A 70,367-nucleotide genomic window follows, 5' to 3' on the forward strand; every position below is an offset into this window, starting at 1 on the left:
AATGAACAGTAGCTAGTTCATCCTTGTTCTTGCTCAAGAACACCAAGACCAACCATAGAAATCATCCATTGATCCAAACCAACTAACCGAAACCAGCCAGACTCATGGGAACATAAGCAAGATCATCCAGGAGCTAGGAGGAGAAGGGCAATTGATCAAAACCATCAAGCAGAAGCTCAACAGCAAACAAACATAACCATCTAGGAGCTGGAACAACGTATAACAAATATCTGGAGTGGATCCAATAGATCCAATCCATCTCACAGCATGACACAAGGCATAAGCATGAGAAAATGCTCATGGGGTTATCATCACTTGGTTTTGACCAAGGATTACTGGCAGAAATAGAGCAACTAGATCCAAATATCATCCAGATTCTATTCTTGTGCAAATAGACAAGTATAGATGCACAGCTATCAACCAGTAGATTAATACCTAGATACTAGAAGCTACAGAGACCACCTAGCAAATTCCTAGCCAAGAAACCATCAGATTATGCATATATTTCTTCACATGCAAACACAGTGGCATTCATATGAGCTATGATTCCCTACTGTGCAAGCAAAGATGAGTGTAGCCAACAACAGATGATCCAACAATGAGAGCAACCCAAGCAGTAGCAAGGCTACTGTGGTCACATCAACCACAAGCCATCCAATAAACCAAATTCATAAGTCATCATTATCCAGAAATGGATTCAGACTTTATTTATCTACCAACTGTCATTGGAGATATCATTTCATACAAATCCATGAACATAATCAACACTGCATAAGCAGTTCATATATAAATAATACACCAATGCATGAATACAAGATAATCAATCCATTGACAAGCAATAGCATCACTGAGAGGCAACCAGTAGGATAACCAAATGCATCCTAGCCATTGAATCTTGTTCAATGTGCTATGGACAGCAACAACAGCTCACTGACACATGAATAGCAGCTAGAGCAAGCCTAAACAATGGCAGTAGCTAGGACAAGCACACCAATTAGCCAAGAATTAAACCTGCAACCTAGCCACTAGCATCTGTTGATCGATCAAATGGATCAATTAGATCATGTACAAGGCACAGGAGAGCACCACCAGCATGTATTGATCCAAATGGATCAATTAGATCATATACAGAGCATAGGAGACCACCACTGGCATCACTAGTGTCAGAGATGGTAGCCACTATCAACAACAAGACCACCAATAAGCATTTGTGAAGCACACAAGCACAAACAGATAGGATAGGAATATCACAAGTAACTATTAAGCATATGAGCAACACCAGAGCATGAACAAGTAGGATAGGTCTAGCTCAATCAACCAGTAGGAATTAAACAGGCATCAGCATAGCACCAGTAGTCTTAGGTAAGCAAGAGCATGGCTGCAGTAGGCATAGGTGGGGCATCAAGCGAGCATAGCAAGAGCAGCATCAACAACAACATACACATAGGATGAATCAGTAGGCAGAACTCAAGCAGATGGAGAAGATGGAGTAGAGAAAGGGGTAGAAGAAGGATGCAAAGTTACCTGGCGTGTCCATGGCGGCGTCCATGGCAGCACGGTGGCGCACAGGACAACCACGGAGGTGCCAAACCGCGGCTAGGCCGGTGCCTAGCCATGCACCACCATCGTAGGAGGCGGTGAACACACGAGCGTGTCCAGGAGGCGCAGATCGACGGAGTTCATCGATGAACTCGTCAGCACCTGGCACGGGCGAGCACGCGCACGTCCAGAAGACGAGGGGAAAACTAGATCGACGCGGTTAGAAGTGAGCGCCGTCGCGTGCTGCATCGAACGCGACTGGTGGCGAGCCCTAGGACTGCCGGTGACGACCGGAGAGTGGCGGCGACCGTGGCGGCGATGCCATCGCCACGGGATCACCAGACGATTAGGGTTAGGGTTCGCGTGTGAGTGAGAGAGAGAGAGGAGAGTGTCCGGTGAGCCGACCGACTGACCTGGGCCGGTCTGGTTCAACCAGTTGGTTGACCTGACCGGTGGGCCCAGGGGCATTTTAGTCTTTTCACATGTAAAAATAACCCTTGAACTTTACAAAATTCCAAATAATTATAAATACCAAAAATCCAAGAAAATTTGATTAGTGTATTAATAATTATTCTTAATCAGAATAAAATAAGAAATGAAATGAACAACACAAATTCAAATTTTGGAATTTTTGATTTTAATTATGAACTTGGAATTTGAAATTTGCAATTTTCCTTTGACATAAAAATAAAGGAAAATTCCAAATGAACTCAAATATTTGTTTATCAAATATTTTCAAAAGAAAAATCTATTATTCCAAGTCCTTCCTTTCAAAGGATAATTTTTCCAAACAGGAAATATTCTAATATTCCAAAGTCTTTCTCTTATTTTCAAAAAGAGAAAAACTCTATTATTTCAAGTTCTTTAATAAATATTTTCCAAAGGAAAATCCTAATACTCTAAATCCTTTTCTTTTTAAAGAAAACCATGTTTAAGGATTTAAAGGACTTATAAATTACTGCCAAAGGCATAAATATTTAAATCAAACCTAAATCTTAATAAATATTCCGGGGAAAGGGATTCAACATGAAATAATGCACCCGTGCATGCATCATTTGGATTTTATAACATTGTCCTTACCGGACAATGATGCTTCTTCGCAGAACCCTAGGTCCAGGTTCCATCCAACATCGAATTGCATTATCTCGTAGTCACCAGGCAAGTTCACCCTTGATCATGTCATCTTGATTATTTACTATCAATTTACTCGCAAAAGTACTATACTTATCTTTCCTGCATTGAAAATAAATTGTTACTTTTTAAAATATGAATATAACTATGTGGTGGGCAATGGAACCATGGTATGTGTTGATATGGTGGAGGTTCCATTGCAAGGGTTCTACTCATATAGGACTAATCACCAATGCCGTCTAGTGATTCTAGCGCCGTACATTTCGCGTTAACCATGAGATCTATAATGGCTCTGGGGAAGTCAGCTGTATCTTTTCCCTTCTGCATATCAACGGACTTGATAGGGTCTGGCTGGGTGTTGTGATAACACCACAGTAGGTTGGAAAATCCTTTAAAATCCCCATCCAAGTGGATGAGAGCGCTCTACCGTCTATGATGGATTGTCCGTAGCACATAGAATGCAAAGCCGTATGAACGGGAGATATCTACTAGGGATGTGCGGATGGACAAAAGGGTGGGTATGCAGGGTCGCGGAGAAGGCAGTGATTGGCTTGGATCTTACTCCTGGCCTCGCACCATGGAAGTGTGGACGAGAACGCTGTCGTGGTATCGTCACGGCATATGCCATAGGGTGGCTAACGAAGGTGGTTCCCGAGAGATCTCATGGCGGTATCCGGATGCGGGTATGGGGACGAGCGACACGGCGACGTACCCAGGTTCGAGGCCCTCCGATGGAGGTAACACCTCTACTCCTGCTAGAGTGTATATGATGATCTCACAATACAAGGTTGCTCCTTGAGCTGTGTCCGGCTGCTCCTGGGAGGCTAAGGAAGACAAGTGTCTCTCTAACAGGGCAGCGCTAAGGGTGGAAGTGAGGTGAGAATGATCGATCCCCTGCACGAGAGGGGGTAGTGCGGCTTATATAGGCACCGACACTTTACATATAAGACCCTATAGTCTACTGGCCGGCTTGGCCGGCTCCGGCTTCCGCTCCTTCCCGAGGCAGTGACGTCAGGAGCCGTTGAGGCCTCATGGCCTGTCCCATCCGGCTGCCAAGGTCAGCGGTATGGAGAGGAGGTGTCCCTGTCGCCATCAGCCACTGTAGCCAGTACGGATCGACGTGGACCATGATGGCCTGTCCGGCGCGTGGCACTATTGCTCCACAGTGCCCCGCGCTTTACGGAAGATGAAGTCAGCGTGGACTTTGGGAACCCGGATCACCAACCCGGTTCCTTCCAGTGCAAGACTCGCCAGCCTCGAGTCGGTCTGAGGTACAAACCCCCAGTCGGATATGGCTTGTAGAAGCCGGCCCAAACCTACGACATTGGCGGCCGTAGCCAGGCCGACTAGGACCTAGAGCCAGCCGGCTTCCGGACCAGCCGGCCACGGCGCCAGCCGGCTGCACCTCAGCCGGCCTTTGCCGCGAGCCGGCCAGTGGCCAGCCGGCTGCTCCGCGTCCATTGCCCTACCCGGGGTCTTCCCCCCGACATTAGCCCCCGAAGCTGGCAAGGTCATGCGTTTAGAAGGACCTAGGCAGGTTTTCCTGGCTTTTGATCTCTTGAATATACTTGACGGCACTCGGAGGGGCCGACTGAGAATTTCCGTTCAGCCGGCTGCGCCCTCTTCCGGCTCGTTCCGGCCGGCTGCTCCTAGCCGGCCACTATTTGCACTTATGCAGCTTTTGCTTTTTTATAAGTCCTGGCGATGTCTCCGCCTTGCGAGGAAAGTTTTGGGCCGAGTTGAACTTATTGTCCGGCTCCGGCTTGCGGCGCGCCGGTGTCTCCGCCGCCTCGGGTCCTGCACCCGACTTGACCGGTCTGACGTCAGGGCTCTGCCGCCGGTTCGTCTGGTCACATCAATGTCTCCTCCGGATCCGGTGCGGTTGTGGGCGACGTGGCGTGGCAGTTTCTGGTAACCGCAGCGGTCGTGGGGGGAGTTATGGCGCAGAAGATCCAGGCGACGTGGCCACGTCCGCCACTTGGAGGCCAACCGTCCACCCCGGGCGGCTATAAATGCCTCGCGGGGGCGGATCGAGGCGGCACTCCCCACACTTCATCTTCTTCCTCGCGCTCGCGCTCCGCTCCGCTCCGCTCGAGCTTCTCGATGTTCTTCCTTGCACTCTCGTGGCTCCGGCGGAAGCTCCTCGCTGGCGAACTCCGGCGAGCACATCTCCGTCAAGCCGCCGCCGCCACTCCGTCGAGCCGGCGCCATGGGGCCCCGCGTTTCAACCGTGCGCCCTTCGCCGCCGCCGTCGCCGCCGCCCTCGCGAGGTTCCTCTTCCCCATTTCGCCTCTCGTGGTCCTCTTCTTCCTCTTCTTCGTCAATGGCCTCCGCCAGCGGATCTTGGAGGGGATCGTACATGAGGGACAATGACATCGAGCGCTTGGTGCGCCTCCACGGAATCCCGTCGACGGTGGCCACGAGAGCGCCCGACGCGGAGGTGGAGCCCAAGCCGGAGCCTGGCGAGCGCCTCGTCTTCGGCGCGCACCTCGACCGTGGGTTGGGCCTGCCGGCGTCCAACTTCTTCCGCCAATTCCTCGACTATTTCGGCTAGCAGCCGCACCACCTGCCGGCCAACGCCTGCGTCCTCCTCAGCTGCTACGTGGCCTTCATGGAGGCGTATGCCGGCTTGTGGCCAGACATAGATTTCTGGAGCCGGCTCTTCTTCATCAAGGCGCAGACCACCGACGGCCACCTGCGGACCTGCGGCGCCGCCTCGATCTACTCCCGGCCGGGTACGCCCTTCCCCAAGATTCCAACTGTTGACTCGGTGAAGAATTGGCAGATGTCATTCTTCTACGTGCGCAACGAGGGCCAGCTCTTCGACCGGATCAATCTGCCGGAGTTCAACCCGGCTCCTCCAGTCGGCCGGATCAACTGGGGCTACAACGCCCGCACGACGGACCCGGACGCGGAGGTGAGCCAGCTCTGGGACTTCCTGGGGGCCGCCGTCGCGAACGGGCTGACCGCCGAGGACCTCCTCTGCACCATCGCCGAGCGCCGGGTGTTGCCGCTTCAGATGCGCACCCACAAGATCGGGCACATGTCCGGCCGGTTCGATCCAACCCGGACGTCCAAGGCGCCGCTCTCCAAGGCCCAGGTGGCCCGCCGGGTGAATAACATCACCAAGGCGAACATGCCGGACGAGTGGAACTACGGGCTGGCGCCCCGCAACCGGGACTTGCCACCCGAGCTGGTAAGCTTGTTGTTTTGGCCGACTTCCGGCTTGCGGCTGCGTGGCCGACTACTTTCTCTTTCTGCCGACTCCCGGCTCGCTGTTTGCTCATATCTTCTGTTTCTCTAGCTCTTCGACCGCCAGAACGTCGAGGACGGCGACCTGGCGACAAGGACGTGGACGCCGGATCACGCTGATGCGGCTGACCAAGCCGGCGACCAGGCCGGCGACGACGACCTGCTGCAGGCGTCTGACTTAGGCGGCCAGGGGGAGCACAACCCGCCTCCTTCGCCAGAGCAGCAGGAGGACGACGAGCCGGCGACGTCCGCCACGGGGCCGATCCCTGCGGTGCCTCTGCGCGCGAGGCTGCCTAGCACCACGGCGACTTCGGCGCCCAAGGGGAAGAAGCGGGTCGGCGACCCCCGCTCTACCGTCGCCTTGGAGGCGAAGGCGAAGAAGCTCCGCCGGCAGCAGCCGAAGAAGGTTCCGGAGCAGGCCGGGTGAGTTCTCTTTTTCTCTTGTTTGATTCCTTTTCTTTCCTTACTGTTTATGCTTATCTTTTTCTTATTTGTTCGGCTAGGGGCCCCATCAAGTTCGCTCAGGGCGGCGGCTCCCGGCAAGCCCCGCGTGTCGTGTCGCCGCTTCCACGACAAAGGAGGGAGTCGACGCCACAGCCTCCGTCGCGCGCGCCTACGCCGCCGCCGCCTGCGGGTACTCCGCCTCCCGCAGGGGTGCCTTCCTTCGCTGTGCCACTGGCTTCAGCGCCTGGCCGCGGCACGCGGGCCGAGCCGACGCGCGCCGGCGCTGGACGACATGTTCCCGCGCCGTGCTCGTCTTCACGGACCCGCTGCTGGGGCCGGCCGGGGCATGCCGCCTTCGACCGGAGCCGGAGCCAGCAGGGCTGCGCCACCTGCGACCGGAGCCGGAGCCGGGCCGAGCGTGGTGGTGTTGGTGGAGAGCCCGGAGGGGGCACCTCCAGCGCCGGAGATGGCTGCGCCGACTGTGCCAACTGCTTCGCCCGGAGCGCCGCCACCGCCGGAGCCGACAAGGGAGGAGCCGGCTAGGCGGGAGCCGGCAAGGGATGAGCCGGCACGCATGGAGGACGCCGACTCGCGCGCGCTGGTGAGGACGGAAGCCCCGTCGGCGCCGTTGGGGAGCCTGCATGTGGCCAAGGGCGCCCGGCTGCTGCATGTGCCGTCCGCCTCCGACTCCAGCCTTGGCTCGGCTGGCACTATGGAGCAAGCGTGGCTCAGCGCGGACTCCTACGAGGTGACCAGCCGGGAGGGGAACCCAGGCCAAGCGTCGGTGAAGATGTTCTTCTCCGGCTTGCAGGCCAACCTCAAGGCCCGGGCTGCCGAGACCGCGGCCAACGTCGCCAAGGTGGAGGAAGCCAACAAGGTAAGCGCTTCATCTGTTTTTCAGTTTGGTTATTATCCTGGTAGCCCTCCGAGGCATGGGCCGGCTGCTCGGAGCCGGTCCGTGTTTCGTCTAGTTGACTGATTTTCTTTCTCCTTAGGCTGTGGCGGAGCGGCGCACCAACTTGTACAACCGCGCCGTGACCCATTACCACAAGGCCAAGCTTGACCGGGCCGACTTGGCTCGCGAGCTGGAGGCCGTCAAGGGTAAGATCTTTCTCCTTCCGACTTGATGTCTTCTTTCTTTAGTCTTGGTTGGCTGACGCTTCTTTTTGGCTGCCTTGCAGCTGAAGCTGCCAAGGTCCCGCAGCTGGAGGGGGATCTTCGGGCTGCTCGCGCTCAGTGCGCCGAGAGCGAGGAGGTGGGTCGATCTGCTGCCGCCAAGCTCAATGTGGCTGAGCGGGAGCTGGTGTGGCTGCACCAGCTTGAGGAGAACCACCTCAAGGAACTTGCCCTCCTCAGGACGGCTGAGAAGGAGAAGGTGGACGACCTGAGCAGGCGGCTGACCGAGGTGGAGAAGCAGCGGCTTGCGCTTAAGGAGGAGGTCACCACCAAGACCACGGAGCTGTCGGCCACCGCCAAGCGCTTGGTGGAGGAGATTGGCGCGCTCGACCGTGGCTTGTCGGGTGAGTGCATGTTCTCTTTCTTCCTTTCCCTTTGCCGGCTTTCGGCTGTCGGCTGCCGGCTTAGGTTGGCAGCCGGCGGCAGAAACTCTGATTTTTCGCTATCTCCATCTTCGGGCTGGGGGCAGTTGGTTCTTGCTGCTGCCGCGCCGAGCTTTTCCTTTTATCCTTCGAAATCTCCATCTTCGGGCTGGGGGCAGTCGGCTCGTGCCGGCTGCCGCCAGTCTTACTTTAGAGCTTCGGAATCTCCATCTTCGGGCTGGGGGCAATCGGCTCTTGCCGGCTGCCGCCAGGCCTACTTTAGGACTTCGAAAATTTGCATTTTTCAGCTTATTTCGGCTTTGACGATTTCTGACGTGCTTCTTCTTTGCAGCGGCCTTCCCGGAGGTGCAGGATGCGGCGTTGGCGGTTGTTGGCGTTGCGCGCGAGGCTAGGAGGCGGGCGACTGGCGAGGGCAGCTCGGAGTACTTCACCATGGAGGATTACATGGCATGCATGGCCGCCCGCGTCGAGCCCATCACCAAGCTTGGCTGGGAGCTCCGGAAGGCGGCTGAGGAGCTGGTCCAGATGCTGTGGCCCGCGGAGGCGGTGCCGCAAGATCTCTCCAACCTCATCTCCTGGCTGGAGCGGGCGCCGGACCGCTTCCTCGACTGGAAGGAGTCTGCCACGCGCGCTGGAGCCGACATGGCGTTGTCCTTCGTTCTCTCTTGGTACAACGAGGTGGACCTTGGGCAGCTCGAGTACCGGTGAGCCGGCGTGGAGGACAAGCTCCCGGCCGAATACAAGACTGCCCGGCTTGCCCGAGCCAGCGCCATCGCCGACTTCATCGACAAGGGCCTCTTCGTCGCGGACCCGAACCCGCCATCTGACGGCGAGGATGAGGAGATGGAAGACGAGGAGGCGGAAGATGTGCCCGGGGATGGGCCGGCAGCTGGCTCCGCTGATGCTCCTCCGGCTGGTCCTCCTCCAGCCGGTGCTTAGTTTACCTGTCTCTTAGTTATTGCTTTTGCCAAGACAATTTGTTAAATCCCCGGGATGCCGGGTGCATATGTATGAACATTATCGTCCTTTTATTATGTCACACTTTAATGTGTTTGTTAGTCATTTGTGTGCCGGCTTGTTTTCTTTCGACTTGTTCGCTTTTTCCCATCCGCCCCACTCTTTGGCTTTGCTCTTGCCGGTCGTACGTCCGACTTGCGATCCGTCGCCGGATCAAGAGCGGGCCGCTGGGTGAGGCCGACAGTATTTCAGTCGAACGAGCCGAGTTCGGCAATCCGGCACTTTTGTGAAAAGTTGCAAGTCAATTCGCTTTTACTCTTTCCCTTAGTCGTCTTTCGCGTGCCGGCTCCCTAGGCCTTACTCCCGCCAGCCGGACAGCCGGGTTGCGGTCTGTAGCTGGATCGGAAGCCGGCTATCGGAAACCGGATCACGTTACTGAGCCGGCCGCGTGAGAGGGTTTAAGCCAATTGGCGGAACAAAGTAGAGTACGCGAAAAACTTGTCGGAAACGGCGCTCTTGGCGCATGCTTTTTTATAGCTTACAAAAGGGATACAAGGGATACATACATTCCTGCTCTCAAGTGTAAAATGGGCGGAGCAAGTTGACATTCCAGGGACGTTTAGTCTCCTCGTCAGCCTTGTCCCGCTTGTTTTCTCTAGCCTCTTGGGCATCTATGAGATAGTAGGAATCGTTGCCTACTGCCTTGCTCACGATGAAGGGACCCTCCCATGGGGATGATAGTTTATGCTGTCCGGCTGTCCGTTGGACCAGCCGGAGCACTAGGTCTCCTTCTCGGAATGCTAAGGGCTGGACCTTCCGGCTGTGATAGCGTCGGAGGCTCTGCTGGTAGATAGTAGATCTGGACGCAGCCAGCAGCCGGGCTTCTTTGACCAAGTCGACTCCATCTTCGCGAGCTTCTTTGGCTTCGGCTTCCGTGTAGAGCTTGATCCTTGGCGCGTCGTGCTCGATATCAGTCGGCAGGACGGCTTTGGCCCCGTATACGAGGAAGAATGGTGTGAAGCCGACTGAGCGGTTTGTCGTTGTGCGCGGGCTCCACAACACATTGGGCAGCTCTTCAATCCAGCAGCCGGCTGCTCGCTCGAGCGGCTCCACCAGCCGGGGCCGGATGCCGGCTAGGACCAAGCCGTTAGCCTTCTCCACTTGTCGGTTAGACTCCGGGTGCGCCACAGAGGCTAGGGCCATCCGGATCCCCATTTCCCCGCAATAGCGAGAGAAGATGCCTTGGGAGAAGTTGCTGCCGTTGTCGGTGATGATGCTGTGGGGGTAGCCGAATCTCACGATGATTTCCTTGAGGAATGTGACGGCCGTGGAGCCGTCCAGCTTCTTGATTGGCTTGGCTTCAATCCACTTGGTGAATTTGTCAATCATCACCAAGAGATGTGTCATGCCGCCTCGCGCCGTTCTGAACGAGCCCACCATGTCCAAGCCCCATACGGCAAACGGCCATGTGATGGGGATGGTTTTCAAGGCGGAATCCGGCTGGTGTCTCTTCTTTGCGAAGCGCTGACAGCCGTTGCACTTCTTCACCAACTCCTCTGCGTCTCTGAGCGCAGTCGGCCAGTAAAAACCGTGCCGGAAAGCTTTGGCCACTATGGCTCTGGATGAGGTGTGATGTCCGCACTCTCCTTGATGGATTTCCCGCAGGAGCTCAATCCCTTCAGCCGGCTCGACGCACCGCTGGAACACCCCACTTACGCTGCGTTTGTACAGCTGGTGGTTGATGATTGTATAGGCCTTGGCCCTTCTCTCAATCTGCCTGGCCTGGACTCTATCATCAGGCAGCACACCGTTGGTGAGGTAGGAGAGGAATTCTTGTGCCCATGAAGGTACGCATCTTATCTCGAATACGCTAACCAACAAGGCCTCCTGCGTGGGAGCTTCCGGATTCGACTGCATGGTCGCCGGGTTCGGCTTGCTAGCCGGCGGGTTCGGCTTGCTAGCCCCCGAGTTTGGCGATGAAGCCCCCGGGTTGGACTGAGAAGTCCCCGGGTTCGGCATGGTAGCCGGCAGGTTTGGCTTGTTAGCCCCCGACTTGGGCGATGAAGCCCCCGGGTTCGGCTGAGCAGCCCCCGGGTCAGCCGGCACGAATATTGAATCCGAGTCCGGTGACGGTGTGATGGACGGCTTCTTGAGAACCGCCAAGGCGACACCCGGCGGAATGGCTTGCCGGGTTGAGCCAATCTTGGACAAGGCGTCAGCCGCCTCGTTGTTTGCTCGTGGCACATGGTGGAATTCGCAGCCGTCGAAGAAGCCGGATAGCTGTTGGACATGGAAGCGGTACGAGGCCATGTTGGCGTCCTTCGCGTCCCAGTCGCCAGATGCTTGCTGTATAACCAAGTCGGAGTCGCCGAGCGAGTATGCGACGCACGCCAATCTCCTTGGCCAGCTTCAGCCCATGAATGAGCGCTTCATACTCCGCCACATTGTTGGATGCGGCGAAGTGGATCTGCAGGACGTAGTCCAGCCGGTCTCCCTTGGGAGAGGTGATGACGATGCCGGCTCCCAAGCCGTTGCGCATCTTCGAGCCGTCAAAGTGCATCTTCCAGTGTGTGGAATCCGGCACCGGCGGCAAGTATTGCATCTCGGCCCAGTCGACGAAGAAGTCCGCGAGGATCTGCGACTTGATGGCTGTGCGTGGCTCGTAGAGGATGGTGTGGGCGGCTAGCTCCAGGGCCCACTTGGCAACCCGGCCGTTGGCGTCCTTGCTGCCAATGATTTCCGCCAAGGGCGCTGTGGCAACCACCTTGATGGGGTGCTCTTGGAAGTAATGCTTGAGCTTTTTGGCCGCCATGTATACGCCGTAGGTGACCTTCTGGTAGTGGGGGTAGTTTTGCTTCGACTGGGAGAGCACTTCGCTGAGGTAGTAGACTGGGCGCTGAACCAGCTGCTCCCTGCCGGCTTCTTTGCGCTCCACCACCAGGACAACGCTAACCACTCGGTTGGTGGCTGCGATGTACAACAGCATCGGCTCCATTGAAGCCGGCGTTGCGAGGATTGGCGCGGTTGAGAGCACGCGCTTCAAGTCACGGAAGGCTTCATCCGCCTGCGGTGACCAGACGAACTTGTCCGCCTTCTTCATCAATTGGTACAGGGGCAGTGCCTTCTCCCCCAGCCGGCTGACGAAGCGGCTCAAGGAGGCCAGGCAGCCAGCGAACTTCTGGACGTCCTTGAGGCACTGCGGCAGTTCCATCTTCTACAGGGCACTGATCTTCTCCGGGTTGGCTTCGATCCCTCGCTGAGAGACGAGGTAGCCAAGGAGCTGGCCAGACGGCACGCCGAATGTGCACTTGGCCGGGTTGAGCTTCATCCGGAATCTTCGCAGATTGGTGAAGGTTTCTCTCAAGTCATCAAGGAGGGTAGTCGTCTCCTTGGTCTTTACAACGACATCATCCACATATGCGTGAACGTTTCTGCCGATTTGATCCTGCAAGCATTTTTGCATGCACCTTTGGTAGGTGGCGCCTGCGTTTTTCAAGCCGAACGGCATAGTCGTGTAGCAATAAGCCCCATACGGGGTAATGAACGAAGTCTTTATTTGATCATCCGGATTCAAAGGAATCTGGTGGTAGCCTGAATAGGCATCTAGAAAAGACAACAGTTCACAGCCGGCAGTCGAGTCTATGACTTGATCTATGCGCGGCAGGGGGAAGGGGTCCTTCGGGCACGCCTTGTTCAGGCTGGTGTAGTCGATACACATGCGCCAGGAGCCGTTCTTCTTCAAAACCAGGACCGGGTTCGCCAACCAGTCCGGGTGCAGCACTTCCATGATAAAGCCGGCTGCCAGCAGCCGGGCGATTTCTTCACCGATGGCCTTTCTTCTTTCTTCGGCGAAGCGCCTGAGAGGCTGCTTCACCGGCTTGGCTTCAGGCCGGACGTGGAGGTGGTGCTCAGCCAACTCCCTCGGCACACCCGGCATGTCTCTTGGAGTCCATGCGAAGATGTCCCGATTCTCACGGAGGAAGCTGGTGAGCTCGCTTTCCTATTTCTTGCTCAAGCCGGCACCGATGGTGACGTACTTGTCCGGCTGCGCCGGGTCCAGCAGGATCTTCTTGGTGTTGTCGGCCGGCTGGAAGTGAGTCGTCCCAGCCGGGTTGCCTGCAGCCGGCATGTCTGTCTGCGCGGCCTTGGCGAGGGCGACGGCGTCGTGGATGAGCTGCTTCTCGGTGGCGATGACCAGCGTCTGGGCCATCTTGGAGCTCTGCGTGGCGCAGTCCATAGAGCGGCGATAGTCGCCGGCTATGGTGATGACCCCCTTGGGGCCAGGCAGCTTCATCTTCAGGTACCCATAGTGGGGCACCGCCATGAACTTGGTCAGGGCCGGCCTGCCCAGGAGCGCGTGGTAGGGACTCACGAGGTCCACCACCTCGAACTCGATCTTCTCGGTGCGGAAGTGATCCGGCTTCCCGAACATCACCTCCAGCGTGATCCGGCCAATCGGCTGGTAGCAGTGGCCCGGCACGATGCCATGGAAAACGGTGGGGGTGGGACGCAGCTCGGCTTCCTGGATGCCTAGCTTGCGGGCGGTGTCGCGGTAGAGGATGTTGATGCTGCTGCCGCCGTCGATGAGGACGCGTGAAAAACGCACGCTGCGCCGAGTCATGCCAATGGTGGGGTCGAGGACCATGGCGTAGCTGCCCGGCTTCGGCAGGACAGCCGGTGTGTCGCGGCGATCAAAAGTGATGGCCTGCTCTGACCAGTTTAGGTACTGGGGGACCGGCGGTATGACCGCGTTGACCTCGAGGGAACGGCTCTGCTGGCTCGTCTTGTCCTCGGGCTCGGAGGTGAAGATGATGTAGGTAGCATCTTCGGCCAGATATCGGCCATGGTGCACTTGGTTAGCCTCGTGGTGCTCGAGGTTGGCGTTCTCCGCGCCGGCTGCGCCACCCGGCCCGTCGGCTGGAGGGGGCGGGGGTGGAGGCGGGAGAGGTTCACCGCTTGTCAGCCGCTTCATGAAGTGGCAGTCGCGGGTGGTGTGGTTGGAGGGGTTCTTGCCGTTGTGGTACTTGCACGGTGAGTCGAGCATCTGCTCGAAGGTGTACTTCGGCTTCCATTGCCGGTCTTGCTTCTGGCGGCGGCTGCCACCTGCCGCGTTGTCTGCCAAGGCGGCCACGTGGGCGGAGCCGTATCGGCGGTCCGGCTGGTCGCTGTGACGCTTGCCGCGGTAGTTGTCCCGCCGGCTGCCATGGGAGGCGCCGTCTGCCGGCTTGTGCTCAGCCAACTTGTGGTGGTCCTGCCTGGAGGGAGCCGGCGCTGGTTCAGCCGTCGCCTTGCCGGCTTCCTCAGCCAGCGCGTACTTGTTGGCGATGGCCATGAGGGCGGCCATGGACTTGGGCTCGCTGCGGCGCAGCTTATGCCACAACATGGTGTTGGGCCGGCAGCCGCCCATGAAGAAGCTGATGGCCTGGATCTCGTGCACACCCTCGCAGGAGTTGCGCATCTCGCACCAGCGCGTTAGGTACGCGCGATCCGTCTCGTCCGGGCCCTGCTTGCACATCTCGAGCTGCTGGGGGCGACCCGGCCGGCGATAGGTGCCGGTGAAGTTGCTGATGAAGGCCTCCTCGAAATCAAGCCAGCCGTTGATCTTTGCCGGTGGCAGGTTGTTGAGCCAGGTGCGGGCGGAGCCGACCAGCATCAGGGGGGAGTAGCGCACCGCCCAGCGCTTGTTGCCTCTGGAGATGCCGACTGTGGTGGAGTAGTCCTGCAGCCAGTCCTCCGGCTTGGCGGTGCCGTCGTACTTGGGTGTGTCGCGGGGGAGCTGGAAGCCGTCGATCATGGGCTCGTTGGCGATGCGGGGCCCGAAGCACTTGGGGCAAGCCGGCGCCTCTTCTTCCGTGATGCGGGACTCGACCAGCCGATCGAGGCGGTCTCTGGCGTCGACGGGCTCGATGCGGGGGCCCAGCCGGGAACGTGCCGGCTGGCGAGTGCCGGCTCGCTCGGGAGCCGGCCTGTGCTAGCGCATTGGCGCCGCCAACTCGGAGTCATGCTCCTCGTTCCGGTTTGGTAGTGGGCGGCTGCAGCCGCTGTGGCCGCTGTCCAGTCGGCTTGTCCGGCTTGAACCTGCGTGGGTGGCGCGGGAGTCTCTGCGCCGGCTTGGTGCGGGCGAGGCGGACTCGGTCGTGTCTCTGTGGGGGTCCTTGCTGGTGCCTGCGGCAGCGCGGATGGGAGGAGCTTTCGTAGCACCATACCTGGGGTCCTTGGTCTGCTCAGCTGCAGCCCGGCACAGTTCAGCTACGCGCTGCATCTGGCGGCGCAGCTCTTCTCCTTCGAGGAGGGCTAGCTCCTTCGCAGCGGCTTCGGCTGCGAGGATGTTCTTGTCGGGGGTGTTGTAGACGGGCAGCTCCGTGGACGGAGTCGGCGCTTCCGCGCCGTCGCGCTCGATCTCGGCGCCTAGACCGCCTCCGCGCTTGCGGATCAAGCCGGCTCGGCTGGGGTTGTTGCCGCCTGGCGTGAAGCCATGGGCGTGCTCGTACTCGCGCTGGGTGATGGCCAGCTAGCGCTTGGCTGCAGCCAGCTCGTCGGCCTGCTGGAGGAGGAGCAGGCGATGTGCCTCGAGGTCCGCCTCGACGGTGGCGGCGTCGCCGCCTGCGGTGAGCGGGGAGCTCAACTTCGTCCGGACTTCGTCCAGCCGGGATGGAGGTGGAGGCGCCTTTGGGCCCGAGCCGGAGGCATTGGGGTCGACGTTGCGCTCCAGGTTGGGGCCGCGGGTGCGCGGGTTCTTGGTGGGGAGCTCCTCGCCAGCCATCATGACTTGCACGACGGCGGGGCTGGCGGGAGCGCTGCTGCCGGCTCGCGGAGGAGGGCTTGCGCAGCGCAGCACCTGCCGCGGGTAGCGCGGCGGTGCGACGGTGGCGACGTAGACGTCGTGGCCGCCGAAGGAGATGATCTTTGCCGCCGGCCAGGAAAGGCCGGTCGGCGAAGCAGCCGGCGTTGTCGGCCACGCAGTCGAGGGAGCCGAATCTCCAGATCAAGCCTGAAGCGACTCGCTCGCCGGTGGTCATGGTGAGGCCCGTCCGGATGAAGACACCGGCCGAGGATGCTGAAGGCCCCACGGTGGGCGCCAAATGTCGTGGTATCGTCACGGCATATGCCATAGGGTGGCTAACGAAGGTGGTTCCTGAGAGATCTCACGGCGGTATCCGGATGCGGGTATGGGGATGAGCGACACGGCGACGTACCCAGGTTCGAGGCCCTCCGATGGAGGTAACACCTCTACTCCTGCTAGAGTGTATATGATGATCTCACAATACAAGGTTGCTCCTTGAGCTGTGTCCGGCTGCTCCTGGGAGGCTAAGGAAGACAAGTGTCTCTCTCACAGGGCAGCGCTAAGGGTGGAAGTGAGGTGAGAATGATCGATCCCCTGCACGAGAGGGGGTAGTGCGGCTTATATAGGCACCGGCACTTTACATATAAGACCCTATAGTCTACTGGCCGGCTTGGCCGGCTCCGGCTTCCTCTCCTTCCCGAGGCAGTGACGTCAGGAGCCGTTGAGGCCTCATGGCCTGTCCCATCCGGCTGCCAAGGTCAGCGGTATGGAGAGGAGGTATCCCTGTCGCCATCAGCCACTGTAGCCAGTACGGATCGACGTGGACCATGATGGCCTGTCCGGCGCGTGGCACTATTGCTCCACAGTGCCCCGCGCTTTACGGAAGATGAAGTCAGCGTGGACTTTGGGAACCCGGATCACCAACCCGGTTCCTTCCAGTGCAAGACTCGCCAGCCTCGAGTCGGTCTGAGGTACAAACCCCCAGTCGGATATGGCTTGTAGAAGCCGGCCCAGCTACAGCATTGGCGGCCGTAGCCAGGCCGACTAGGACCTAGAGCCAGCCGGCTTCCGGACCAGCCGGCCACGGCGCCAGCCGGCTGCACCTCAGCCGGCCTTTGCCGCGAGCCGACCAGTGGCCAGCCGGCTGCTCCGCGTCCATTGCCCTACCCGGGGTCTTCCCCCCGACAAACGCGTCTCGGTTGGTATCAAGGATAAGTTCTCTTATGGGAAAATTAACGCACCTCTGCAGAGTGTATTAAATTGTGGCTTGTCACTCCCTGTTCCAGGAAGGGAACTACGAACGCGGCAGGAAAGGAACTCCGTGAAGTTCTGGTCAACCTGTGAAGACTGACGGGCATAGTTTTCAAAATAAAATAAACCTTTTGAAGAAATGTTTTCAAAACATGCATTGACCTAAGATTTTCTGATCAATGGTCGTAGCTAGTTCATCAAACACCTTTTCTATTTTGAAATTGCTGAGTACCTCTGTACTCACTTTCTTTCGACACCCTTGCTAGACTGTGACAATGAAGTGGAGGCCAACGATGAAGCACCAGAAGGAGACTACGAGCTGGTCTACGAGGAGCCTGATCTGTAAGGAGGAGCGGAAGGTGTGGACTACGGAATAGTCTACGGAGCTGACAACAATGAGGCGGAGGAGTAGTGTCTTACCGTAGACATCTTAGAGCCGAGCAGCGTAGTAGCTTACCTAAATAAGTTTTTGAGCTCAGTTTGATCTTAAGTTGAGTTGTAAGAGTACTCCAGTAGTATCTTAGGGTGTTCTCATCTGACCTGTGAGAAAACCAACTTGTTAAGATCATGTTTGTAATATAATCTAGAGTGTTATGACCTGCAATGTTTCTGTTGTACCACTCTGAGGGATGTGATATTTGTGAAGAAGTCCCTTCATGAAGATCATATCAACGACTTGTATACTACAACATGGAGTGGTATGCTGGGTCACCGCAGCTGGTATCAGAGCAAATGTTGCGACCTTGGAAAAACCTAGTAAAGGGGAAAACCTGTAGGAGTCAAGTAGGAATAGTAAATGATTCTCTTGAAATATAGTGTTTATTCACTTGAGAATAGCAAAATCATACTCCCTCCATTTCAATCTATAATGCCTATAGATATTCTGCACGGTAATTAGCGCAAGTCATTTTTAACACAAAATCCCCTTATTTTCAGTCTATAATGCCCTATAGGAGGTTGTACCGTAAATCAGTTCCCAGATTTTATGCACGGGATCAGATCGGTTTCCATATTTTCTGCTATTCAGATGATCGGTTGAAGGGGTTCTTTAAAAATAAACGCAGATCTACTCTTATATTATGAAACAAATGCAGAAAATCTATAGGCATTATTGATTGAAACGGAGGGAGTATCTTTTAGTGGGATAATTCTTTATTATAACTATTATGATGCATCATCACTACTAATATTTTACTCATGTATACAACCATAATGGAGTACACTTTTCCAAAGAGATCGTTAAGGAAGGTTGAAGGCTGGCTTGGCGATTATGAGGGAAGTCTTACAGATCTCCTACGAGGGATGCTGAAAGAACTTGGTTGCGAAACTAAGATTCCTGTTCTCAAGTACATCTACTATGATGCCGAGATAGTAGCCAAGTGCAGAGTTGCAGTACAACTACCTAGGAAACTCGAGATGGGTCCCATTATGCCATATGGAGAAGCCAAAACACTCACAACGGCATACCACATGGCTATCATTAAGGCAATTCTTGAACTCAGGCAACACAAAACCTTAGGATTCTTGTGTTCAGAGTATTCTCATGTGCCTCATGCCGAGGAAGATGAGGATCCTTCTCTGACTCATCTACTCATGGCACATAAACATCCTGAAGTGGAAGCACAACACATGGACAGTTGCAAGTCCTTGCTGACTACGATGTACTTACTACACATGAAGATGGTGGAGGAAATCACGCACATGATTTCTGAGTTTACGGACCCTGACAAAGTCCAGGCTCGAATGCATGATCTTAGGAAACAACCCCAACATACAAGACCTTACTTCAGCCTAAACAGCTTCATAGATTTGAGTGACCACAGTTCCACCCACACCCAACTTTTTTCCACATTAGCCACATGTGTCAGAGTCATATGATGCAGGGACGATTCAGGAAACCCGACTTACTCGGAGTCACCAATCGAGAACTCGACTGGTTGGCGTTTCGGGGAACCCTTTGGAGATGAAGAAGAACCTATTCCATGTGATACGGAAGATGAAGGAGGCGAGGTTAACCAGTATCGTACCCGACACTAAGGGCAGGGTGAGAAGGATACCAACTCCATTTCTCTTGATTTGGAGATGGGGGTATCAAACACATCTCAATATGAGGTAGGTGAGAGTTCTGGAGTGAAGAAGAAGAAAAAGAAGAAGATGAGGGGGCAAGTTGATAGAAACCCTTCATGGATTGCGAATGAGGGAGGTGTGTATCCTGTTGGGGATACATACGAGTTACTGTCCAGCTATTTCGGCATGACAGATCTCTGTCTCGGCACTTCGTCTGATTCAGACTACATTCCAGCTGGAAGGACTTATGTTCCGGACGGTGTTCGGAAGACCAACCGTTGTACCAGATGGACTCCAGGCATGTACACGGAGACAAACAAAGATGACAAGGACTAGTGCTCACGAGAGGAATAATGTAGTATAGATGGTATTGTACTAAGACGTATTTTAAATTCCCATTGGCTTGGCCTTTGAGCCAAAATAAGTGGTTATATACGCCACATGTAATATATGTGTGTAATGTTTTGTTATATACGTTGTATATACATAATAAATGTTTGCTTTGGATTTGCTTCTTGATTTCATTGTGTAACTAGTTCTGGGCAGGGAGTTGAGCTCAGAAAACATTTGCATGGTGTAATTATGAGTATCGCTCTTTGTTATAGGGCTATGAGGATATGGCGTTAGTTGAGATCGAAGATGCTCAAAGAGAGAGGGAGGCGAAGGAAAAGGAAGAAGCAGATGCAGCAGCAAGAATGGAAAATGCACCAACACCACATCCGATGTTACACCCAGACTTTCAACAGTACATGAGGTCTATGGAAGAAGATAGGAGGAGGTATCAGGAGAGTCAAAACAAGAATATGCTAGATTTCTTCGCTCAAGTTATCAATGACAAGGGTAGTGAAGGAAGAGGCGTGACTCTATTAGATTTTCAGAATGCAAGGCCGTTACCTTTTGCATCGGATCCAGAACCGATGGATGCAGAAGATTGGTTGATGGACACAGAAAGGAAGTTGAGAACAGTTGGATGCAACGATGAGGAAAAGATTAGGTATGCCACCTATTTGCTGTCGGGACCAGCGACATCATGGTTGGAAAATGTAACGGCCCCGGGTAGTACCCCTAATAGAATTGCTTGTTCTTTTCTTTTATGCATCATCATGGCATATGCATCATACCATCCATGATTTTATTAAGTAAAACTATTTTATCAACTCTCCCCGTCCTTCATCTAAATAAAAACCCTAATCTCTCGCTCTCATATTTCTTATTTCATAACTAAGCCTTTTCAACAAATATTTTTGGATCAAAAATGTGCTTTGATTTGATTACAAATAAATTAACTATTTGAAAAAACCTAGATTTGAATCTCGCTCTTGTATTTGGTTCAAATTCAAAACTGAATAGAATTTCGAATTTAAAAAGGTTTTAAATAAAAACAGAGAAAGAAAAACCCCTTTCCTCTCTCCCTAGGCTCCCTCTAACCCGCAGCAGCCTTTCCGATCCAACCCACATCCATCCCAGCGGCCCAAGAGCACCAGCCCACCTTCGGCCAAGCAGCCCAGCATACCCCTTCGTTCATGGAGACATATCTCCCCATCGTCTTGTGGCAGGCAGAGTGCCTGAGCCCTTTGGTCCCCCGCCGTGCCTCTCCCCACCTCCACCTTTCCCATGTGAACCTCCCCCTCTCTCTTGCTTTATCTCTGGATCAAGACGCCACCACCAATCTCACCCACCCGCTCCACCTTATCTCCTCGCTCCCTTTTCTTCTTCATCTGCAAGCAAACCATAGGGAGAGAAAACCCTACCGAGCACCTCCACCTCACCATGGCGCCGTCGCTTGAGGCTGCCCCTCGCCGAGTTGAGGGCACCGAAAAGTGCGCACCATCGTCCTCATCCTCCTCCCCGAAGGAATTGGCCCAGGAGGCCCCCAATCAACGACACGGTCGCCGTTCCCTTCTCCGTTTGGCCATGCTCCGGCGATGATTTCATTGCCGCCCTTCGTCCTCCTCCTCTTCTGACCACGCCATCGGCTTCAGGGTGAGAAGGCGCACCTCCCGAACCCTTTCTTCCTCCTCCTCTCTATCCTGTCCATGTCGCCGACGGTGACAGCCATTTTGCCCGCAGGACCTCGTCGCCGGCGAACTTCCGGCGGGTCTCCGGCACCACAACCGCCACCATCAGGTCCAGCAAGTGCAGGCGCATCTCCAGCACCTACGCGCGCGTCCCGATTCGCTCGGGAGCCTCAGATCGAAACTCGTCTATAAGCTCAGCCATGGCAGAGTCTTCCCAGATCTTCCGCATCGGCCTGGTTAAAAAGGTTGCGCGCCTCGTTCTGGTCAACAGTAGACACAGTAGCCCACTGGTTGTCTCCTTTGTCTTTGATCTACAGATCCCGTGATCAAATCACAGGTCCAGCATTTTAAGCCATCTTTTTGTTGTCTGAATGTTGAATCAGATCTGGTGTCTGAAGCCATCTTTTTGTTGTCTGAATGTTGAATCAGATCTGGTGTCTGATGGGCCTCGGCCCAAATCTTCCCGGCGTAACTCTCTACTCCGTGCGCACGCGAGCCTAGTTCTGGCCCAGAACCGAGCAGGTCCGGCCCTGTTCGCCCTGCCTTCCTTCTCTTCTTTGTTTTCTCGGCAGAAAATGTTTAAACTTGATAAATTCATATCTCTCAAACTATAACTCGAAATAAAAAGTGTTATATATGAAATTTGATCAGAAAAACATAAGGAACAAGATTATGCCATCTATTCATCTGTTTGCATCTCGCATCATGTCGCTCGTGGATAGTCGTGTATGTTCACCTTACATATATATAAGGAGTATTTCGGACACCGACTAGGGTTTCCCCGCTCCGTTTAACTTTGATGTAGCTCACCCCTGCCATGTTTGCTATGCTAATCCACCCTTAACTTTGACGATAGAAAATGCAACTCCAACTCTAATTTGATTGTCCGGGGTTCCGACTCCGCTTAAATTGGATAGTTGCATCGCATCATATCTGCCATGACATGCATGCCCGCATCTTGCTCATGCCGGTTCTTTATCCGTAGTAGTAAGAATTGCATACGTTGTGTGTTCCAGCATTTGCTTCTTCCCGGATAGGATCGCGAAGTGGTGTGGTGAGATACGACAAGTTCTCCGGATGTTCCTCGGCGAGCTTTAACAGGCAAGCATTTTCCCTTATACTCCCGTCCCTGCAGGAGTCGCTCACCTATTTTATTTTGCCTTCTCCCTCATGCTATCCTTAAGTTGAGTTCTTGTCACGTGTCCCTTCCACTTGTTACCTCAAGCAGCCTATATTGACTCCACCAACCACCTACAGCTATTGTTTGGTTATCGGGTCTGCCTTGCGAGTCGTAGTGCATGCTAGTGCTGTTTTATCTCGTTACCGTTACTGTTATCTTATCGGGATATGTTGGGTTGTTGGGAGGTTGTCACATGCTATATAAGTTGTTGGAGATACACATGCTTTATTTAATGTTAACAACTAAAATTGTAAGCAGAGGCATCTGTGAGCCCCTTTGCGAAAGCATCGGAACTTTGACTTGCTAATGTCCCCTAGGACCCGAGTTCTTGTTATCTGTTCCGAGATTGAGCGCTCTACCCGTACGTGGGGGAGTGGGACCCCCATCACCCACTACCTTTCCTTGAGTCTGTTTATTGGGAGCCACAACCTTGGTTTTATTTGCCCATATGCACGATGCACGATTTACTTCCTGTTGCCTTCGGGTGTTTATATTATGTACTGTACTCATAACGCGGGACTCTTTATCTTTGGCCGGTCGTTAGTGCCCGCCTTGGAAGCCGACGCAAACCTCTGAGTCCGTATCGGAGTACGGCCGAACTTCGTCACGGGTAGCTTAGTGGGGTGGCTCCCCTTAAACTTTCTCTTGCATTGGGAACGGTCTTGATGTGAGACTCCACCTGTAGTAAGTGGGTTCGAGCATGCGTATGGTTACATTTGGGCAACCCCTGCAGGGTGTACATCTTATCGATAAGCCGTGTTCGCGGTTATGGACGACTTGGAATTGTATAGCTTGATCATAGAACAACTTACACCGTTATCTTGTTGCTAATAATCTGATAATAACTTGCGTAGTAATATAGCCTTACTACAACCGTTAACCAATAAAACTTGTCCACCGTTGAGTGCCTTTTACATTGCCTCTTCGCAATTGTTGGAGGGGATATGTGTAATCGGCTGGGTTATGTTTGTGTAGTATTTTATCTGTTACCTTATGCGCTCTCTCACCTTCTCTGATTAGACGAATGTTGTAGAGTGTCTCTATAGGTTTTTAGTGCTTGCGCTGCCGCTTAACTCCACCATATTGCCTATGACGTTCCTCTTGCGTTCTCTAAGTCCCCTGCGTGCCTCAAGTACAAAGGACGACTGGTTGACGAATGCTTATACGTCTTGAAGTCTTGTTAAGTACGAACCCGTACTTATTGCTGCTTCTACGGGATATAACCGGGCAGGTATGAAGATATGTTCGATGAAGACGACGTTAGCAAGGTTACCCTTCCGGCTTGGCCTGGGCAAGGTTATGAACGCCACTGGTTATCTTCAGGACTCTTAGTCCAATTTGTATCTTGTCCGTACTCGGATGTTCTTCTGTATGATTTGGATCTTTGTATTGTATATTTGTATCTTGACTCGTCGGAGTCGTTGTTGTAATATATGTATCTTGTGGGCTCTATTGTAATCCTGTTGTAATGTTACCGCTCGTGTTAATTCCTCTGGCATCACGTGTGTGATTCGACGCGCACGTCGTGTCGGAGGGCGTCTCTGAATCGATATCGTGCGGATTTCGGCGGGATCGCTGGAATCCTCAGGATACCGGTTCCGGGGCGTCACAGAAAATGTCGTTGCAGTACATTCTCCAGAAAGGGTATTCACCTGGGAAGAATTTAAGAAGAAGTTCCGGGATGCTCATGTTCCGGAAAGCGTGGTGGATTTAAAGAAGAGAGAGTTTGATGAACGCTGCACCAATCATGCAGTATGTTCGTGACTTCAATAGACTGTCAAGGTATGCACCCGAGGAGGTGAACTCGAATGAAAAGAGGAAAACAGAGGTTTATGAAAGGAATGAATCCTTATATGAAGATGCAACTGAGGTTAGCACGGACTGCAAAATTCCAGGAACTGATTGACTCGGCAATCACTTTCGAGGATGACTACAGGCAGGTCCAGGAGGATAGGAGGAAGAGGGCTCGTATCGAGCCAAGGAAGTACCCAATTAATAAACCAACACCAGACGGGAGTTTAAAACCATGATTCCGACCTACAGGTAATCAATACAACCGTGTAGGTCCGAATCAGAACCCAAAGAATCAGATCATCTGTCACAACTGTGGACAGAAAGGACATGTGCAAAAGGATTGTTAGAAGCTCAGGATCATATGTTATGGTTGTGGGCAAGATGGACACATTAAGCTTGAGTGTCCAAACAAGGCATTGTGGAGTGGACAGAACTCGGGAGGAGGTCGAGCTGGAGGCGGAAACTACCTTGGAGCAAGCCGTATGGAAAGCTGAATTGCACAACCTTGGAGCAAGCTGGAGTGTCGGATCAAGCAGTCTTAGGTACGCTCAACATTCTTACTCATCCTGGCAAAGTACTATTTGATACAGGAGAAAATACATCATTCCTTGCACGGGAGTTTGTGGAAAAATACGGGATTAGATGTTCCAAACTAGAATATCCCATAACTATCTTACCCGCAGGGGGAACGATCTTAGTAACCCACGTGAAAGAGGCACAGGTCATAACCATATGTGACTGTGTTTATTTCGCAGACCTTTTCATCATTCCCATGAAGGACATATCAGTCATCCTAGGGATGGATTGGTTTACGGAGAATGGAGCAGTGATAAACTGTGGAGACAAAATAGTATCACTCCGCAATTCCATTGGAGGTCAGATAGTATTTCAGGGAGACAAATATACTCAGTTGGAGATAGGATTGGAGCTTAATAGTTTGAAGAGGTAAAAATTGAAGAAATCCCTGTGGTAAATAAGTTTCAAAATGTGTTTCCCAAGGAATTGCCGGGTATGCCACCCGATAGGGAGATAGAATTCACGATAGATCTGATTCCAGGCACAACACAAATAGCTCAACCACCATATAAGATGGGACCAAAGGAGTTAGTGGAATTGAAAGCTCATATTGATGAACTGGAACAAAAAGGATTTATCCAAGAAAGTGTGTCACCATGGGGAACACCAGTTATCTTTGTGGATAAGAGATATGGAGGTAAGCGGATGTGTGGAGACTATATGAATCTCAACAATGTAACAATCAAGAACAAGTATCCTTTGCCCAGAATACAAGATCTTTTTGATCAAGTTCAAGGAGCAAGAGTCTTCTCGAAGATAGATTTGAGGTCAGGATACCATCAAATCAAGATTAAGAAGGAAGATGTTCCGAAAATAGCTTTTGTATCAAGGTATGGACACCATGAATACTTGGTTGTACCATTTGGACTAACAAATGCACCAACTATTTTCATGAATTTGATGAACAAGATATTCATGAAGTACTTGGACAAGTTTGTGATAGTGTTTATCGATGACATTCTGATATATTCCAAGATAAAGAGGGACATGCAAAGCATTTGAAGATTGTTTTGCAGATCCCGAGGGAACATCAACTGTATGCTAAGTTTAGAAAGTGCAAATTTGGTTGGATAGTGTAGAATTTCTTGTACATGTCATAACCAAAGAAGGGATATCGGTGAATCCAAGCAAGGTTCAGTCTGTATTGGAGTGGAATTCACCCAAGAATGCTAAGGAAATTAAATAAGAGGATTTGTTGGACTGACAGGTTACTATCGAAGATTCATAGAGGGATTTTTGAAGATTGCAGAACCAATGACCAAGTTACTCAAGAAAAACACCCTATTTGTGTGGACTGATGAGTGTGAAGCCAGTTTCCATAAACTCAAGGACAAGTTAACCACAAAACAAGTGTTAGCGGTTCTAGAACCAGGAAAGGATTACACGGTATATTGTGATGCTTCCAAGAATGGACTTGGATGTGTTCTGATGCAAGACCGTAAAGTAATAGCTTATGGATCAAGGCAACTGAAGACACATGAACATAACTACCCAGTACATGACTTAGAGTTGGCGGCAGTCGTGTATGCTTTGAAGAGTTGGAGGCAATTTCTTTATGGATCCAAGTGTGAGCTATATACGGATCATAAGAGTTTGAAGTATTTCTTTACCCAAAAGGAATTGAACATAAGACATAAGAGATGCTTAGAGTTGATCAAGGATTATGAATTGACGATCAACTATACACCAGGCAAAGCTAATGTTGTAGCAGATGCTTTGAGTAGAAAAAGTAATGAGAATCAACCTACGGCATGGGAAATTCCAAAGGAACTTCGGAAAGAACTAGAAGAAGCTCAGATCTTACTCATTCAAGGTGATACAGTGGGAAGTGTAGCAACTACGAGGATCATGGATGAGATATATTCTGATTTGAAGTATGAGATCATTCGAAAACAAGTTGATGATCCATTCATCCAGGAAGAAATCAAGAGAATTGAGGAAGGAAACCCATATGAATTCAATGTAGGAGAGTTTGATTCATTATACTTTCAGAAGAGGATGTGTGTACCAGATGATCCAGAAGTTAAGGCAATCATACTGAAGAAAGCTCATGAAACACCTTACTCAATACATCCTGGAAGTACCAAGATATATGTGGATGTGAAAGAAATGTTCTGGTGGACCAACATGAAAAGGGAGATAGCCAAGTATGCCTCGGAATGTCATACATGTCAACGAGTGAAGGCAGAACATCAAAGTCCTGCTGGACTACTTAAACCTTTGGAAATTTCGGAATGGAAATGGGATGAGATCGAAATGGATTTTGTTACCGATCTACCAATGACAAGTGAAAAGAAGGATATGATATGGGTAATTGTTGATAGACTTACCAAGAGTGCTCATTTTATAGCAGTAAATCAGAAGGATACTTCTGAGAAGCTTGTGGATATCTATGTCAAGGAAATAGTTAGCAAACATGGAGTACTGAAGAAGATAGTCTCAGATAGAGGTTCGATCTTCACGTCAGCATTTTGGAAACAACTCTAAGAAGCTCTAGGATCCAAGTTGGACTTCAGCTTGGCATATCATCCACAAACCGGAGGACAGATGGAAAGAACCAATCAAATACTTGAAGACATGCTTAGAGCTTGTGCTCTAGACTTTGGAGGGTCATGGGAGGGCCATCTACCACTAGCAGAGTTTTCATACAATAACAGTTATCAAAGTAGTATTCAAATGGCACCATATGACGCATTATATGGAAGAAAGTGCAGATCTCCAATTTATTGGTTTGAAACAGGAGAAAATAAAGAGTTTGCACCGGATTACTTCAAGGAGAGACAAGGAGTCATCGAGATTATCATAGATAGACTCAAGATAGCTCGGAGTCGATAAAAGAGTTATGCCGACCAGAAACGAAGGTTGTGGGAACCCAAAGTGGGCGACATGGTATATTTGAAGGTTAGCCCAATGAAAGGACTAAAAATGTTCGGTGTGAAAGGAAAGCTAAGTCCTCGATATATAGGACCATTCAAGATACTTGGCCAAAACAGAGAGACAGCTTTTGAGCGAGAAATTGAGTTTGATTCACAACGTATTTCATGTATCTCAACTCAGGAAGTGTTTGAAGGCACCAGATGACCCAGTTTCACATGAAGAGTTAGAACCGCAATCAGACCTAACCTATGTCGAAAGACCCGAGAAGATCTTGGAACTACATTGGAAGAAGCTAAGGAATGGGGCAATCCAGTACTGTAAGATACAATGGAAGCATCACCCCGAGCGAGAAGCAACTTGGGAAAAGGAAGACGATCTCAGAAAATCCTACCCCGAGCTATTCAGGTACCTCAACCACAACTTCGGGACGAAGTTTCTGTTAATGCGGAGAGGCTGTAATATCCCAGAATATAGGATCAACGAAGGGTAGATTTAGAAATGGGATGTGCATTTCATCGCAAAACGGGGAAGTTTTTGCGCCTTATTGCATAAAAACCTAAGAGGGATCGAGGTTTCTGTCTCGTTGCTATTAGGGTTAGAGCAATGTGAGTGTTATGAATTTCGACATGACCTCTTTTGAAACTTAGAGATTTGAGAGAATATTTGATTTCAAACAAAAGAAGAAATAAGTAAACAATATATAAATAAATTATGAATTCATAATTCAAATCACATCACACATACACAAATATTTCAAAAGTGAATATTGAATTTACATAAGAGCTCATAAGTAAAAACTTGAGCTTTATTGATCATACACACAAATTACATCGTCTTTACACTATTCATTATACAAGAATGGACAAAATAATAAATAACACAAAATAAGATTTCAAGTGTTGGATCATATACAAAAATCCTAAAGTATTAGTCTTGGAATCTTTGTCTCTGGATCAAATTGAATTTGAAACCTGTAAAAGGAAAAGAAACTAGCCAGGGGGTTAATACAACTGTCAATGACACTTGCCATTGTCCAAAACCTTGCCAGAAGCAAGATAGGCACCAGCAGACCAGGAATTGGAGCAATGATGGGCTCAAGTTCCATCACAAGCACACACACAGCTTACAAGTTGTTGTGCATGCTCAACAACAAGCCAACCATTGCATAGTCACCAAAAGAGCACATGTTGTGTGTCAAGGCCAGAGAGAACCATCAGGCAGTATAAATGGACAGAACCAGCTGAAATAATTCACCTAGTCGACCAAATAGACATGAACCAGTAACCAGCAATGAACAATAGCTAGTTCATCCCTTCTCTTGCTCAAGAACACCAAGACCAACCATATAAATCATCCATTCATCCAAACCAACCAACCAAAACCAGCAAGAGTCATGGGAACATAAGCAAGATCATCCAGGAGCTATGAGGAGAAGGACAAGTGATCAAAACCATCAAGCAGAAGCTCAACAGCAAACAAACATAACCATCTAGGAGCTGGAACAGGGTATAACTAATACCTAGAGTGGATCCAATGTATCCAATCCATCTCATAGCATGAAACAAGGCATAAGAATGAGCAGATGATCATGGGGGTGATGTCTACGCCCCCTCCTTTTCCTGTAGACAGTGTTGGGCCTCCAAGAGCAGAGGTTTGTAGAACAGCAGCAAGTTTTCCCTTAAGTGGATCACCCAAGGTTTATCGAACTCAGGGAGGAAGAGGTCAAAGATATCCCTCTCATGCAACCCTGCAACCACAAAGCAAGAAGTCTCTTGTGTCCCCAACACACCTAATAGGTGCACTAGTTCGGCGAAGAGATAGTGAAATACAGGTGGTATAAATATATATGAGCAGTGGCAACGGCACCAGAAAAGTGCTTTGCCCGGGACGATAAACAAGCAGTAGTAACGCAGCGTAGTAACGCGAAGAAACAACGATAAACAAGCAGCGATAGCAGTATTTAGGAACAAGGCCTAGGGATCATACTTTCACTAGTGGACACTCTCAACTTTGATCACATAACAGAATAGATAAATGCATACTCTACACTCTTGTTGGATGATGAACACCATTGCGTAGGATTACACGAACCCTCAATGCCGGAGTTAACAAGCTCCACAACAATGTTCATATTTAAATAACCTTAGAGTGCAAGATAGATCAACACAACCAAACCAAGTACTAACATAGCATGCACACCGTAACCTTCACACTATGAAAGGAGGAATAGATCACATCAATACCATCATAGTAATAGTTAACTTCACAATCTACAAGAGATCACGATCATAAACTACGCCAAGTACTACATGATGCACACCCTGTCCACTTTACACCATGCAGGAGGAATAGAATACTTTAATAACATCACTAGAGTAGCACATAGATGAATTGTGATACAAAACTCATATGAATCTCAATCATGTAAAGCAGCTCATGAGATCATTGTATTGAAGTACATAGGAGAGAGATTAACCACATAGCTACCGGTACAGCCCCGAGCCTCGATGGAGAACTACTCCCTCCTCATGGGAGACAGCAGCGTTGATGAAGATGGCGGTGGTGTTGATGGAGAAGCCTTCCGGGGGCACTTCCCCGTCCCGGCGGCGTGCCGGAACAGAGACTCCTGTCCCCCAGATCTTGGCTTCGCGATGGCGGCGGCTCTGGATGGTTTCTCGTACCGTGGCTTTTTCGTGTCGAGGTTTTAGGTCGAGGACCCTTAAATAGGCGAAGAGGCGGCGTCAGAAGGTCAACGGGGCGACGACACTATAGGGGGGCGCGGGCCCCCCCTAGGCCGCGCCAGCCTATGGTTTGGTGGGCCTGTGGCCCCCCTCTGACCTCTCTCGTGTGTTCTGGATGCTTCCGGGGATTCTAAGATCTTCGGCGTTGATTTCGTCCGATTCCGAGAATATTTCTTTACTAGGATTTACGAAACCAAAAACAAAGCAGAAATGACAAGAATCGGGCACTTCGGCATCTTGTTAATAGGTTAGTTCCAGAAAATGCACGAATATGACATAAAGTGTGCATAAAACATGTAGATATCATCAATAATGTGGCATGGAACATAAGAAATTATCGATACGTCGGAGACGTATCAGGGGGTTATCATCACTTGGTTTTGACCAAGGATTACTGGCAGAAATAGAGCAACTAGATCCAAATATCATCCAGATACTATTTTTGTGAAAATAGACAACTATAGATGCACAGATAGCAACCAGTAGATTAATACCTAGATACTAGAAGCTACAGAGACCACCTAGCAAATTACTAGCCAAGAAACCATCAGATTATGCATATATTTCTTCACAGGCAAACACAGTGGCATTCATATGAGCTATGATACCCTACTGTGCAAGCAAAGATGAGTGTAGCCAACAAGAAATGATCCAACAGTGAGAGCAACCCAAGCAGTAGCAAGGCTACTATGGTCACATCAACCACAAGCCATCTAGTAAACCAAATTCATAAGTCATCATTATCCAGAAATGGATTCAGACTTTATTTATCTTCCAATTGTCATTGAAGATATCATTTCATAAAAATTCATGCACATAATCAACACTGCATAAGCAGTTCATATATAAATAATCCATGCACATAATCAACACTCCAAGACCACCAGTAAGCATTTGTGAAGCACAGAAGCACAAACAGATAGGATAGGAATATCACAAGTAACTAGTAAGCATATGCGCATCACCAGAGCATGAACTAGTAGGATAGGCCTAGCTCAATCAACCAGTAGGAATTAAACAGGCATCAGCATAGCACCTGTAGGCAATGGTAAGCAAGAGCATGGCTGCAGTAGGCATATGCGGGGAATCAAGCAAGCATAGCAAGATCAGCAGCATCAACAGCATACACATAGGACGAATCAATAGGCAGAACTCAAGCAGATGGAGAAGATGGAGTAGAGAAAGGGGTAGAAGAAGGATGCAAAGTTACCTGGCGTGTCCATGGCGGCGTCCATGGCGGCACAGTGGCACAAGCCAACCACGGCGGCGCCAAACCACGGTCAGGCCGGTGCCAAGCCACGCACCACCACCGTAGGAGGCGGCGAACACACGAGCGTGTCCAGGAGGCGCAGATCGACGAAGTTCGTCGATGAACTCGTCAGCACCTGGCACGGGCGAGCACGCGCAAGTCTAGCAGAGGAAGGGAAAACCAGATTGACGCGGATAGAGGTGACGCCGTCGCGCGCTGCATCGAACGTGGCCGGTGGCGAGCCCTAGGACCACCGGAGACGGGCGGAGAGTGGCGTCGACCGTGGCGGCGACGCCATCGCCACGGGATCGCCAGACGATTAGGGTTAGGGTTTGCGTGTGAGTGAGAGAGAGAGAGGAGAGTGGCCGGTGAGCCGAGCGACTGACCTGGGCCGGTCTGGTTCAACTAGTTGGTTGACCTGACTGGTGGGCCCAGGGGCATTTTAGTCTTTTCACATGTTAAAATAACCCTTGAACTTTACAAAAGTCCAAATAATTATAAATACCTCTAAAAATTCAAGAAAATTGGATTAGTGTATTAAAAATAATTCTTAATCAGAATAAAATAAAATAAGAAATGAAATGAACAACACAAATTCAAATTTTGGAATTTTTGATTTTAATTATGAACTTGGAATTTTGAAATTCGCAATTTTCCTTTGACATAAAAATCAAAGAAAATTCCAAATGAACTCAAATATTTGTTTATCAAATATTTTCAAAAGAAAAATCTATTATTCCAAGTCCATCCTTTTAAAGGATAATTTTTTTCCAAGAAGGAAATATTCTAATATTCCAAAGTCTTTCTCTTATTTTCAAAAAGAGAAAAACTATATTATTTCAAATTCTTTAAATGCATATTTTCCAAAGGAAAATCCTAATACTCTTAAATCCTTTTCTTTTTTAAAGAAAACCATGTTTAAGGATTTAAAGGACTTGTAAATTACTGACAAAGGCATAAATATTTAAATCAAACATAAATCTTAATAAATATTCTGGGGAAATGGATTCAACATGAAATAATGCACCCATGCATGCATCATTTGGATTTTATAACATTGTCATTACCGGATAATGATGCTTCTTTACAGAACCCGAGGTCCAGGTTCCATCCAACACATCGAACTGCATTATCTCGCAGTCACCAGGCAAGTTCACCCTTGCTCATGTCATCTTGATTATTACTATCAATTTACTCGCAAAAGTACTATACTTATCATTCCTGCATTGAAAATAAAATGTTACTTTTTCAAATATGAATATAACTATATTGTGGGCAATGGAACCATGGTATGTGTTGATATGGTGGATGTTCCATTGCAAGGTTTCTACTCATATAGGACTAATCACCAATGTCGTCTAGCGATTCTAGCGCAGTACATTTCGCGTTAACCATGAGATCTATAATGGCTCTGGGGAAGTCAGCCGTATCTTTTCCCTTCTGCATATCAACGGACTTGATAGGGCCTGGCTGAGTGTTGTGATAACATCGCAGTAGGTTGGGAAATCCTTTAAAATCCGCATCCAAGTGGATGAGAGCGCTCTACCGTCTATGATGGATTGTCCGTAGCACATCGAGTGTAAAGCCGTATGAAGGGGAGATATCTACTAGGGATGTGCGGATAGACAAAAGGGTGGGTATGCAGGGTCGCGGAGAAGGCAGTGATTGACTTGGACCTTACACCTGGCCTCACACCAAGGAAGTGTGGACGAGAACGCGTCTCGGTTGGTATCAAGGATAAGTTCTCTTATGGGAAAAGTAACGCACGTCTGCAGAGTGTATTAAATTGTGGCTTGTCACTCCCTGTTCCGAGAAGGGAACTACGAACGCGGCAGGAAAGGAACTCCGTGAAGTTCTGGTCAACCTGTGAAGACTGACGGGCATAGTTTTCAAAATAAAATAAAACTTTTGAAGAAATGTTTTCGAAACATGCATTGACCTGAGATTTTCTGATCAATGGTCGTAGCTAGTGCATCAAACACCTTTCTCTTTTGAACTTGCTGAGTACCTCTGTACTCACTTTCTTTCAACACCCTTGCTAGACTGTGACAGTGAAGTGGAGGCCAACGATGGAGCACCAGAAGGAGACTGCGAGCTGGTCTACGAGGAGCCTGATCTGTCAGGAGGAGTGGAAGGCGTGGACTACGGAATAGTCTACGGAGCTGACAACAATGAGGCGGAGGAGTAGTGTCTTACCCTAGACATCTTAGAGCCGAGCAGCGTAGTAGCTTACCTAAATAAGCTGCTGAGCTCAGTTTGATCTTAAGTTGAGTTGTAAGAGTACTTCAGTATTATCTTAGGGTGTTCTCATCGGACCTGTGAGAAAACCAACTTGTTAAGACCATGTTTGTAATATAATCTAGAGTGTTATGACCTGCAATGTTTTTGTTGTACCACTCTGGGGGATGTGATATTTGTGAAGAAGTCCCTTCATGGAGATCATATCAACGACTTGTATACTACAACATGGAGTGGTATGCTGGGTCACCGCACCACCCTATATACGGTGGCAAAATTTCAAACGCGGTGACCGAATTCATCCCGCCGAGATTTCGCCATCTCGCGCGAGCTCGCGCCATCTCCCGCGGTGGCTTTGCGGGAACACGGCGTTCTCGAGTTCTACCGGAACGGGGGTGGCTCACTAGAAATAGCTGAACCGGGCAAGAACACGGGTTCGACTAGGTAACCAAACGGACCAAAAATGCTGGGCCGATGCGAGCTAAGAGCATGTCTAACAGGCCCCGTATTTTTTCGCCCCATAAAACCCGAGTAGAGGGCCCTATATCCGGTTTTCACCGGCCGAAAACTCGGACGAGCTATTCTGTTTTACGGGGTGGGGATACGGGTTCTGCTAGCTCGTCCGAGTTTCCCGCCCCTCAAAACAGGGTTTTAGACAGCAATTTGCACAACAATTTCACATCAAGCATAGCACATCCAAAATATGTGATACATAATTCATAGTTTTAACATCACAACACAATCATACGCAATGTTCAAGCCACGGAAGTTCCCAAATGTGATCAACCATCAAGGGATCCATCGCCACCGGCGCCACCGCTCGCCGGAGACTCACCTTGAGCACGAGCTTGACGCGCAGCCTTCTTCCTCGCAATGATGTCCGCCTTGGTCTCGTTCCACCACGCCAGCTGATCCTCGTCCATGCCGTCAGTGCGCATCATCATGATTTCCCTCTCCTCGGCCAAGAGCTCCTTCATGGCCTTGGCTTCTTTGGCTGCGATCAACTTCATGTCAATCTCGGCCTTCAACTTGGCATCTTCCCTCCTTGCTTGCACCTTGGCAAGCTTCACCTCACTCTTCTTGTCGGTGATGAGGAGCTTGGTCTCCAACGTCTTCATCGTCAATGCCTCCGGTGTTTCTCCCACTCATGTCCTCTGCTTCATCATCCATGGTGAGAAGTGCCTCCTTCTTGCACTTTGGCTCGTTGTCCCGCAACTTCCATTTAGGAAGATGTTGAAGGATGGAAAAGCAATGTTGAAATTGAAATTCCTTGTTCTTTGAGCCGGCCATGTCCTTGTACCGTTGTTGAGCATACTTGGGCTGCACAACAATAGTATGAGGAGATGTTTTCACATCATCAACACAATATGGATAGCTTGTGATGTTTCCACATCATCAACACAAGGAAATCTTACATAGTCCTCCGGCACGCATCCACTAGGAGGGTTGTCTGCCACTTGATCCATGGCAGCACTCCAACGAGAACAAGCCGGCTTGATGATGTTCCATCGGCCTTCAAGGGAGCGGTAGGATCTGTCCGCCATGCTCTTCGTGCGAGGCTTCAGCTGGTGGTACTGATCCTCAATGCGCTGCCAATAGCGCTTGCCGCCTTGGTCCACTCCGGTGCACGCATCCATCCCCACCTTGCTCCAAGCACGGAACAAGATGGCGTCTTCGATCTCGCTGTAGTTCGCCGTGCGTGGCTTCGGCATCGACGAAGAACCGTGCGGCCGGATCAACCTCAACCACCTCCTCCTCGTCACCCTCATCCTCCTCCTCCTCATCAAAGTCTTCAACGTTGCACTCCCCTTCGAATGCACCGATACCGGCGTCCAAATTCACCGCGGAATCGTTGAGCATGTCCAAGTAGGATGTTGTGGACTCAACATCGAACACCTTGTCTACGTCGATGGTGGGTGGCGGCGCGCGGAGGCTGTGAAGGCGGCCGCAACGGCCGGAACGGACGGAGGAGGGTCGTGACCTTGGAGGGCGGTGGAGCGCGAGGCCGATGCGGCTGATTGCCTTTGTCCGCGCCTTGGCGGCGCGGCGCCTCGACCTGCCGCCTTGGTCTTCACCGGCCGTCTTCTTGGCGGCCCGGCGGCGCTCGCCCGGCGAATCGGCGGCCGCCGCAGTGCTTCGAAAAATTGCTTCGGGATCCTCTTCCTCTTCGACGGGATGGTGGAGGCGATCATGGCCGACACGACGCCGTGGCCAGGAGGACCTCCGACGGGGACATCAACCACCGCGCCGAAGGAGGTGTACCGCCGGCGGTGGCGGCTCTTGCGGACGGTCCATGGCGGCCGGATCCGGCCGGAAGGCGCGGGGGAGGAGATCGGGCGACGGCGGCGGCGGTTGGCTTCAGCGAAATGCTTCCCGCGCAGTGGAGTGGGCGATAGTGGTTTCGCCCACTATCCCCGCTCCCACCCCGCACAAGTAGGGGGCGACGACCCGCCCCGTACTCGAAAACAGCAAAAAACGATTCGGCGGCCGTTTTTACGGGGCGTGCTAGACGGCCGGATAGAGCCGAAACTCTCAAATCGGCGGTTATTATACGGTTTGCCCCTTTTACGGGGTCTGTTAGACCTGCTCTAAGGAGCGCCAGGATACCAACCCGCCCTTTTTTTTTTTTTTTTTGACATGCCAACCCGCCCTTCTTGAATGATCTCTTCTGCCCATGGCCGATATCTGTGCTAGTCAGTAGTCAGCACAAACACAAAGGAGTGGGAATATACCAGTCGCTACTATTTGGCCCTCCGTTCCCGATGGACGGCTAGGATTCGCTCCAGCCCCGCCCGTGCTCCCCCCTTCTCCAGCAGGACGCCCAGAACCCTCTCCCCTCTTCTTCCTCCCGCCCACCGCCTCCAAGTCCCAACCAAGCAACCGCCCATGGCGGCCAAGCACCTCCTCTCCCGCGCCCGCCTCCTCATTTCCCACCGCCTCCGCCCCACAATCCTCCCGCCCGCGCTCACCCGCTTCGTCTTCGGCGGGGCCGAGAGGACCCAGCCGGAGGACAAGGCCAGGGCGGCGGCGGCCGCCGCCGTCGCCTTGGAGGCCAGCGCCAAGAGGGCCAAGCGGGAGGGGTCGGACGACGACGAGGAGGACGCCGGCCTCCCCTGGAGGGCCTGGAGGCCCGACGTCGCCTGGCTCACCAAGGCCCTCGAGCCCGCCCTGCAGGTCTACAAGCAGTACAACTGGAAGCCTTTCGCTTGTATGTCTTTTCTACTGTTATTATGCTTACCTTGCCTCTAAATCTTGTGTTGCTTTAGAAATGAACAAGTTATTGATAACCAATCTGTTGCCCTCGAGACATACTGATGCAACGCACGGCATAGGATTTAGGAATAATCATGATCTTGCATTCTGTTGCTAACATGTCTTTCCCAGAAAGCTGAATCTTTTCCGGATAAAATTGATCACTCGGTATGTAATGTGAATCCCAAAATCACCACCCCCAGCACACACAGAAATCATTCAGGTAATAGCAAGTTAGGAACTACGCTACATCTATAAGTCATCAATTTCTAACGAGCAGTACAATTGAAAGTCTTCCCCATCTTGAATGTCTCCTCGCCAATCTTTTCTATAACTATGCTTGTTTAGTTGTTCTGCTGTAGTAGAAATTTCTCTGTAAAGAATTGATGGGACAAACTGAGGCAGCATGGGTAGGACTTAGGATTTACTGATTCAGGACTAATCCATATCTTGCATTGCAGTTGCTAACATGTTTTCTCACAAAGTGATAAAGATGTATCTTGTATGAAGGAAAAAACGTCTCTTGGTAATTGGTATGTAATGTAATGTGAACCCCAACTAACTATTCCTATGCCACACATCAATACTACATTCTTTGGAATTCATAGCTACCATACCTTATAAACGATTAGTCACGAGGCCTTTCGCGGGTGAAATAATTATTCTGATTGATGGTCATAACTCATAACGGGCAAATTGGGGAGCCCTCTGCAATGGGGCTTGCTCCAATCAGCTTTCTGAAATTACGCAACTCAATTGCTACTCATGTGTTACAAAAATGAAGAAGAAGCTGAAACTGTACAATCTGATTGCAGCTACCAGTGGAGGGAACAGCATCCCCGAAAGCACCCGGTCTTTTAGTGAGATCCTTAGTGACCTCCAGCGCAGTAAGGTAAGCATAAAGGACTGGAGCCTCAGCGATCTTACCGTCGGTCTCTACCTCATTTACCTTAGCCAAGCTTCTGCAAAGAACGCAGAAGCCTTCAAGGGTGTTCAGATATCCTCCAATAAGAAGGTATGACATGAGGGCTTCTCTTCATGCTGCTCTACTTCTCACGATTTTGAGGTATTACCTAATCCAAAAGGGACTGCCCTCTTCCCCTTTTTGTAGGTTCAAGAACTAATTTATCACCTTGAACTTGCTAGAGGTTGCTATAAGTCCAGTGCAGATGTGCTTGCACGGCATAGCATGCTTCGCAAGAGGAATGTTCTAAAGTTTGTGAAAGACTCCAGTATTTTAAGACCTGGGTACTACATTGCTATCGATCCACGTGCAAAATTGGTCATCCTTGGGATTCGGGGAACTCACACGGTCTATGACCTTGTTACCGATTTGGTTGCTCTGAGCGATAAGAAAGTATCGCCTAGAGGTTTCTCGACACACTTTGGAACATACGAGGCTGCTCGATGGTACCTTCGCTGGGAGTTGAAAATTATCAGCCAGTGTTTGGAGAAGCACAAGGTGGGAAATAGTATTCTAGGCAGTCTGCTTCTTCATGTCCTCTGCTTATTTCCCTTCTGTGATTTTGTTCAAAGCAGGACTACAAGTTGCGACTGGTAGGTCACTCCCTTGGTGGAGCTTCAGCTGCCTTGCTTGCTATAATGCTAAGGAAGAAGTCAAAGGAGGAGCTTGGATTTAGTCCTGACATTATTTCAGCTGTTGGATTTGGAGTCCCACCTTGTGTATCAAGAGAAATAGCCGAGAGTTGCGCCAGCTATGTCTCTACAGTTGTACTGCAGGTTATATTTGAGCTTTCCTTGGTGTAAATATCTTAGTTTTGGTGTCTTCCCCTATGTGATTTTTGTAGTTGCCATCTTCTTTTCTGTCTTGCAGGATGATATAGTTCCTAGGTTAAGTGCAGCTTCACTGGCGAGACTGCGAAATGAAATCATTGAAACAGATTGGTAAGTATTGAGATTGAATTGTTAGTAAATTAAAACACATCTTTCGACTGATTGTTCATAATTTTGGATGAATTTGCACACTTAAATTTCGGATGAATCTGCGTACATTTGAACTGTGCTGCTTTGTAGGGAAAAAGTTTTGGAAAAGGAAGACTGGAAGCATATAGTGGATATTGTGACCAACGCTAAGCTAGTCGTTACGTCCATTCAAGATGTGGCGAACAAGCTTGCTGATTACGCGAAGGTTGTAACAACATCAGCTAGCTCTGGTAAGTCCAGTTGCCCAAGATGATTGTTATATAGATTTGTAATCGTCCATTATGCTGTTTGTATAGTATTACTGAATCTGGCACGGCTCCTGCTCTGTCAGATGTCACTACAAAATCACCACCGCCCCGTCTCCAGAGCTCTACAGAAGTAGTTCCGAAACCAGACAGCGAAGAAGACGTGTACGTGCCCGAGGACCTCTTCCTCCCCGGGACGCTGTACTACCTCAAGAGGGACGTGGAGGTCGTAAACGGCAGCGAGGATGAGTCATACACGCTCTGGAGAGGCGACGCTGGGGAGAATTTCCAGCGGATACTGTTGTCTGGCAATTTGATATCTGATCACAAGTGCGAGAACATACAGCATGCGCTCAGAGATGTTCTCAAGACTCAGCCTCTCCAGGAGGAGTGATCGGTACTGGCTTTCTTTTCAAAGCTTTTGAGCTGCCTGGATCGTATGTGTGTAGTTTTTGGTCTCCATATGAAGTAGGAAGGCTTGCTTTGAGCAAATTGAGGGTTTTGTTTGTTGTACAGCTGTAGCTTTTGTAAGGGTTTGACAAGAATAATAATACGGTGGAGAACTTCCAAGTTGCAGTCTGGAGTTCGCGGTACTGATCTAGGTGTAGTTTAACTCTTGTTTGAAACTCGTGGCAAAAGAGGGTAATAAAAACAGAGTTCTATGGAACCGTCTCTATTTCTTCTACTATACAACATTGTTTTTCCATGTCCATATATTATGTCCCCGAGGGAACTAGCATGTCTCTTTGAGACCTCAAGGATCCACGGAACAGCTACCACTAACACAAGACTGCAAACAAAACAATGATGCTTGAAACGCTCACATGCCAACAAATTTGGATGAACTCCAACTCTCCAGGAGTTAAACTGTCCATTATTTTTGAATATTTAGTTTCTGGACACACAAGCTACAGCGAGTAATTCTTCAAATACAGAAGCATGAGTGCATAACAAAGAGAAACTCGGAAACCCATCACATAAAAACACTTGTAATGTGCTTGGGGAATCGACAGTAGAGTACAAAGACACTTGACTTATCTACCACAAGTACGTATCAAATGTTTTTACTGAAACTTGAACACGCTACAGCTTGCAATCGGATCAGTACAAATTTTTTTTGCGAATGGATCAGTACATTTATTTAGAACACCTAAACTAAAATGAACTCATCAGCACTGCTCGTCCTCCGCTATCTCGCCACAGTCCTCGATGACAACGCTCTGCGCCGGCGTCCCGCTGTTGCTCCCGACCTTCTCCATCTTCTCGACGACACCATACCCATCCACCACCTGCCCAAACACGACGTGCTTCCCATCCAGCCACGACGTCTTCTCCGTGCATATGAAGAACTGCGACCCGTTGGTGTTGGGCCCGGAGTTGGCCATGGAGAGCACGCCCGGTCCGGTATGCCTCAACTTGAAGTTCTCGTCGGCGAACTTGGCGCCGTAGATGGACTCGCCGCCCGTGCCGTTGCCGCGGGTGAAGTCGCCGCCCTGGCACATGAACCCGGGGATGATGCGGTGGAAGGCCGACCCCTTGTAGTGGAGCGGCTTGCCAGACGCGCCAAGGCCCTTGGCGCCGGTGCAGAGGAGCCGGAAGTTGTCGGCCGTGCGGGGAACTTTGTCGGCAAAGAGTTCCATTGTAACGCGGCCGGCGCGGGTCTGGCCTATCAGGATGTCGAAGAAGACCCTGGGGTTCTTCGCCATTGCTGCGATATGCAGATCAAAGACGGCTTCTTTCTTTCCCTGGACCAATCAAACGTAGATACATAAGCTCAGCATATCAAAATTTCAGATTTTTTTTAGATTCGTGGGGTTATGGAAGAGAGGGAAAACAAAATCGAATCAGGGGATGTTAATTTGGAGTGTGCTCATCATCCTTGCATGGTCTCCAGGGTAGCACTGCTGGAGATCATATGGCGAGGAGATGAACATTGATTTGGCACAAACATTGAGCTCAATAGGCCTTTGGATAATGACGCCTAGAAAGCCTTCGATATGTGCAAGGCTAGCAAAGATCCAAAGCGAATCAAACATCCATAAGAACAGAGAGAAGAAGCAAGATCAAATCTACCTTGGACTCGGATGGTGCTGCTGTGAAGAGACGGATGGAGCTGGCGGCTGCGTGGGGGAGATAAAAAGGAGATGGGTTTAGGGTTTTGAGAGTACACACACCTCGGATTCTAACGGGCCTGGGCCAATGTGGTTGCTAGCCCATTTTTACTTCACCTTACCGGGCTTGGTAAGTAGCCAAGCCCATTCAAATGAGTTCAATAGAAAATCTCAGTCCATTATTTTGCTTGAAACAGAACAAAAACAAAGAAAAAGTATTTGCTCAAATATAAAAAAGAAACAAAACAAACTACCAATAAGATTTTTACATAGTACAAGTTTCTATATAAGAGTTTGTTTTTCATGGAAACTTTATATACGACAGCTTTTGTACAAAATTTCCATAGGATATATAGCTTCTATATAGTACTCTAAGAGCATCTCCAGCCGCGTCCCCCAAAGCGTCCCCCAAAGGGATTTGGGGCGCGCCGGACAAAAAATGCGTTCCAGCCGCGTCCCCCAAAGCCCATTTTTGTCCGGCGCGGCTGGATACGGTGTCCGGCGCCCCGAGCCCGTCCCCGTCCCACAGGGGACGCTCCGAGGACGCCGGACACAACGAAAAGCGAGGCGAACCGACGCGGGCCCGACTAGTCAGCGGCTCAGTGAAAAATCGTCTCCCATTCCCGCCAAATCCCGCCCCTCCCGCCATATCGCGCCTATCCCGCCGCGCATTTCTGGCCTCCCAACACATATCCCGCCGCCGATTCATTTCTCCTATCCCGCCGATTTGTTTCTCCCTCCCGCCGTCCACCCGCCGCCGCTACCCTCTCCCGCCGTCCACCCGCCGCCGCTACCCTCTCCCCATTCCATGGCGCCGCCGATAGCCCCCAAAAAGATGGCCAAGAAAGCGGCCAAGAAGCCGCCGGGCAATGCGACGAAAGGGGCGAAAGCGCCGTTCGCGAAGCCGCGGAAAGTGCCGGCTCTGAAGATGAAGCCGGAAGGATGGACCGACGATCAATGGCAGCAAGACTATCTGCGCCGGAAGCTATCGACGGCGGAGCGGAAAGGACGAAGGGCGGCGGAGCAGGAGAAGAAGGCTCTGGCGGCGCGCCAGCACCAGCACATAATGGCCGGGTGTATCGCCGCCACCAACGCGAGCCCATGGAGTACGTCCTTGCCGGTGTACGTTTCGGGAGTGATCTCTCCGTCGTCTTCCGCCTTCTACAACGACGGCCCCTCCGGCACTCCCGGGTGCATGACGCCTAACTTGTCGCCCCACTACCAGGATGTGCTGCCGCATGGCGGCTTCAACCCCAACAACCTCTACTCCCCGGCGTACGAGCAGCGCGAGCCAGGACCCGGTGCGGACGGCGACCCTTTCAGTGGCCGCAGGGGGGCGCTCGAATTCGAGGGCGCCGGTGCGGAGGGTGCTGAGGAAGAGGGCGGGAGTGAGGACGAGGAGGACGATGAAGAGGAGGACGTGGACGATGAGGAGGACGACGAAGAGGAGGACGTGGACGACGAGGAGGGTGCCGGCGACGATGATCTCGTGGAGGTAGACGCGGACGGCGTGAAGAAGAAAAAGAAGAAGAAGGCGTTGGGCACACGAGGCCCCAAGTGGACGGTTTTGGAGGATCTTTGTCTGTGCGAGTCGTGGGCGACGGTGAGCCATGACTCCATCATCGGCGCCAACCAAAAATACGGGAAGTATTGGGCGAGGATCAAGGCCGAGTTCGATGAGCGCATGCTCATCAACAGCGACTACAAGAAAGTGACAATGAAGAGGAGCCAAAAGGCAATGTCGACGCGATGGGCCATCATCCAGGCGTCGGTGAACTCCTTCCATGGATACCATCACGACTTAGTGACCAGAGCCGATAGCGGCGCCGACGTCTCCCAAATGGTACGACTCTTTCTTCCATAATCTGTAGCGCCTACATTGTGTTCGATGAAATGATTCCGCTTCCTTTGGCTAGTTTGATAGGGCCATGGAGGTTTACGCGAGGAACTCGGATGGGCATAAGTCGTTCGCGCTGATGCATTACTATACCAAGCTCAAAGGGAACGAGAAATGGAGGTTGACGCGCCAGTCGTTGTCCAAGGGAAGGACGCCATTGATCTGGACGCCGCTGGCAACGTCGGCAGGACGTCCTACTGGCAACAAGGCTGCCAAGGCCGACTTGGCCGACGCCGCGTCGTCTGAGAAGACGCAGGCGTCGATCACGAAATGCCTCGCGGACGTCTCCTCGACCTTTCTCTCCCGCGACAAAAAGACCGACGAAAGGTGGGCGGAACTGCTCAAGAGGCAAGAGGAGAAGTTGGAGCTGAAGAAACGCAGGGACGACATGTCCCTGCTGAGAGCGTCTACAGAGGGAATGTCTCCACGGACGCGGGCGGCGCACAACTTCTTCAAAGGCCAGATCCTCGACGACATCGAAGCCAAAATGGCGGCGGCCGACGCTGCGGCCGACGCGGCGGCCCAGGAAGCGGCAGCGGCAGCGACAGGAACCGCGGAGCAAGAGCCGGCTGACGCGTCTTCGACTGCTACACCATCGTCGGCCTATGCGACGGCGGCGGAGCAGACGGAGCATGCACAACACCAGGCAGATCGCGACGAGGTCGTCGTGATCGACGGGCCTGCGTCGACTCAGGATACGTCGCCGACGACCAACCCCTTGTTCTAATTTAGCTTGCACTATGGTCTGTAATATGATCGCGCGCCTAGTACTCTGATCGCGACGATTCGGCGGGAACGATCTCTTTTGAATGCAACAATTTGAATTTCTGATTGGGGCGGCGTTTGGGGGACGCGGCTGGGGAGCGACGTCCCCCAAAGGCGGCACGAACAAACCACTTCGCCCAAACGCTCAATCCGGCGCCGTTTGGGGACGCTTTGGGGGACGCGGCTGGAGATGCTCTAATAGTATACAAAATTATTTATCTGAACTCTGAATAAATATGGCGGTCCGTTGCAGCCTTGCAGGCCAGCCAGTGTTGCTCTGAAACATGTTTCATCTTCCTAACTTGGCACAGGAAGCTGTTTTTAGTATCTCGTTGCCCCATACACCCTCCGTCCAATGAATAAGACACTATCGTTAGTCATGTTTTTCTTTCTGAGTAAGAATTTTCTAAATATATAAAGATTATTGGTATAAAATTAGTACTATTATTTGAAAGCGTTTTAAATACAAATTTAACAACACAATTATGTACAATATAACTAAGATTTTCTTGCTCAATTTTTCTGTCAAAGTTAGTCTTGCAATGTGCATGTACCTTTTTCATCGAAACAAAGATAGTAATGTACATATGTGGTGCAAGTGGGATGTACCCGGTCGACTCCACCGCCATGTGCAAGCGCTCAATGGATGTTGGTCCGGGAAGCAAGTGTAGTAAGAGCATCTCCACTCGTCCCCCCGAACAGGCCCCCGGCGAGCGTTTTTTCCATCCGGACGGCGTAATTCGGCCCAGTCGCGCCCCCGGTTTCTCGTTTTCGTCCGGATTTGGGCCTAAATTCATCCGGCGATCCCACGACATCCCCGGCCCCCCGGGGAGCGCTCGGGGACTCCGGACGAAACGAAAGCGCGCGAAACGGCGAGGAAACTTCCCGCGCGTCTGGTGGCCCCAACTTGTCGGCGAGAGAAACCGATCGTCGTCCTCATCGCATCGTCTTCCGCGCGCTGTAAAAGCCTGCCGCCGGTCTGCATTCGCCGGCCACGCGGCGAGTTAATGTCGTCGTCTTCCGCGCACGCATCGTCTTCCGCGCGCACTAAAGGCTGCCGCCGGTCAGTCGCCGGCCACGCGGCGCATTCACGCGGCATTTAATCCCCCGCACCAGCCACGCCTATATACGCCGGTCCGCTCGCCGCGAGGGGTACCCCGTGCTCGCACTCTCCCCTCTCCCTCCACTCTCCCTCTACTCTCCAGATGGCGTACTACGACGACGACGGCGCAGCCAACAACGGCTTCCCCCGCCGGTCGCTCCACGCGTGGGAGGGGCACCTCCTCCACCAGGCGGGGTACCCCTGCCCGCCGGACACGAGGCCTCCCGGAGGCGGCTGGCGGCTAAGTGCTGGCGGCGTACCAATCCCGCCGCCGCCGCGGGGCCACGCCCTCGACGTCGCCATCGAGGAGGCGAGGATGACCATGACCGACGAGGAGCGCGCCGACCCGCGCCACCACCCCGACAACTACACGCGGTGGAACTCCTACTTCCTCCGGCGGTGGGAGCGGGAGCTGGCGGCCTACGACGGCCCGCCGCCTCCGCCTGCGCGCAACAACGCCGCGGGCCGCCGACGGTGGTGGAGCGCGCGCGGAAGGTCGGCGGCGAACGTCATCGCGCACATCGAGGCCGGCAACTCCCCGGTGCTCACGATGCCCCCTCCATCGGCATCGAGGGCATCGGCGAGCCGCCGTCGGGGAAGCGCTGGCAGCCACGGCGCATGGCTGCCGGCTCGTCGTCTTCCGGATCGGCGTCGAGGTCATCCTTGGCGCCGGTGAAGAGGAGGAGGCGACGTCGCCTTCGACGCCGGTGCGCGTCAAGAAGGAGCCGGCGTCTCCGCCGACGACCGAGAAGGGCGCAGCAGCGGCGCCCTCGTCATCCGCGAACAGCCTTCCGCGCCGCGAGCGGCGGAAGAAGACGAAGAAAGAGGCCGCCGCAAGCCGGCTCGCCGAGGAGGAGGCGAAGCGCGCGGAGGACGCCGCGATGGCGGAGGCGATCGCCGGTCGCCGCACGACATGGAGGAGGAGAAGCGCGCGGACGACGCCGCATCGGGCCGCCAGCGCGGCCCAGGAGCGCCGAGCGGCGGAGGAGCAGCGCGCGGCTGGACCTGGCCGCCGCACGCCAACTCGCCGCCCGCGCCGCTCCAACCGCCAACGACGATGTCGCGCGGTACCGCCGTCCTGCGACACCTCCATCCGGCGTCGCTGTCCCCGTCGTCGACCTCGAGTCCTCCGACGACGACTGGTACAAGCCATCCCCGGGGTGGGGAGACGCCGGACAGGGCAGCAGCAGCCAGGCCGCGCAGCCGAAGGCCAACGACGACGGCTCCGACGACGACGGCGGCGACTACACGGTGTTCTACCGCCATTTCGGCATGTAGAGCGCCGTGTTTTAAAATTAACGTTTGAATTCCCCTAGCCGAATTCGAAATATAGTCGAATTCGGCCTCTATGTATGAACTCCACCCGTAATATAATAAATATCATTAAATTTAGTCTAAATTCACCCGTTTTTAGCCGTAGTTTGTCAAGTTTCCGTTTTCAAAATTCGCATCGTTGACTTCGCCTGGGCACGCGGCTGGGAAACCGGCGCTCCCCACGCCAAATCTTCATCCAATCCGGACGAAAATTTCGCCGGATTTGCGCGTGGGGAGCGCCAACGAGTGGGGATGCTCTAAAAACAAACATGAAGACAAACATGAAGACTTGGCACATCTCAAGTGGCCCGACGCAAACATATCGATGTGGTCCGTTTGTGTCTGTCAGGCACGTCGAGAGCAAAACCTCAGCCTAGCGGCGTGACACAAACGGGATAGCATGTCCGTGGCTATCCATTCACGACTTAAATTTGGGTTGGCAATATGTTGCCACGGACCGTTCATGTGTCCACGATAGCCGTCCACAGCCCGTCATTGGCACATAATAGTACTGATAGTTCATTTATATAGATGGTTACAATGTTGGTTAACCTAATCTAAGATGGCTGTATCTACCCACTGTTTCACGCCCTACCACGGCCATATCGGTGTCGGCTTGCGCTCTGAGAATGCCCATGTCGGCGATCATCCTCAACATCACCTGCATCGCCCGGTCTTGTTCCTTGTCCGCAGCCTCACGCGCTTCCCCCTCCATCTCCTCGGTGACGTCCTAGGCCACCGTGGCTTCCGCCTCCTTCCCCATACCCTCGAGTCGAGGACCTTGACGTACATCCCGAACCGCTCCTCGCGAGCCTTAGGGGCGCCATACGCTTTGGTTCCTCGAATGCCTCCTGGATGACGAGCGTCGCCGCATTGTCGCCATCGGGGTAGCCCTCACATGTTGATCCTCACCCAGGGTGGGTTGTGGTCGGCCATGGATGTTCGTGGGCTGGTTAGGGTTTGCCCTCACTATATCTACGGCCAGTGCGAGAAACAGTCAGGCTGCACGTGGGAAACAAAAAGCAAGTGCTCGGGAAACGGCTGCCCGCGCGGGATGCTAGCACCAGTATTAATCACATCATCGTCCATGATGGTGGGCAATTTGTTGCGTCGGGCCGCTAGTCTGCTCCCCAAACGGACAAAGCTAGGGGTGCAACCAATTTTGTGTCCGCAGCCTAACCCAAACGAACCGAATTGGACACATTCGATTCAATGTTCAAAATTGGCCGGGCAGCCAGAGATGCCATTACCCAGGAAAGTGTCGAGGTCTCTTGCGCGAAGTGTGAAAGTCTTGGCCCGGAGTGATTTGATCGAAGTTCTCCGGTTTGTAAAATTAGTTTTAAATTTTGGTAGACCTATCTTTCTTTTTACAGTCATTACAGCGTGATGACGGTAGTACGAACTATATATGCATATTGCTGAACTAAGATGAACCATCAAAATGTAAGAGTCATCTCATACTCATGAGATATTACAATCCTTAACTTTATATGCCTTGAAATTAGGCAATAGAGGTGCACAATTTATGGCTACTAGGGCCCTAGAATTTTCTAAGATTGTGCCGGTTGCTTTTTCTTCTTCTTTGCCCGTTCACGCCTCTCTTCTTCCTGAATCATGAGCAATTGCTCTTGATCCTCCTTTCTTCCAAGCTTTGCACTGTACACAACAATGGAAAAAATCAGTACTGTTTAAAAAAATCATTGTCACCAAAGTCTGTACAGATCGCTACGAAGGCGGCATGAAAGCGAACATAATGTACCTTCTTCTCTCTTCCATCTGTATGCTGGCAAAACCTGCTACCATGTTTCTATCATCCTCATCTCTGCCAGCGTATTTAGCCGGATTGTACCTGCACGCGTAGGACAAAAGCAACAGCAATCAGTAATGAAACACTCAGCTTTATCTGTAGTGGGTTACGGATACCATTTTTAGGAAGTAGAATAACAACACCAGTTTTGTACGATAACTGAAAAATATAATACCAAAGACGGCAATTAATAATAAGAAACAAGCATACTTTATCGTCTCTCTGACCAACTGACGAACTCTCTCCTCTTCACTGAGTTTCCTTTTCAGTCCAACCTTTGTCTTGCCGTGAGCATTGTAAACTGCACTTGCTGGAGATGGCTGCCAAACCATATTCAGATAATCAGTTTCGAATAATTGGTAGTACATTTATGTAGTTTTGATAGGATTAAAATATCGGCAGGGGTAAAACAGAATGTGTTAAGAAATGTCACCTTTGGTTTTAAGGATGGAACCGGCCGTTTTTGTATCATTTTTTGTCTGTCCTGAGGCAGTGCAGATCCCGTGCGTGCAGACTGCTGCTGGCTTTGCACAGACGTATTCACCCTTCGAACTTGCGACGATGGCAGGACATGGTTCTGCTGCCTCTGACCCTGAGGCGGCCGTTGGGCTTGTGACGGAAGCTTCTTCTGGACAGCAGGCGATGCCTGTGGCCTCTTGCTCTGCAACGGACGCTGCAGGTTTTGGCCATTAGAGGATGCCTGCAACCCAGGAGCTTTCTTGATGACGTTGGACGGTCTGGATCCGCTGCTGACTGAAGGATTCGTCTTTCTCCCGTTTGGTAGTGGCAGTGGCTTCTTCACCTGAGAAGACACCTTGCTCTGTACACGGGCCTGAACGGATCCATGGTCCTTTGGTGTTCTGGTAGGCTGGCCTGCGTGCACCTGGTTGTTTTTTCCAGCAGGTTGCATTGGTCTACCATGGACCTCGACCTCTGTAGATGTAAAAAAGATTAAACCATTTTGACAAAGAAATTAGTTGTCCAAACAATGGGAGCTTAACTAGTAAGTACGCACCAGTTTTGGGGGATACAACAGGCTTAGATTCAGGCTCTTCCTTCACTGGGGGAGCAGGTGTATCAGCATCGTCGGAGAAGAGGTTCGAGTAGTCCCTGTTCTCTCTAAGGGTGTCAACCTTTCGTTTAACCTTTGTTAAAATCTTTGGTTTCTCCTCATGGTCGCTTGCATTTGGCTGCGATTTCGAAGACGACGGAGCAGCATCTCTCTACAGAAAATTATTACGGTCGTGTAAAGTTACTTGACAGTTAAAAAAATGAGATTCTTCATCAAGTTTATAGTAATGTAGTACATACTCTGGAGGGTACGTTCTGAATCTCCCTCATGATCGACGAGCTCCCTGCTTCAATCAGTCGTGGAGCAAGTGCGGGGGTGGATGGCCCAAAGAAGGTGCCAAATCTACAACGAATTGGTGACGCCGTTAACAACTCAAAACGAATGCTATAATCAAGAAAACCAAGGGGAAACTACAGTATCAGTACCTGGACCTGGCTGGTTCTTGCACAGGCGGCGAGCAGCTGGACGTCCCGGCGCCGGCAGACAGATGTTGTTTCCTGTATTTGGCCTTTAATTGCTCCCTTATGGAAAGGATCTCCTGCACACCAACCGGAGGTTCTTCCTCAACCTCTTCTTCTACTTGTTGTTCTTCTTCAAGTACTTGTTCCTCCTCCTCAGCATCCGGGAGCTCCTCCTCCTCTCCCTCATTATCGCTTCCAACAATGAAATCATCAAGGTCGTCGTACTCGTCCTCCATTAGCTGGATGCACATCAATCAATGCCATTATTAAGAAAATTAAGAAGGCGATCTGCTAATCATGCATATTAGCATTGGCTAATTAGAGTGTATATGTCGAATTTGTGATACGATCTTGCTGGGTTCCTTTTTATTTTCTGGACAATCATGTAATTGGGAATTATACTTTACCAAAACAATGAAGAAACAAAAGATACGTTTCAATGGCGAAAGAGATCTTACATTGCTTTCATAGTCGTCATAGTTCGCCATCTCTTCGACTCTGATCTCGCCGAAGGAAACTCAGAATAATAGTCCCTACAAGAAAGGTCGGATTTGATTACGTGAGTTTTTTGATGATTAAGCCTGAAATCAATGAGTCTAGAGCAAATCGAACCTAGATTAAAGAAAAATCCTCGATCGTGTTCAACAAGAAACAAACGAGATCGGAAACCTTCTATGGAAAAAGAGAAACGAACCAGTACCAAAGGAAAGATTTTCCGTCTAAAAAAGGAACAAGAACGCGTTTTCCGGAACGGAACGAAAAGATCAAGTCGGCGGAAACAAAGAACCCTAGCTCTAAACACGCAGCGGCGAAAGCCTCGATTGTATATGGTATAAAAGAAACAAAATTGTATCGAAGGAAAGAATTTTCCGTCTAAAAGGAACAAGAACGCGTTTTCCGGAACCGAACGAGAAGATCAAGTCGTCGAAAACAAAGAACCCTAACTCTAGACGCGCAACCGCCTCGATCCCGCCGCCGCGGGGAGGCAGGCGATCGATCGAACAGAGAAGCGATCGACGACGGAATTACTCACGGCGAGATCGAGAGATATCGGATCGATCGAGCTCACCTGACGATGTCGCGAGTCCCGGGTCGCCGGAAGGAGAAGATCGAGGCGGGAGCTCTCCTCGCGTCCGTCCTGCGGATCGTCTCGTCTGGTTCTCCTGGCGCGCGCGTGGGCGGGTGTGGGAGCCCTGGGTACGTACTTATAGTGGCCGCCCGAGTCGACGCGCCTCCTCCTCCTCCTCCTCCTGGCGGGACGAGGAGCGGCTGCCGCCTTGCCGATCCCATGGTGGTATCTATCGGGGTGCTCCGAGAGATCGGGGCGCCTGGGAAGCCCAATTGCCCTCCGCGCGCGCTGTGCCGATATAGCGAGCTCGATCGATCGATCGCGGAGCGAAGCCCACATCCATCCATCGATCGCGCGCGGGCGGGCGTTTGCAGCACGCGCCGAATCCGCAAGATCACCGATCTCGCGTCGACCTGGTTGAGCGGTCGTGCCGTCTTTGTAGATTGAACGGTTGAACCTTGCGCTCTCTCTGCGAATGCTTGTTCCCCACGCCACCACGTGCCACGGAACGCACCATCGCACGCGCGCATGCGTCCGTCCGGCTGTTGAGATTGCGAACCGGGCGGTTTGGGAATTTGAGGCCGAGGAGGATCGTGGGTGACTCCGGAGTCCGGACTGAAAATTGATGGCCGGGATTGTCGGATCAGATCCTGAATTTATGGGAGAAATAGGGTTTCTCCAAATAAAGCTGTGGGAAATACTTTTGGGAATGGTAGTTTTTAATTGGTTTATGATCGTATTGATGACTGGTTCAATGCTGTGAACGTAAATCTCGTCGTACATCGTGGCGATAAACTTGGCAGGTTTGACCGTCTCTGCTCTCTGGGCGAGCGACAATAGGGTAAGTTTTAGAGTCCTTTTTTATTTATTCTGAGAAAAAGGTAGTAAATCAAAGGCTCCTAAGTTTGGGGTACAACCTTAAAAAAACCGCACGCTTGCCAACCCTGACATTGCGCGCCCGGGTGACCAACGCGACACCACAAAAAGAGCTGCTCCGAACTTCACACTTACACGGCAGAACCTTGCTGTCGTCCACCCAGCGGCGGAACTAAGCCCAAAATGTTGGGCGGGCCAATACACTAAAGATGGGTAAAATAGGCTATTATTGGGCTAAATTTAACAAGCATATAGGCTAAAATTACTTGGGCTGGGCGGGCCATGGCCCGGTTTTGCCCCAACATAGGTCCGCCACTGCGTCCACCATTGCCATTGTCTTCTGCTTGTCACTCCGGCCGAAGCATAACTCAAAAGATGTAGCTCTTAAGAGGAAAATGTCCGATCGCGAGGATCTAGGGTTCCACCGAAGTTGACCAAGGGGAGGGGTGAGAGATTTACCTCAACGACACCTACATGTAGGGACGGTGTTGGTTCCGCCACCACCAAAGACAAGGCTTTCGCCCCGATCTAGCTTGCGAACCTCCACCCAATGTCTCCACCGGAACCCACTAACCTCCACATGCCGACCTTGAGGTCGCGACCCAGCCAAGTAGTTGAAGCCCACCAAAGAGAGTTGTCACATGACTAGGCAACCAAACTAGGCACCCGACAGATGAAATGTAGGAGACACCGCTCCGAATTCCACGGTGACCCCGAGGCCACGATCCTGCCTTGCCCACCAAACTCAAATTCACATCTTCAACGGCGTTAAGACCGCACTAAAGCCACACCTCCAAAGCAGCAAACATCGTCCGGAGCCGAGATGTCACAACCCCAACTCCACCACACCAGAGCAGACCAACCCCGCTGATTCAAGCCGCCGCGACGAAAGACCTCCACCATGCCAAGCCACTCGACCAATGGGGGACATCCACTGCCCTGAGTCGCGCCACCGCTCTTCTATCACGCCCACCAGGAACACACCACGAGGCCAGAGCTGCACACCACAGTCTCCTCGCCAGACAAGCCGACGACCTCCTGCCTGAGATCCTCCATGGCCGCTCGACACGGATCCTTGATTTTCCTGCTAGACATCGCTCCAGGCTGACATGAGTGTCCGACTCAGTTTCTCCCAATGCATCCTGTTCGTCCAAGTTACCACAGCTGACTCACTGGGTGCAACTCAACACTTGTTCATGTGATGACTCAGTGTACTCTTAGAACACAACATATCCACCAACCAGTCGACCGACCAACTATCTTGACTAGTTGATTGTTGTGTTCTAAGAGTACACTGAGTATTATAGGGCGAAAGCAAATGTGATGACTGAAAGCACATGTAGGCAAAATACCTCAAATTCACAATCCAATGTAGTCAATTCAACATCTCCGCCAGTTTCTCCTCTGCTCTCCAGACTAGTTTCCCTTTTGAATCACATGGATCTCTTCTTACAATATAAAAAGGACATGTATCTCTTCAAATTTTCTTCTTCTTTTAAATCACTAATTTTTTATATAGATAAAAGTTCATACCACATCAGAATGACGCGGAGAATCAGATTACATAGTGACTATTTTTAGAATCAAATCCTCTACATCAGTTTGAGAGTACGGTACAAATCAGAATTTTTGAATGTTGAACAACAACATTTTAACCTGCAGCTTGGCGAGTCCGAAACACCTCCTTGGTCAACCCATAATAAATTATTTTGCCACCAGGCCATACAAGAAAATTCCAACCAATAGGAGATCCACCAACCACATAAGACCCTTGCACAGTTTTGCCGAGGTGCTTTGGGTGATTTGCCATCTCACTGCATTGGATTTCCTCTGTTATTTTCTCCGCTGCACTTGCTGAGTTGCCAGTCATTAGGCTTGGGTTGCCGGTACACCATCATTTGCAATATTAGGAGGAGTTGCAGTCTGACCTGTCTGAGGAACTTGATTTCTTTCTACAGATGGAATTGGCTCCGTGGGCCCATCCTTCACAGCTCCAGCTAAAGGCTTCTCTAAAGGTTTCACAGGTTCACAAGAGGCACTCAGATCAAGCCTCATTTTCTTGGAGAGTTCCATGACTGTCTTTATCTCTGAAACACACAAAAAAGACAATGTATGTCAAGATCCAACATATTAAGAAGTATAAATGCAAAAATTGTCTTTGGCACCGAGCTCTAGTGGTCCTGATATCATAGCCATCATTTCATGTGATCTGGTACCCGAGTATCCCCTTTCCTAACTGTTTTCCGGTGGTTATGTTCTTCTGTATACCAGCCCGTCTAAGCATTAAGTCAAGTGCAAGGAACGGCCACCTAAGGCAACAATCCCTAGTTGAACATGCCTCGCGACTGACATATCCCCACACCGTTTACTCTGTTTCTCTCTAGGAGCATAGAACTAGTGCCCAAAGTGTTAGGATTTTTTATTCTTTGATGGGTTCCATGCGGCCCATAAGTTGCTTACAATATTCAGATAAAACATATCTTTCACACCAAGCTAACACGTCTGCAACTTGTTGTACATAGGCTCAGAAGTCAGTGTCTACGAGTAGCACTGCCTAAAGTAGATGGTGCCCTAGGAGTCCATCTTTCCAGAAATAAATATGATGGACCCATCAAACTGTACTTTCATAAAATTCACTCCTAACATTTGTCAAAGCCAACTCTACTATCCTCACCTCATAATCCATTTTTCATTTGACCAACTTTTAAAAAACCTCTTAAACACTAATTTATATATTGCAGCCTAGTCGCAACAAAACTAATCACCTGACTTATAACAGTTTTAAGTTTCTTGCATTAGTTAAAGATAATTACTAATTTACCATGGACAGCCCAAAATAATGAGACATAAATTGTTAAACCTCTTTTATCCATCCAATAAATACGAATATATTGGCCATTGCAAAGCCGTCTTGCTGGCCATTATGATTGTGTTGTCGGCACCACAACATCCAACTTTACATCAGATCACCTGTCTCCCTTGTCAGTGTCTCTATTTTATCTGTTTGTTGCGTGCTTCATGATCCCAACATGAAAACACATTCGTCACACTATGCACACGCTACACCTCTCACACTTGCTATTGTTTACACCGTTTTCCGGCCCACCAATCAGCCCCTTCTAAGGTGATCACCCAGCAAGTCCTAGTCCAACGAGAACATTGCATTAACACTAAGCTGCGCCAAAGCGTAAAGTCTAACATCTAGCCATCCTAGGAGATCACTGATCATGTCACAACATTGAGTATCCACTTGCTCACGAGCACACTGGTTTGCTCTCTCTGTCAAGGCAGCGTGCAACACAGCTACTAAATCTTTGGAAGGATTTTGAATTCAATCTACGTCAGCAAGCTATGTGCTAAATTACCATCACAACATTCGACCTATAGCCCTATGATAATTATTTTGCATTTTTAATTTATTAACTCCATGCATGATTATATGTGAACAATAAAATCATGCATGGAGTTAGAAAATTAAAAAAGAGAAGACTTATCGTAGGGAGGTTGTAGGTCGGAGGCAGTTCAGCACGTACTTTGTTAAGCCTAGCTTGCATTCAAAATATGTCCAACGGTTTAGTAGCTTTGATGCACGTTGGGCTGACACAAAGAAAAAAAATCAGTGTGCTCGTGAACAAGTGGATACTTGTGTTTTAGTAATTACTTTTTAAGTAATGCAAGGAACTGAAAATTATTATGAGTTAGGCTATTAATTTCGTTGCGATTACACTGCAATACATAAATTGGCCTTTTTGAGTGCTTGAAATGTTGCCAAATGAAAAATAGATTATGAGGCGTGAATACTCCTAATATTTTTGGCTCTAATAAATTTTATTAAAAAAATTCCTGTTGGCAAAGAAATGGACTTGTAGGGCACCATTGCTACTTCAGATAGTGCTTGAGGGCCCGCATACAACATGATGCAGATGTGTCACCTTTGATTGCGTGTGCGTGTTGGGTGGGGAGGGGGTTATGTTTGATCTAAACAGTGTAAGCAACTCATGACCGACAATGAACCAACTTTGTATTTAAACCAAAGGGTAGACCACAGGTACACTAACAAACAACAAAGCATCCTAAAACTGGGCAGGTTTTCACTTGTTTTGTGCTCCCATGGAGGACCAGCGAAAGAAATCTCTTGGGCGAGTACACGGTGTGGAGACATGTGTTTAAATAGGCATGTTGGCACATGTGAGAGTTTCCTACACATTAGTTATTGCTGAGACAAGCTGGTATACGGAATAACATAAAACATGATCACTAGAATACAATTCGGAAAAGGATGTATGGGTGCAGGGGCGGAGCCAGGATTTTACCATGAGGTAGGCGAGAAAGCCAATGATCACATAGGAGCTGAAACAGCACAGCATTGTCCTTTGGTGAAGGGTTCCTTGACTTTTCATTGTTTTGTACTACACAAGATGTACCTTCTTTAGCTTAGGCCAACCTTTTTGTTTGTTTATTTATGCATTTGGTTTTCGGGACGTTTTGGTAGCGCTTCTTGACGTTTTCTATACAAAAATTTGCATATATTTAGCTGCGTGTTTGAGAAAAAATGACAATTGACTTGATAATATGAAGCAATTGACTTGCATAACCATTTTGTTACTAGTGTTTTTCTCTTTATCTTTGAGGCATAACAAAGTGCACAGAAAGACAGATCTAAAACATAAAATGTAATATTATTTTATATGCAAGTTCCTCAAAAAAAAAAACTAGACTAGAACGCTGCAATTTATCCCCAAAATGCTATCCCCTCCGTTCCAAATTAGTTGTTGCAGTTTCGGTCAGATTTGGTCTAGATACGGATATATCTAGATACGTTTTAATGGGTAGGTTCGCTTATTTTGGAAAAAAGTTGCGACAACTAATTTGAAACAGAGTGAGTAGCAGGTAACTAGCAGCTACAAATGGTACGGTAGGTTTTGTTACCGTGGGATTAATCGACGGGTCGACGGCCTTCAAAGGCACACTGGTCTGATCTGTTGGCGGTGTGATTAGTGGATGGCGAGCGGCGGCGGGGGGCAGGCGCCGTAGCCCTAGCAGCGAGACAGAGGCTTCAGTTCCAATCAATCGATTGATGAATCTCTTATCGGTGGCGGCGAGACAAGGTATGGGAAAATACCACAAACAGCTTCAGGCTATGTGGGCTGTTTGTTTTGTTGGGCTTCCGTGTGTAGTTTGATGTACCGAGTTCCAACCAATCAAACATGGGCTTAGGTATAATAACCCATTAATGACGTAACTATGTATGACCATTAGTATGCCTCTGCCACTGTATGGATGAACTTATGGCTATGATACCAGGACTAACGGAGCTCGGGTGTCAGAGACAATCTTTATTTATAAAGGTGCTAATTTCAAATTTAGACTTTTTGCTCCTATATTAACACACATTCACATCCATCGGATATGTAATTCTCCCTAAGTCCACCTTCCACATATTGTTCTATTCTCGCCAAAGTAGGTGGTTCTATATTTGTCCGCAATCCTCGGATTGTGTACTTCTTATCAATTCAACTTTGTCTACCATTTCCCCCACAGTAATTGGAAGACCCAGTGGGAGCTCATTCCAGGTTACCAACTTGGCACTCTGATGTCCTCTCTGCCACTCATATCAAGTTTTCATTCCTTGCTGCCAGGGGGCAGACCCAAAAAGAGCTGAGTGGGGACAAATTTCTCAAACCTTTTTGAATTTCAAAGAAAAGGTTCAATTTTTTTTAGTTCACAAATTAAGTGCCCTCCACTGAATATTTTTCCTAGGTCCACCCTGTTGCTGCCCGCCTAACTCATGCAATGTAATTATAGTCCCTCATGCTCCACCTCACTAACAACCACAAACAGAACTGAGGATACCTCTGGATGAATTTATGATAATGCAACAGTGTTGATATTCGGATCCACGGCGAAAGAAGTTGTTTTTTTCTCTCCTTCCCTTTCTTCTTTCCTGGACCGTAGGTCACCTAAGATAACTAATGCCTTTCTAACATGGTTAGCTCTGAGATCGGAACCACATGGAACATGTGGGTTAGCAATCTCATTATTTAATTAGCTTGTAGAAGCTCTGAGATCGGCCATGTGAGGACATCAATAGACGAGGGGTTGACGCCTGTGGGTAGCTCTATTTTATTGTCTCCAAGTATGTTCGATGGGAAAAATTACCTCTCAGAATCTCACGAGCAGCATCACTCTTCCGGAAATCAGTAGCTTCGTGGACCTTAAAGGAAAAAGAGGCAAACAGTTCAGAACAAAATACCAGCTTAACATACAAAATAATTCATCTAGCCTAAGCGCGTGAGAGATCGGATTGGCAGGTTTCTTCTGCGGTCCTGCAGACGAAAAATTGACCCTAACCCCTGCTTTCCGGAGGTTAAGAGACCAACTAGCTAGCAATTTCCACATACGCATAGAAATTATTAGGAGATGGTGGCATGTAGGAGTGCGGACCTGGATGAAGCGGAGGCGGAGGTCGGCAACGGTGGCCCGGATCTTGTAGTAGGGGGAGGCGTGGAACCCCGCCTCCTCCAACTTCCGCTTCTTCGGCGCCGGCGCATCGTGGTGAGGAGGAAAATGAGGGAGATGATAGGAGACCTTCGCCGCGAACTCCGGGGCTGGAGGAAGAGGAGGTGGTGGCCGGGCGGTGGTATCGGCGGGTGCCGTAGGAGCGGCCATGTGGTCAGTTGCTGGAGGGGGAGGTGGCGGAGCAGCGGTGTCGGCTGATGCGGTCGCAGGGGCTGGAGCAGGCGGCGGGACGGCGGTGTCGGCGGCTGCAGCCGGAGTAGCCATATCAGAAGGAGCAAGGGAGACCTTCTCGGCGGGATCCGCGGCAGGAGGAGGAGGCGGCGGCGGGGCGGCGGTGTCGGCGGCTGACGGCGGAGCGGCCATGGCTAGCTGCGTTTAGGGAAGTGTTTTTCGAGTCTCAGAACTCGGCTAGTCGGCCTCCAGGGCAGGCTATCGACGGAAGCTGGCAACCTGTTCCGGTTCAGGCCCGAGATGACCTCTGCACTCAGGGCATCTCCAGCGCGTTCGTTTGGGCGTCCCAAATGGTCGAAATCGTCGGCGCTTCCGTTTGCGGTGAAGGTGCCTCTAGCGGAACGACGCATAATTTTTTTTCCATTCATAAAGTCATAGTTTACATTAAAAAACATAAAAATGCCATAAAAAATCTAGGTACTGCCTACTGGTCGTCGTCGCTGACGAGGTCGTTGAACTCCGGCGTCGGCCATGGAAGCTGGTACGCCGGCGGTGGAGGAGGTAGGGCAGGCTGCGGCAAGCCGGCAACTGCGACCAGGCCGTCGCCTGCGCAGGAGGCTCTGGTGAAGGTGGCCAGGGATCCCAGGCCGTAGCAGCAGCTGGAGCGCGGTCGCTGGAACGCGTCGGCGTAGCCGGAGGAGTCGCGGGCCTACCCTGCAGCAGCGCGGACTCGCGGAGCTGGATTGCGAGGCCGTCCCACAAAGCGAGCTCGTTGAGCTCATCACGCTCGCTGTTGGCGAGTGCCATGGCAATGGCCTCCTCCTCGGTAATGTCGGGCGGTTGGGTCTCTGGATCCCACGCCGCCCCGCCGTCGTCGTGGTCGTACTCTTCGGGCTCGACCTGCTCGTCCTCGTCCTCGGCCTCGTCCTCGTCATCGTCCGCGTCGTCCTGGTCGTTCTCCTCTTCTTTCGCGGCGATCTCGCAGTCGAAGAACTCGACGTCCCCGAGGTAGCCAGCGCGGCGGTGCGCGTCGAACTCCCACGTTCCGAAGGAGATCCAGTTGTAGGAGTTGAGCGCGTACGCCGGATCTTGTTGGAGATCCTGCGGCAAGATGGCTTGGCGGCGGCGTACCTCGTCCCGGCACTCTCGGTCCTCGCGCGGCACTGGGGTACCGGCACGCGCCTGGAGTTGAGGTAGCAGCCTCCTCCAGACAGGTTTGCGTCCAGCCATGGCTGACGTGGGCATTACCCTTCGGGTAACCGACATTGCCCTACCCTATACGATCTAGCTGGAGGCCCATGAAGGTACTCGATGGCAAGGCGGCCCACTAGGATGGCGCAGCAGAAGAATCCTTGGCGGACAAGACAAGGAAGGAGCCGAACAAGGAAAGTTTAGAGATAGGACTGTTGTAAACCTAGTCATACTCGGTTAGATCTCTTGAGACCTGGCCTCCTATATAGAGGCCAGAAGAGGGGCTGCCGAGGGACATGATCAATCTGAGCAATCTTAGCCACCAGAAGTTTAGAGCTAGGTCACCGCAGCACTTAGCCTCTCGACGAGATCTCAGCCGAACCCTTCGGCACCCCATTGTAACCCAATATTCTCATAATCAAGATCAAACAGGCAGGACGTAAGGGTTTTACCTCATCGAGGGCCCCGAACCTAGGTAAATCGCTCTCCCCGCTTGTCTGTGAACCGATGTCTCGTGTCAGCTTACAGGATTCCATCAACCCTAAGCCCCTATCAGAGGGCATTGCCGAGGAGTACCCTCGACAATTGGCGCCGTCTGTGGGAAACCTGTTGGCACCGGGCAGGTCATCGGCAGTACCAGTTACATCTGCGGCGTTCTTACTCGAATCACCGATGCCATAAGATCCGAAAGACTCGATCCGCTGCGGATCCTTCGAGTTCGTACCACATCCCGAGGCGCCGCACCCGATACCTGCAGAATCGTGCGGCGGCATGAATACTACTTTTGGTGGTGTCCACTTTATTATCGACTCCGGAGGCTTCCTTCGCCTCCCTAGGACAAGTGCATCTAGCCCGAAGACCTCAGTTTCGGCAGGTGCCACTCCGGCAACAACCTTGGAAGTTCCATCTAGAAATGTGCAAGAAGGCAACCGAGGAAGTTTCGACGTCACAACGGGGCGAAGGAAAAGACGAAGGGACTCGCGCCGCGAAGAGGAAGAACGAATAGAAATTCGACCTCATCAGTTCGAATGAGGATGCCAGGACACGCAATCGATCCAGGGCCGCGCTCGTTCACCGTATCTATCGGCTACGGAGCAGCTCGAGGCACCATGTTACCTTCACTCTTACATCGATCCGAAGGATGGTCGAGAGAAATCCAGCCACCTGCTAAGGGACTGCCGACATTTTTTGGAAATTCGGCAGTTCTGCGACAACCTCAGAGCCGAAGCCATGTCGAGGGTTCACATAATGGAGAGAAGGGCAGGATCTTACAGTTATCCGCCAGAACCATACGTGCCGGAGCCATACAAGCCAGCAGAAGGAGACAAGTATGTACCAACCGAGGTGTTCCCGAAACCATGTGGGCAGGTCAACATGATCCATAAAACCAGCTTTTCAAAGAGGAAAGTCAAAAAATTCTCACGAAAAGTAAAATATGCGGAAGTCGCTATGGTTGATACACCCGAATTCATCGACTGGTCAGATCAGAGCATCTCCTTTAGCAGGGCAGATCATCCGAAGGCCGTTCCTAGGCCAGGTCATGCAACCCTTGTCCTTGAGGCGCAGATCGGAGCGTACAATATGATCAAAGTATTCATGGATGGAGGAAGCGGTTTGAACATGTTATTCGCTAACACAATGAAAGCAATGGGTTTAACAGTCGACATGCTAAGAGAGTCAGATACAGGATTCCATGGAATTATACCGACTCGACCCGCTTATTCTCTAGGTAAAACATCACTGGATGTAGTTTTCGGCACGCCTGGCAATTTCAGGAAGGAAAAAATCGAGTTTGAGGTAGTCGACTGGGAATCTCAGTACCACGCCATCCTCGGCAGGCCTGCCTTTGCCAAATTCATGGCCATACCTCATTATGCGTACCTGAAACTGAAGATGCCTGGCAACAATGGGACACCAATAACCGTTCATGGAAGCTTTACCCGTTCAGACAACTGCGACAGGGAATTCCAAAAGATCGCCTCAAGGTTCGGAGCCAAGGAAGAACTCAACGCTGTCGATGCCGTCACGGATCATGCGCAGCCACCAGCCGACAATCGAAACGTAAGGCCCGACGAATTCGACGCTACGAAGGAAGCAAAGAAGCTGCAGGTGCACCCCACTGACCCAAAGAAGACGGTCAACACGTCGGCAGACCTTACTGATACATAGGAAGGCGCGCTCATCGAGTTCCTCCGTGAGCGCTGGGAGATATTTGCATGGGAACCATCCGACATGCCAGGTATCCCCAGGGAACTCGATGAGCACGCCCTCAATGTTGACCCAACAGCCAAACCAGTACAACAGTCAATGCGCAGATTTTCCGAGCCGAAGAGAAGAGCAATTGGCGAAGAAGTTAGTCGACTTTGCAAGGCAGGATTCATTCGAGAGCTCAAGGAAGCTGAGTGGGTGGCTAATCCTGTCATGGTACCAAAAAAAGACACGACCGCTCTCCGCATGTGTATCGATTACACCAGTCTTAATAAGCACTGCCCAAAGGACCACTTCCCGCTGCCTCGTATAGACCAGATAGTCGACTCCACAGCTGGATGCGACCGCCTCTCCTTCCTTGATGCATACTCCGGGTATAACCAGATCATGCTCAAGAAAGAAGACCAGGAGTTAACTGCGTTCATCACCCCACACGGCGTTTTCTGCTACAACGTCATGACTTTTGGGTTGAAGAATGCAGGGGCGACTTACCAACGGTGCATGCAAGCCTGCCTTGGAGAACAGATTGGGAGGAACATCGAAGTCTACATCGATGATATTGTGGTAAAAACAAAACACGCCACCACTCTCATCGACGATTTGCGGGAAACCTTCGACAACCTAGATAAGTACAAAATCAAGTTGAACCCGAAGAAATGCTTCTTCGGGGTGCCAGGGGGACAAGTACTCGGCTACTTCATCTCAGCTAGAGGAATAGAAGCTAATCCTTTGAAGATCAAAGCTATTCTCGACATGGAACCGCCAAAGAATCTGCACCAAGTGCAGCAATTGGCAGGACGATTGGCAGCGCTTAGCAGATTCGTCGCCAAACTAGGGGAAAAAGCTTTGCCCTTCTACAACTTGATGAACAAGTCAGAAAAATTCGAATGGAGGAATGAGGCGCAGGAGTCTTTCGACAATCTGAAGAAAATCTTATCGACATCCCCAGTCCTTGTAACCCCACGCGAGAAAGAAACACTGCTCATGTACATAGCTGCAACGGCCCAAGTCTTCAGCAGCGTTCTAGTCGTCGAACGAGAAGAAGCGGGGAGGGTTCACGGTGTGCAAAGGCCTGTTTACTACCTCAGTGAAGTGCTCACGCCTGCAAAGCAGAGGTACCCCCATCATCAGAAGCTGGCGTACGCAGTATGGAGGTCAGCTCGCAAGCTACGGCACTATTTCACAGAGCACCCTATTATCATCGTGAGCGAAGCACCGTTGAAGAACATAATGACTAACCCAGAGGCCACGGGTCGAGTGTCTCAATGGGCCATCGAAATAGCACCACACGACATAACTTACGTTAATCGAACGGCGATAAAATCCCAAATCCTCCCAGATTTCGTGGCAGATTGGATCTAGTCAGAGACACCAGTGATGACCCACAAGTATAGGGGGTGTATCGCAGTATCTTCGATAAGTAAGAATGTCGATCCCAACGAGGAGCAGAAGGTGTTGACAAGCAGTTTCGATGAAGGATTCACTGTAAATGCTCACAGACAAGTATTCAGGGGGTTTTGATGTAACAGATGAATAAAGTACGAGTAAGTAAAGTGCGAGAGTAATAATTGCAGCGAGTGGCCCAATCCTTTTTAGCACAAAGGACAAGCCGGTTTGTTTACTTATATTAACCAAACGTTCTCGAGGACACACGGGATTTTAGTCTAGTGCTTTCGCTACATACGGCTAATTAATCTTCATTGTTTTGATAAGTGTTGTGTGGGTGAACCTATGCTAATGTACCGCCCTTCCTAGGACTAATACATACTTGTGATTATACCCCTTGCAAGCATCCGCAACTACAAGAAAGTAATTAAGATAAATCTAACCACAGCCTTAAACTCTGAGATCCTGCGATCCCTCCTGCATCGATATACCAACGGGGGCTCAGGTTTCTGTCACTCCGGCAACCCCGCAATTGGCAAACGAGTACAAGATGCATTCCCCTAGGCCCATAAAGGTGAAGTGTCGTGTAGTCGACGTTCACACGACACCACTAGAAGAATAACACCACAACTTAAATATCATAACATTGAATATTACTCAACCATACTTCACTACTAACATTTAGACTTCACCCATGTCCTCAAGAACTAAACGAACTACTCACGAGACATCATATGGAACATGATCAGAGGTGATATGATAATGAATAACAATCTGAACATAAACCTTGGTTCAACGGTTTCACTCAATAGCATCAATAACAAGTAGAAATCAACACCGGGAGAGTTTCCCCTATCAAACAATCAAGATCAAACCCAAATTGCTACAGCGATGACGAGGTGCAGCGGTGGAGACGGCGGTGATGATGATGAAGATGATGGTGATGATGATGGAGATGATGTCCAGCTCGATGACGGTGACGATGGCGTCGATTTCCCCCTCCGGGAGGGAATTTCCCCGGCGGATTCCTGCCCGCCGGAGAGCTCTTTTCTCTCTGGTGTTCTCCGCCCCGCAGAGGCGGCTGTGGCTCTGTTCGACGTACCCCTCTGGCTTAGGTTTTCGGGACGAAGGCATACGTGAAGAAAAGGAGGCGAGAGGGGCTGTGGGCCCCCCTCCTCACAGGGCGGCGCGGCCAGGCCTTGGGCCGCGCCGGCCTATGGGGTGGGCCCACCTCGGGTCCCCTCTTCTCCCCCTTCTGGCTCCCTTCGTCATCTGGAAAAATAGGAATTTTCGTATAATTTCCTTCAACTGTTGATCTTCCGAAATATTGCATTCTGATGGTGCTTTTTCCAGCAGAATCCTAGCTCCGGTGCGCGATCCCCAAATAATCATGAAACATGCAAAATAGATGAAATAACATAAGTATCATCTACAAATATGAAATATATCAATGAATAACAGCAAATTATGATATAAAATAGTGATGCAAATTGGACGTATCAACTCCCCCCAAGCTTAGACTTCGCTTGTCCCCAAGCGAAACTGAACTCGGTGAACAGGACCACATGTTTATGGAGTGAAGAGTCGATAAATAAAATACGGACAAGAAGCATCATATTCATTCACACAAGACATTCTAGTAAACAACTCCCTCATATAATTCAACTTGAAACAAGTATAAGGTAATCACAAATAAAGGTGCATAAGAAATCATAGTTGGTGATGGCAAACTTCGTTCTTGGTCAGAGAACAGTTAACAGATTATACTTATCTATTGAGCAACGCTCTTATGTTAAAGCTTATGGTAAACTTGCATACTCAATCATAATGATCATTGATAACTTGCAAAGCTATATTCATTCAGATAAAACTTGTACTAAACAAGGAAGAGTAAAGACATGATGAAGCAAATCACAATATAATGGTTTGATCACAACAACTCAAATGCTTGCTTGAGATGGATGGAAATAGGTGTACTGACTCAACATAAAGTAAAAGACAGGCCCTTCGCAGAGGGAAGCAGGGATTAAATCACGTGCTAGAGCTTTTTCAGTTTTGAAATCATATAAAGAGAATAAAAGTAAAGTTTTGAGAGGTGTTTGTTGTTGTCAACGACTGGTAGCGGGTACTCTAAACCCCTTGCCAAACAGACCTCCAAAGAGCGGCTCCCATGAAAGACGTCATCTCTACCAGCAAGGTAGATCATCCCTCTTCTCTTTTGTTTACGCATGTACTTTAGTTTATTTAAGGATGACACTCCGCCCAACCTTTGCTTACACAAGCCATGGCTAACCGAATCCTCGGGTGCCTTCCAACAATCTCATACCATGGAGGAGTGTCTATTGCAAAATTAAGTTGCTTACTGATGAATCAGAGCAAAACATGTGAAGAGAATTATTAATGAAAGTTGATTAATTGGGGCTGGGAACCCCGTTGCCAGCTCTTTTTGCAAAATTATAGGATAAGTGGATGAAGCCACTAGTCCATTAGTGGAAGCTGCCTAACAAGACTGAAAGATAAAACACCACATACTTCCTCATGAGCTATAAAACATTGACACAAATAAGAAGTAATAAATTTCGAATTGTTTAAAGGTAGCACATGAAGTATTTACTTGGAATGGCAGAAAATACCATGCAGTAGGTAGATATGGTGGACACAAATGGCATAGGTTTGGGTTCAGGTTTGGATGTACGAGAAGCATTCCCTCTCAGTACAGGTCTTTGGCTAGCAAGGTTAATTAGCAAGCATAAGAGTTGAGGGAAACAAACAAATATACATGTGATAGACATAATCATGCATCTTTCTTGCAAGCACAAACAATTTTAACCTCAGAATAATAAGCTATGAGCTAACAAGAAAGGAAGACAATGAAACAACTATATGTATATTTCTTTTCTACTTAAACCTCAAGGTGTTGTTTGTGATGACCCAGCGTACCACTGCATGGTGTAGTACACAAGTCGTTGACATAACACAAGTGAAACACCGTTCCACTCATATTACATCTCTCAGAGTGGTACAACAGAAACATATGCGAGTCCAAGGTATGTCTATAGAAGCACACACGAGCTGTTTACATAAGATCAACACAACCTCCTACTTTACAGTGAGGTAAAACTTCAAATAAAGCTCCAGAAGAACGACTCGTAGTCTATCTTATTGCTAATTCAAGTTCAAGAGCTACTTGGCTTGCTATAGAAATCTAGCTATTTAGGTGCTATGATTAGGGAAAGGTTCCCTTCTATTACTAGTCTAAGTTTCCACTCTAGCTGATGCAGAAGTTGACTCCATTGACTTCTTTGATTGGATTCTTTATCTTGTTGCAGTTGACTCCTTTGTCTTCGAGTTCCACGGTAGTTTCTCCTTCGGTGCCTTGATCTAAGAAGGGGGTTCAAACGAGATAGAATGAGTACGAGCGTACTCAGCAAGTTCATATTAGGAAATATGTGTATCATGCACTAGCTACAGCCATAGACCAGAAAGTCATAGGCCAATGCAAGTTTTCATAAACATTTCTTCAAAAGGTTTATTTTATTCTGAAAACTATGCCCGTCAGTCTTCACAGGTTGACTAGAACTTCGTGGAGTTCCTTTCCTACCGCGTTCGCAGTTCCCTTCCCGGAACAGGGAGTGACAGTCACAATTCAGTATCCTCTGCAGAGGTGCGTTACTTTTCCCATAAGAGAACTTATCCTTGTTGCCAACCGAGTAGCATGCTCGTCCACACTTCCTTTGGTGTGAGGCCAGGTGTAAGATCCAAGCCCACACCGCCTTCTCCGCGACTGCAAACCCACCCTTTTGTCCAACCGTACACCCCCAGTAGACTTCCCCCGATAATACGGCTTTACTCACGGTGTACTCCGGACAATCCCTCATAGATGGTAGAGCTTATCATCACTAATGGATGGGGATTTAAAAGGATATCCCAACCTATTGCGGAAGTGCCTCCAACACCCCACCGGCTCTACCAATCCGTTGGCGTGCAGAAGGGAAAAGATACGGCTGGCTTCCCCAGAGCCATTATAGATCTCATGGTCAACGCGGTTTGTACGGCGCTAGAATCACTGGACGGCATTGGTAATTAATCCTAGGGTGATATAACCCATGCAATGGAACCTCCACCATATCAACACATACCATGGTTCCATTGCCCACCACATAGTCATATTCATAATTGTAAAATAATACTCTGCTTTTCAATGCATGAGTGATAAGTATAGTACTTGGCATATAGTTTGATACAAATAATCAAATGACATGAGCAAGCGATGAACTTGCCTTTCTTGACTGCAAGATTATGCAGGCAAAAGCTTCGATACGTGATAACTCCAAATTCTGAAATACCATCATCGTCCGGTAAGGACAATGTTTAAAGAACTGGCAAAGATGCTATAATGCATAGTATGAGATGCAATCGTCCCGAGCATAACCTAACCTCGATGATTTAGGATGGATGAGTTGTAAAGATTTCGTTAGGGTGTGTTGCACTTTTAGGATGGTTCTCAAACAAGGTTCTTATTGGGGTTTTGGTTATATTAGCATCATATCCAAGTAATATAAGACAACATAACAATCGTACACATAAGCATAGTGATGGAATAATATGTGAAGAACAGTTGTCAATTTTAAGTTCTACAGGACATGGTTGATGATTACTTAGATTATACTTTAAAAGAATAACTTTTGAAGAACATGTTGTTTAAGAAATATTGAGTATTTCAAAGAAGGATTAGGGCTTCTAAGGTTTGATTGACATCTGTACTTCAAAAGAATAACTTTTGAAGAACAGGTTAAATAAGGATATGAACTACTATACATAGGTGCTATGGCTTCTAGGGTTTGCTATTAGATTTAATTAGTCTCACTAATAGGAACTAATTGGTTCTTAAATAGAATTGGTTCTATATACAACAAGTATGGGCAGGTTTATTACTATGGTTGATTATGATATCATATCAAAGAATGATGGTCAAGGTGTTGCTATAAGTTAGGTTTACTATGGCTTCATATTTGCTTCACTAAGTAATGATTAATGGCTTCTAAACTAGAGAGTTTATCATTTCCTGAATAGGGTTCAGTGGAATAGGAGCATGTGATGTGTATTACTACACAATATATTGGTACTAGGATTGATCTCCATTGTTCTTCTAGGGTTTGATGGTTTAGGAGTATTTCAATGGTGTGGTATATAAGAATGGTGATCAATAGTGCTAACATATGATATCAAGCTAGGGTTTATATCTAGGTGGCATTAGTGGATCATATAGGTTTTAACCAAAAAATAAAGACATGGAATGATGGTCTCATGTGAATTGTACCTAGTTTTATTTTAGTGGATCATGAGTATGCACTCATTGGTTGTTTATTAAAGTCTTATATGTAAAGGTGAAGTGGCTATGATCCCATGGGCTAAACCACTAGGGTTTTAGGATTGGAACTATTTTAAGATGATCATATAAAATCATGAGGTTGGTCTTTTATTTATTTGAAAACTAGGTTCCTAAATTGTGATATAATTATTAAAGTAATAATTGGTAATAAAGTTGAAATTATTAATCACTTTGATATAACAATAATAATGGATTTAACATTGTATTATTAAGAAAATATGATAAATACTATTAGGGTTTAGGGTTTTAATTGAAGTAATGGTCAATTAGGATTCTCATGTGATTAAACATAACCATTAGGAAACAATTGTTGTTTTATATGGCATAGTAATGTGAAGTAATATTTAATATTTTATTTATGTGAAGAATTGAAACAAGAAATTATATGCGTAGTTTTTAGGTTTTAATTGTTTAAGATTTAACATTACTCTTTTTCAAATTTAGAGGAAACTCCAAATTATTGTTTCTTTAGTTTCTGAATGATTTGTTATATATTATTATAGAGGTAATTTTCTGTTACTCACTTTTATTTATTTTTTTGTTATCTAATTAATTTGTAGATGATAAAATCTTATAGAAAAGGAAATAAGGAGAAATATTGGACCAAATGGCCCAATAGTTTGGCCCAAGGCCAGGTCAACCTGGTCCGGCCCAACCTGGTTGGGTTAGGTCGAGTGGACCGGATCCGTCTGGCCACCGACCCCCATCGCTCTCTCCCATCTCTCTGTCTCTCGTATCTCCTCGAGCTCCTGGCGATGGCGTTGCATCGCCGCTCGCCGCCGGCTGCTCCCTGTCCTCTTTGGCACCGGTGAGTTAGGGCTTTTGGTCGCCCCTCCATGAGCTACCACCTCCCCTTGGTTAATTTGACCGCGGTGGTCTCTAGCAGTCGCGTCTGACCCCGGAACCCTAGCTTCGCTTTCTGTATGTCCGGCCATCGCTGGCCTCGGCGAGCACCGTCGTCTGCGGTCGCGCCGCTTCTCTGGCTGCTCCCGCATGTCGACGAGCTGCTGCTCTGGCGCCACCTCGTGGTCGCCCTCCTTTACCTCTAGCACACCCCTGCCGCCTCCTCCTCTCTGCCACTGTTAACCTCTTCTAGTTAATTTATACTGCGGTGGGTATGTAATGGTGGTGCGGTGCTGTGGTTGGTATGGATCGTGAGACGGTGTCGGTGATGTACTGCTCATGATGGTGGTGGTCTGGTGGTGTGGTGACAACTTCGTCCCCGACGCCGGTTGGACGGTGTCGCCGACGCAACCCCGGCGTCGCCTACTGCATCTACTTCTCTACATTTCTGTGAGCTAAATCATTCCTTACTCCCCTGTCTTTGGTCATAGTGATATGGGCTGCAATATTGCTGCTTGGTCTAGTTCTTTGTATCTTTGATGTTGATCCTCAAATGATATTACTGTTAGATCATCTAGTGTCCTGGCTTACTATGATCCCTACAGTTATTGCATCTACTGCCTGAGATTGGTAATTCATATGTGAAATGAAATGCTTCCTTTTTGGATGGATTAATCCTCCAAAGCATGCGTAGTCTGTGGGGGCATGAGTCTGACAAAACTGAATGTATAATTTCAGTTAAGGATTTGGTTACATTTGTTTTTATCTCAAGCATGTGTTGAGCTATGGCAATATACCAGTATTGATGTGTACAGAGACCTGAGTTACTTGATGCTTGTTGTGAGCTTGTATGCATATTTGTGATAGTTTTACTGGAGATTTGAAATGATCCATTAAGCGTACGTGATTCGATGGGTGTGGAGCAAAGTTAATTCTGTGGTCATCCCCTGATGGGTTAACTACTGCTGCTACTTGGGTTACTTGGTTGGCCTGGGAATAATTCCTGGACCCCAAATAAACCCTTGTAACCTGTTGACAAAGGATGGCTGCTTGAATATGATCTAGCTGCTGGTTAGCAGCTAACA

At 49.9% G+C, this 70,367-nt stretch overlaps 4 protein-coding genes and 1 long non-coding RNA gene across 5 annotated transcripts; 2 read left to right on the top strand and 3 right to left on the bottom strand.

The window, feature by feature from the left end:
* Window positions 1–20,567: 20,567 nt before the first annotated feature.
* On the top strand, window positions 20,568–23,738 carry LOC127306764 (uncharacterized). The gene is made up of 5 exons (XR_007854856.2): window positions 20,568–20,967; window positions 21,055–21,292; window positions 21,432–21,524; window positions 22,019–22,103; window positions 23,414–23,738. It is a non-coding gene; the product is annotated as an uncharacterized lncRNA (long non-coding RNA).
* Window positions 23,739–36,414: 12,676 nt separating this feature from the next.
* LOC127306763 (uncharacterized) lies at window positions 36,415–39,774 on the top strand. The gene is made up of 7 exons (XM_051337467.2): window positions 36,415–36,865; window positions 37,725–37,924; window positions 38,021–38,371; window positions 38,449–38,649; window positions 38,744–38,814; window positions 38,944–39,083; window positions 39,185–39,774. The coding sequence occupies exons 1-7, from the start codon at window positions 36,544–36,546 to the stop codon at window positions 39,490–39,492; spliced, it is 1,593 nt and encodes a 530-aa protein (XP_051193427.1). The 5' UTR covers window positions 36,415–36,543; the 3' UTR covers window positions 39,493–39,774.
* A 337-nt stretch (window positions 39,775–40,111) lies between these two features.
* Window positions 40,112–41,278, bottom strand: LOC127306761 (peptidyl-prolyl cis-trans isomerase CYP19-3). The gene is made up of 2 exons (XM_051337466.2): window positions 41,172–41,278; window positions 40,112–40,843 (listed from the first exon to the last, which is right to left on the bottom strand). The coding sequence occupies exon 2, from the start codon at window positions 40,802–40,804 to the stop codon at window positions 40,268–40,270; it is 537 nt and encodes a 178-aa protein (XP_051193426.1). The 5' UTR covers window positions 40,805–40,843; window positions 41,172–41,278; the 3' UTR covers window positions 40,112–40,267.
* Window positions 41,279–47,690: 6,412 nt separating this feature from the next.
* LOC127306760 (uncharacterized) lies at window positions 47,691–50,273 on the bottom strand. Its single transcript, XM_051337465.2, has 8 exons — window positions 50,086–50,273; window positions 49,592–49,866; window positions 49,406–49,508; window positions 49,110–49,317; window positions 48,528–49,027; window positions 48,305–48,414; window positions 48,047–48,136; window positions 47,691–47,943 (listed from the first exon to the last, which is right to left on the bottom strand). Exons 1-8 carry the CDS (start codon window positions 50,113–50,115, stop codon window positions 47,838–47,840), a joined length of 1,422 nt encoding a protein of 473 aa, XP_051193425.1. The 5' UTR covers window positions 50,116–50,273; the 3' UTR covers window positions 47,691–47,837.
* Window positions 50,274–53,046: 2,773 nt separating this feature from the next.
* Window positions 53,047–58,562, bottom strand: LOC127306759 (uncharacterized). The gene is made up of 4 exons (XM_051337464.2): window positions 58,017–58,562; window positions 57,732–57,786; window positions 53,501–53,659; window positions 53,047–53,426 (listed from the first exon to the last, which is right to left on the bottom strand). The coding sequence occupies exons 1-4, from the start codon at window positions 58,452–58,454 to the stop codon at window positions 53,224–53,226; spliced, it is 855 nt and encodes a 284-aa protein (XP_051193424.1). The 5' UTR covers window positions 58,455–58,562; the 3' UTR covers window positions 53,047–53,223.
* Between the last annotated feature and the right edge of the window lie 11,805 nt (window positions 58,563–70,367).

Source organism: Lolium perenne, chromosome 6, assembly GCF_019359855.2.
Source record: "Lolium perenne isolate Kyuss_39 chromosome 6, Kyuss_2.0, whole genome shotgun sequence".
Taxonomy (NCBI): domain Eukaryota; kingdom Viridiplantae; phylum Streptophyta; class Magnoliopsida; order Poales; family Poaceae; genus Lolium; species Lolium perenne.

Excerpts from the sequence above, each read along its gene's own strand:
- LOC127306763 (XM_051337467.2), top strand. The coding sequence starts at position 36,544 with ATGGCGGCCAAGCACCTCCTCTCCCGCGCCCGCCTCCTCATTTCCCAC. Across the intron at positions 38,650-38,743 it reads TCTCTACAGTTGTACTGCAG|GATGATATAGTTCCTAGGTT; the intron begins GTTATATTTGAG and ends TCTGTCTTGCAG. Across the intron at positions 38,815-38,943 it reads GAAATCATTGAAACAGATTG|GGAAAAAGTTTTGGAAAAGG; the intron begins GTAAGTATTGAG and ends GCTGCTTTGTAG.
- LOC127306761 (XM_051337466.2), bottom strand. The coding sequence starts at position 40,804 with ATGGCGAAGAACCCCAGGGTCTTCTTCGACATCCTGATAGGCCAGACC.
- LOC127306759 (XM_051337464.2), bottom strand. The coding sequence starts at position 58,454 with ATGGCCGCTCCGCCGTCAGCCGCCGACACCGCCGCCCCGCCGCCGCCT. Across the intron at positions 53,660-57,731 it reads TGCTCGTGAGATTCTGAGAG|AGATAAAGACAGTCATGGAA; the intron begins GTAATTTTTCCC and ends TGTGTGTTTCAG. Across the intron at positions 53,427-53,500 it reads AAATCAAGTTCCTCAGACAG|CAAGTGCAGCGGAGAAAATA; the intron begins GTCAGACTGCAA and ends CTGGCAACTCAG.
- LOC127306760 (XM_051337465.2), bottom strand. The coding sequence starts at position 50,115 with ATGGCGAACTATGACGACTATGAAAGCAAT. Across the intron at positions 49,867-50,085 it reads ATGACGACTATGAAAGCAAT|CTAATGGAGGACGAGTACGA; the intron begins GTAAGATCTCTT and ends ATGTGCATCCAG. Across the intron at positions 47,944-48,046 it reads CAGATGGAAGAGAGAAGAAG|TGCAAAGCTTGGAAGAAAGG; the intron begins GTACATTATGTT and ends TGTTGTGTACAG.